General features: G+C 39.3%; 1 protein-coding gene and 1 pseudogene across 1 annotated transcript; one reads left to right on the forward strand and one right to left on the reverse strand.

The window, feature by feature from the left end:
• Positions 1-7,143: 7,143 nt before the first annotated feature.
• Positions 7,144-53,995, reverse strand: SLC25A24 (solute carrier family 25 member 24). The gene is made up of 10 exons (XM_064371075.1): positions 53,813-53,995; positions 48,170-48,296; positions 44,625-44,712; positions 28,015-28,126; positions 26,220-26,378; positions 23,674-23,826; positions 19,062-19,169; positions 17,319-17,486; positions 12,870-13,020; positions 7,144-10,719 (listed from the first exon to the last, which is right to left on the reverse strand). Exons 1-10 carry the CDS (start codon positions 53,993-53,995, stop codon positions 10,535-10,537), a joined length of 1,434 nt encoding a protein of 477 aa, XP_064227145.1. The 3' UTR covers positions 7,144-10,534.
• A 6,015-nt stretch (positions 53,996-60,010) lies between these two features.
• LOC135272606 (transcription initiation factor TFIID subunit 9-like) lies at positions 60,011-62,337 on the forward strand (annotated as a pseudogene).
• Positions 62,338-71,428: the final 9,091 nt, after the last annotated feature.

Consider the following 71,428-nt stretch of genomic DNA (forward strand, 5'->3'; position numbering starts at 1 on the left):
CCTTGATGGGGCATAGCTTCCATCGGGGACAGGGTGGACTAGCAGGAGAATATTCATCAACAATAAGCAACATTCAAACCCAAGACACAAAATGTTCCTTTTTATATATAAACTACACATAATGTCCTATACAAAGTACTTAAGTAGTGCCAGGTGAAGTGCTAAGTGTTTTAGTTAATAAACCTCATCCCGTTTCTACGGTGATCATCAATGTATTGTGCATGATTTTTCCTATACAATGATAAAATCACAGGGTGGGAAGTATACTTAATCCCTATCATAGTGATTAACGTTATGCTTTTTAAATTGCTGCACAGAGAATATTTTCCATCTGTTCAGACCCATGCAATAATCGATTTCAGTTTATGCTTGTCTTTTGACAATGATTGACATATTCAGGTAACAACATTAAGGGGGGTTGGAAGGTACACCCCAGGCCAGGTTGCTCAGATATATTCGTGCTCTCTCCTTCTGATTTCATTTGTTAGACTGTTCCAGTTTGCTTTTTCATTTATTTATTTTTTATTTTTTGAGATGGGAGTCTCGCTCTGTTACCCAGGTTGTAGTGCAGTGGCACGATCTCGGCTCACTGCAACCTCGCCCTACTGGGTTCAAGCAATTCTCCTGTCTCAGCCTCCTTATTAGCTGGGACTACAGGTGCTTGTTACCACGTCCAGCTAGTTTTTGTATTTTTAGTAAAGATGGGGTTTCACCATGTTGGTCAGACTTGTCTTGAACTCCTGACTTCACGTGATCCTCCTGCCTGGACCTCCCAAAGTACTGGGATAACAGAAATGAGCCACCACACCTTGCCTGCTTTATGTTTTAAGTGATTGTTTTTAATTATATGAAAGTAGCACATGCTGTGCATATATTTAAAAGCATGGTCTCCTGTTCTGCCCCTTCCCACCTCTAGTCTTGGTCCCTAGAGGTAACGTTAGCTGCCTCTTTTGGTATTTTCCTCCATAATCTCTAAGTAAAATGCTCCGCTGCTATTTCCAGATCTGTCTGTGGTGGACTGACTGCCTTAGTTTGGGTTCTTTCAGAAGCAGACCCTGAAATGAACGATTCAAGGACAGGATGGGAAAGTAAGATGAGGTGAAGGCCGTCAATAGAGAGCAGATCATTAAACCAGCTACCACCATAGGCATCTGCATTGGACCCAGTGTAGTAATGGGAACCAGTGCAAAACAGAGCTCAGGACCACTGGTTTAGAACTGCTCCTGTCACATGGGCAGCAAGTGAGCTCCAGCACCAAGAGGAACCCCAAAACAGATGCTGGCAATTGCATAGAGCTGCCTTGTGCAGCTGTGGCCAGGGACAGATGTGTGGACAGGGAATTGCCAGTGTCTGCTACAGCCATCCTGCCTGTCAGGTACCCAGGTAAGTGGGAGGCGTGCATATCCCCTCCTTCCCTGCCCTTCCCTGCCCTTCCCTTTTTGCCCCACCTCCTCTCTCCTACCGATCAGCTTCTGATTACATTTGCTTTCTCATTTACATTCTTCTACAGCTATATTTAGGTCTACAGTTTGATTTTGAAAGCACATTTTTCACTGCCGAGCTACTGTTTGCTATAATTACATTTCTTTTTGCTTTTTTTGAGGCAGGGTCTCACTCTGTTGTCCAGGCTGGAGTGCAGTGGCGCAATCACAGTTCACTGCAGCCTGACTTCCCAGGCTCAAACAATCCTCCCACCTTAGTTGCCCTCCCCTCAATAGCTGGGACTACAGGCAAAGGCCACCATGCCCAGCTAATTTTTGTATTTTTTGTACAGATGGGGTTTTGCTGTATTACCCAGGCTGATCTCAAACTCCAAGCTTCAAGTGATCCGCCCACCTCAGCTTCTCAGAGTGCTGGGATTCTATAGGTGTGAGCCACCACACCCGGCCACATTTCTTTTATAGGAGAGCTTTTTAATTTTTCCTGAAGTTATTAACTGCCTTTTAATTTTCTCGCACCTTTTGCCCTTGTTTCACATTGGTGTTTTTCCTTGACCTGTTATTCCAATTAGGGATCAAGTATTCCATGGAGACCCTTTCTTTTTTTTGTTTTTTTTTTACTTTTTTGAAACAGTGTCTTGCTCTGTCACCAGGCTGGCGTGCAGTGGCACAATCTCGGCTCACTGCAACCTCTGCTGGCCAGGTTCAAGTGATTCTCATGCCTCAGCCTCCCAAGTAGCTGGGATTACAGGTGTGCACCACCATGCCCAGCTAATTTTTGTATTTTTAGTAGAGACAGAGTTTCACCATGTTGGCCAGGATGGTCTCCATCTCCTGAGCTCATCATCTGCCCACCTTGGCCTCCCAAAGTGCTGGGTTTACAGGTATGAGCCACCACCCCTGGCCCCATGCAGACCCTTTCTGTGTAGAGTTTCTCTGCAGGGCCCTGCATCATACTGTGGAATATTCCTGCAAGGGAGTACTACTCTGCAAAACAAAGAATGAACTATTGAGACATGCAACAACACAGAGAACTCTGATTAACTTTGCAGAGTGAAAGAAGCTAGACATTTACATAAAATTCTGTGAAATAAAAATCAATCTACAGTGATAGAAAGAAAGCACTCAGTGGTTTCCTAATGTACTCAGAAACTTAGGCGCGCTGGTATGTTCACTAGCTTGTGTTCATGGGTATATACATATGTCAAAACTTAGGAATTTATATAATTTAAATCTGTGCAGTTTATTGTGATCAATTATAATCAATCCAATTACACTCAATAAAGTGTTGATGATGTCAATGGTACCATGAAAAAAATAGATCTGAATAAAATAGAATAAAATAGAACATTGTTGAACCCATTTGAGCAACGAATGTCTCTCCCTGCCTTATAGAAAGAGTAAGTGAATTATTAAGGCTTGGCAAAAGCAAAGTAAAGAAAGTCTCCCACAATCTCTGGTTGGAATTCCCTAAAACAACAGTCATACATTTTTACTAGTCAAAGAAAACATACATCTAAAATAGCTAAAGTTTCAAACTCCAGCAAAAGTCTTCCCTCATTTACTGACTTGTTATTTGCCTTACTGTAGCTTCATTACCTTATAGAACATTTCCCCATCTCCCAGTCACCTTATCATTCTTTTCAGCATTCCAACTAGTTTTACCCTCTCCCATACTTCCCATCTCCTCCCCAGGCCACTGAAAAGTGTTGAATTTTAATTATGTAGTTGACTCTTCAACCTGGACACTGTTTATTGAACAGACTGTAGTTTCACAACAGTCTGGTTGTGAAACTACATTGCCACACATCAATATAGTTGTGGGAACTTGGAGATTCAATAGGTATAATAATCTGTTTATGTTAAAACAAACAAAACAACAATCTCCTTCTATGTGCAGAGCGTACTGCAGTAAGGCACAAGCCTTACTCCTGAGACAGAGTACCCAGAAACAGGAGGGAATTTGAGAGCCTGTGGCAAGATAACAGAGTAAACTACTAATTTGTATTTACTTCCCTATATTTTCCCTTTTGTCTTATTTCAGGGCAGGAGTCAGGCCTTTAGCATTTCCTTCCCTTGGTGATTTTTAAAAGTAGAAATCAGAAGTCACTTTTGAACAAAGGCTTTTCTGTCTTTTGCAAACACCACAGCTACCTGCAAAGAGGATGACAGGAGTCTCAGAGGGAAGAGGAGAGGGATACTTTTAAGAGCAAAGAGGTGGGTCAGAGGCTGGGAAGACAAAGGTTAGTGGGTCCCAAGGCTAAGGGAGATGTGGATCTCCTCGCATTCCACTCCTCACCCTTTCAGAATAGAAAGGCCAGACCCCAGACACGGATGCTCCATGTCTTCCCAACTGTTCCCATTCCAAGCATGGCACAACTGCTGGAACCAAGGGACAAAGGCTGGAACAAAGCGTGTCTCACAAGTGACTGGGGTAGACTGTGGCCAGTGTCCAAAGGGGCCAACACCCCAGATCACTGGCACAACACTGAGTGGTTAAGGAGTTGGGCTTAACTTGATTTAAATAAGGAAATACCACACTTTTTTTTACCATCCCATATGCTGCACTAAGATTGATGTGGTGACCCCCTGCCATATGGCAAAGACTGGTTGGGTGACGCACAGCTACAGAAGGCACTGATTACAGGTGCTGCAATTCAGGCCACTTTATCCTGAGCCCATGGCAGAGACTGGTGGTAGAACCAGTGTAATGAGACGAGTGTAAAAATGAGACGAGTGTAAATTCATACTGACTAGGGAAAACCGGGAGTCTGTGATAACCTTAGGTTCAAAGGGTACTTTAGAAAGCTTTTAAAGCCCTGGACAAACCAGCCTCTCTTCCTGGAGTAACAAAATACAAATCACTTGTTTGTTAGGGTTATTTTGATTTTGTGGAAGTGAATTTAAAACAGGACAATATCAATGAACACAAAACAAAAAATCAAATAAAAGGATTGTTCCTAACATTGTAAAACTTGTGTAAATTAAAAACAAAGAAACAAACAAACCCTGCAAAGATACAAGATAATCAGAGAAGGAAACAACGTGTAGCCTTGTTAGTTTGCTAGATTAACATCTTTTGTAATTCTTGGAAAATACCTAGAAAGATTTTAAGGTTTCTAAGTTAATTCTCTTTTAAAAAATTACAATTCTTCCTGGAGAAGGAGAGGCAGAGAGAAGCCAACAGACACACTACCTGGGGAATGGGCCCATGTGTGCAGATAGCAGTAAGGAAAACTATTCCGCCTGTGATGGACATGGCAGTTCCCAGAAACTGGGGCATTTTCCAACATTTCCAATGACACTACCATCCCCTGAGGAGAGACATCTGAATCTTACTTAGGGAACACCCTCAAGAAACTGCCGCTCTTGCAGCACTAGAAAGCAAGAAATGGAGAAATGTCTGATGATGCGGCTCCCTCCTCTGCTTCCTGGATTGCTGTCTCCCTGGGCTTCCTCCCTTGTAGCTACATGGGCCTCCTTCAGGTTCACCCCTCCTGCGGCCACTGCACCTGCTTCCCTCTGCTGCCTGGGTGCTCTTCCCAGACTCAGTATAGCGCATTCCTGCACCACCTTCAAACAGCACCTCCTCAGTAAGGCCTTCTCTATCTAACTATGTAAAACTGCAGCCCTGGCCGCAGCCCCAGCTCTGCCTTCTGCACTGAGCACCATCTGACACACTAAATATTTTACTTAGTGTGTCTGTCTCTCCCCACTAGATAAGAAGTACTGAGTCTTTCATTCAATGTTATGACCTCAGCCCACACTGGGTGCTGTATTAGTCCATTTTCATGCTGATGATAAAGAAAGACCTGAGACTGGGGAAAAACAGGTTTCACTGGACTTAGAGTTCCACATGGCAGAGGAGGCATCAGAATCATGGCTGAAGGTGAAAGGTACTTCTTACATGGCGGCAGCAAGAGAAAATGAGGAAGACTCAAAAGCTGAAAACCCTGACAAGCCCATCATCAGATCTTGTGAGACTTATTCACTAGCATGAGAATAGCATAGGAAAGACCTGCCCCCATGATTCAATTATCTCCCCCGGGTTCTTCCCACAACATGTGGGAATCCTGGGAGATACAATTCAAGTTGAGATTTGGGTGGGGAAACAGCCAAACCAGATCATTCCAACCCTGGCCCCTCCAAATTTCATGTCCTCACATTTCAAAACCAATCATGCCTCCAACAGTCCCCCAAAGTCTTAACTCATTTCATCATTAACCCAAAAGTCCACAGTCCAAAGTCTCATCTGAGACAAGGCAAGTCCCTTCCACCCATGAGCCTCTCAAATCAAAAGCATTGATATAGTAGGGGTACAGGTCCTGGGTAAATACAGGTGTTCCACATGGGAGAAATTGGCCAAAACAAAGGGCCCATGCAAGTCCGAAATCCAGCAGGGCAGTCAAATTTTAAAAGTTCTAAAACGATCTCATTTGACTCCATGTCTCACATTCAGGTCACACTGATACAAGAGGTGGGTTCCCTTGATCTTGGGCAGCTCTGCCCCTGTGGGCTTTGCAGGGTACAGCCTTCCTCCCAGCTGCTTTCAAGGGCTGGCGTTGAGTGTCTGCAGCTTTTCCAGGCACATGGTGCAAGCTGTCTGTGGATCTACCATTCTGGAGTCTGGAGGATGGTGGCCCTCTTTTCACAGCTCCACTGGGCAGTGCCCCAGTAGGGACTCTGTGTGAGGGCTTCGACCCCACATTTCCCTTTTGCACTGCCTTAGCAGAGGTTTTCCATGAGGGCCCTGCCCCTGCAGCAAACTCTTGGCTGGGCACCCAGGTATTTCCATACATCTTTTCAAATCAAGGTGAAGGTTCCCAAACCTCAATTCTTGACTTCTTTGCACCCACAGGCTCAATACCACGGGGAAGGTGCCAAGGGTTGAAATTCCACCCTCTGAAGCCCGAGCTGTACATTGACCCTTTACAGCCATGGCTGGGACACAGAGCACTAAGTCCCTCAGCTGCTCACAGCATGAGGACCCTGGGCTTGGCCCATGAAATCGCTTTTTCCTCCTGGGCCTCCAGGCCTGTGATGGAGGGGCTGCCATGAAAGTCTCTGACATGACCTGGAGACATTTTCCCCATGGTTTTGGGGATTAACATTAACTGCTCCTTGCTACTTATGCAAATTTCTACAACCAGCTCGAATTTCTCCCCAGAAAATGGATTTTTCTTTTCTGTCACAGAGTCAGGCTGCAAATTTTCCAAATTTTTATGCTCTGCTTCCCTTATAAAACTGAATGCCTTTAACAATACCCAATTCACCTCTTGAAGGCTTTGCAGCTTAGACATCTTTTCTGCTAGATACCCTAAATCATCTGTCTCAAGTTCAAAGTTTCACAAATCTCTAGGGCTGAGGCAAAATGCCCCCAGTCCTTCACTAAAATTTAACAAGAGTCACCTTGCTCCAGTTCCCAAAAAGTTCCTCATCTCCATCCTAAACCACCTCAGCCTGGATTTTATTGCCCATATCACTATCAGCATTTTGGGTAAGGCTATTCAACAAGTCTCCAAACTTTCCCATATTTTCCTGTCTTCTTGTGAGCCCTCCAATCTGTTCCAATCTGCCTGTTTCCCAGTTCCAAAGTCACTTTTCCATTTTCAGGTATCTTTTCAGCAATGCCCCACTCTACTTGTACCAATTTACTGCATTAGTGCATTTTCATGTTGTTGATAAAGACATATCCAAGACTGAGCAATTTACAAAAGAAAAAGGTTTAATTGGACTTACAGTACCATGTGGCTAAGGAAGCCTCACAATCATGGTGGAAGGCAAGGAGGAGCAAGTGTTGTCTTACATGGATGGCAGCAGACAGAAAGAGAATGAGCTTGTGCAGGGAATCTCCCATTTTTAAAACCATCAGATCTCATGAGAGGCCTTCACTATCATGAAAACAATTCAGGAAAGACCCACTCCTGTAATTCAATCACCTCCCACCAGTTCCTCCCAGGACATGTGGGAATTGTGGGAGTTACAATTCAAGATGAAATTTGAGTGGGGACAAAGCCAAGCCATAACAGGTGCCTAACAAATGCTCATTGCAAGAACAAATGAGTGAGTGAATGCTGGTAGAATAAATGCTTAAGTGGCCTGGGGTTAGTGGCTGTGGCTGAGTGTCTCAGTATAGGACTTTGGGGCCCACTGACAATCATCTTTGTTTGTATTGTGGTCAGAGAGCAGCAGTGGTCTGAGTTGGGCAGCTTGGACTTGAGCACGGTGGAAGGGGCTGGGCTGGGAGAACATTATAGGATGTGCTCTCCCAGAGAGTAGCCTGAATGACTTCAGACCACTCCACATGTCTCCTAATGAGGGGATATGCCAAGGGAGGGTTGCTCCCCCCACAATATTATTACTCCTTTGGTGCTCTTCTCAAACAAGGAAGTTCCATGAGAACAAAAGGGCTTGCAAAGTTTCTATTAGGGGATGAGGAAACCATGCCACGCTTTTACCAATGCAATCTAATGTCAAGCTCAAAGACAAAATATTGTAGAATACAATCTGTTTGTATGAATTTACTCTCTTGACCAGGAGACAAGACTAATAGGCAAGAAACAAATCCGGCAGCATTTTTCTTACAAAGCGTCCCTGGGAACAGAGGAGCAGATGCTGGCAATTGCACAGAGCTGCCATGTACAGTTGTAGTCAGGGACAGGTGTGTGGGCAGGGAACTGCCAATGTCTGCTACAGCCATCTCACCTTTGGATACCCAGGTAAATGAGAAGCTTACTGAAATAACTGATAAGTTATTTCTGAAGTCTAGGAGGTACTGGAGTTGAAATGCAGAATTTCTCTGCAGTCTTATGTTTTATTTTTTAAATCAAACGTTGCATTTGTAATCTACATTGTAAAATTTTAAAAAATTACTTACCAGTGAACTCAGAGTTTTTTACCTACAATTTCAAGACAACTGATATGCCACAGCAAGCTGAGCCAGGCCAGTCCTGTGGCTCTGGGTCCCCCTTGGCACTGTGAACCCCAGGGCTATAACTCTAATTGGTAAATGTGGAATTCTGATATCACAAAAAATATCATCTTGTGCCAAAAATGCATCATACAAACAATATCTACAAAGGATGCTCAGGAAGGGCCAAAATATTTGGAAAGACTACATGGAGCCAGACATAAAAAGCGTGAATCAAACTGGTGCCAAAGGTCTAAGCTATCTAAGCTATAGGATGCAATTTTTGCTTTATTTATATATTTTTTTAAATTAGGAAACTGAGTCTTAAGAATTTTCTCTAAAAAAATAAAAGTTGGAAAAAAGTCATTTTAAAAACAAATATATATTTTTGATAGAAATTGCAAGTAAATATTCAGTAATGCCAGAAATACACTATCTTCAACTCTCGGCTTTTTTCCAAAAGATACAGAATCATTTTTTGGAAAAAATACAAGAGGTACAGACAAATCACATTCATGCCTTACAAATGTTAAATAGGGAACAATTTAAATTCATAATGAACAATGAATATCTTCATATTTTCCAGAAGTTTGGAATTTCAAAAATGTTAGTAAAATTATTCATTTCCATAATTTTTGTGAATAAAAATAGAAAAAGCTGATCATGTACCTTAATATTGTCATTTTATATATTATTCAGAAGTACAAACAACCCTTAAGGTAGAATCCCAGGCTTATCATATTATAAAAATACTGAGACATTTATCAAACATAGCTAATATAAATGAAACTACATTTTTGAAAATGCTTCACAAACACCAGTTCATCTTTCTCTTTGGTTCAGAAAATAAAAGAGGTAGATTCAAAAAATGCCTATTATGTCATTAGATTTTCATTAAAATGCTGGCAATTTATAACAGAAATTATTAGAAGTCAAATGAATTTAAGAACTAAATTAAAAAGTGACAATAATTTCGATTAGTAAATATTTTTCTAAGTTCTAATCACACAAATAAGAAAAGATAGTTGACTACAAAAATGGCTTTAGTAAAATTTAAAAATGCTATCATTATTATAAATTAAGTCTCCTATATCATAACATGTTCCTAAAACTTGGAGCAAGAGAGAATATGAATGTACATGTTTACAAACTGGGCCTTTCATTTAAATGTAGATATCTAATGTATATGAGTAATACATATTACTAATATGTATCTCTCACCTTTATGCTGTCCAAATTGTTCAAAGATATTCAACAATGAGGGAGAAATAAGCACGTCATTTGCTCATGATCAACCTACTTCATGTAATTTAAAAAGAAATTTCAGGTTACTAAGAATGGTCCCAAGAAGTCTTCCTGATTAAAATGGAATCTGATTTAAAAAATAGGAAACAAAGGACAAAGGAAAAAAGATGCTCTTCAGAAGCCGCTACGAGTCAAAGGATTTTGCTTCCTGCTGCTTTTCAAAGCAATGGGAGAACAGAATCTTTCAATTAAGTTGTCTTGTGTGGATAATTTAACAGTAATATACCGAAAATTAGTGTATAACTCCGGGAACCAAATAATGGTACATGTAAAATAGAAAAGTGCCCACTGAAGTAAAGATAATTTCATCACTTCTCTTTAGAAATTCTACCACTATGTTCATTCCTATTTAGCTGAAAGAAAAATAAGGACATAAACCCTACACTTATTTGGATGCTTTTGCTGTAAGGTATATTTTAAATGTAATGATTTTCTACTAATGGTTCTACAAGGAAATTTAAAGAAATCTATAAAGACATTCAAAATATATAAAACAAGACATTTAAGTATAAAGGAACTGGCATAAACGTGAACCGCCCAAAATAAAGATTAATGATTTATAACTTAACCACACAAAACAAATTTTGTTTAAGCAAGTACATTTTCAGATTTCGGATTCAGGGCAGAGATTTGCAGAAGGACTCTTAAGAACAGATAAAGTATAATTGCGTGGCCTTTTCAAAATGTATTAAAACTATGATTTTTAACATTTCTGTGTACATATAATTGAGCCGAAAAGTTGCATTGTTATCATCTTCCCTTTTGTGAAAGAAATACAGTTTCTTTGGCCATAGACTTGTTTCAATTCGAGGAGAAAAAGTCACTCCAGGGATTGTTGAAAGTTTCAATTATCATGCTAAAGCAAAAAAATAATGCAGTATCATTTCTGGGTTACTCCTAAAGTTTGCTTCATATTTTCATAAACCACATAACTGATGCCTACAGCAGGGAGCACCTTCATGAAGTTTGGGGTGATGCCTCTGTAAAGTCCTGGTATTCCTTCTTTGGAAATGATTCGTCGAAAGAGGCCCACCATGTTCAGCTGTGGGGAACCTTCTAACATGGCTAAAAAATAAAAAAAGAGGCCAGGCTAATTTAATATTCAAGCATATTTCATTATTATTACAATAAACAATTATGTTTCAGAATGATATTCTAGAATACAATAAAAGAATAAAATGTATTCCAAGGAGCCCAAGAAAATACCCTTTTATGATTCTCTTTGTACAGCACCTAACAGTGAGTGTCCTAACTATAATAATGATGGTAACTATAGTTATTTATTAATTGCTATGTTCTAAATACTGGGTTAATTACCTTCCATGCCAACCCTGCAAGGTAAATATTATAGCGATTTTATAAGTGAGCAATTGGAGGCTTAGAAAGATGGGGAAATTTGTACTAAAAAACCTAAGCAGAAAATGTTAGGGCTGAGATCCAATGGTGTGTCTGACTCCAAAGCTGGTATAACGCTGCTACCTCCTTCTTACTAGCCAAGCACTGACAGTTAAATCTTGGGAAGTAAGGGAGTATGGAAGAAGCTCTGGGAAGCTTGGGAAAAGCACAGGGACCTGGGCCTTGGAAATCACCTCAATAAGCAAGAACAGGAAGCAAAATCCAGTGTCGCTGGCACAACCAAGACAAGGGGAGGAGCACCATGTGCTATAGAGACACAGCTGATTGTTGTATCTGGTTATGACAGACAGTGAATAAAGTGGGGCCAGATTATTAAAGGCTTTGAAATTCCCACTAAGAACTTCGGAATTTACTTTGAAGACACCAAAGGGTTGCAAAGACGTCTGAACAGATGTAAAACGATCAGACTTTGAGGTCAGAAATGACAATCTTTCAGCCATGCAAAGGTCTGGATCGGAGCTGGCAGACGGGAGGGTTGGAATTAGACTGCATGCACCTGAATTATAGTCCCACTATTTAACCACAGGTATAATCTTGCGGGAGTTAATCTCTCTCTGCCCCATTACTCATCCTAAAAATGGGGATAATATTAGTATTCCCAGCCCCAAGATGGTTATGATGGTGAAATGAGAGCATACACAAGAAACACGTAGTTCACTACCTTGTGTTTTTCTCTGCAGCCATGACTGCCTCTTAGCTCCTCAGATACTCCACGTTGGTGCCTACCTCAGGGTCTTCACACATGCCTTCCCTCAGCTGGAAGGGTTTCTTTTCCTGCTCCACTGTCCTGTGCCCAGCTAACTCCCACTCATCTTTCCAATCTCAGCTTCACGGACAATGTGTTGCAGCTCCCAAGTCAGGTTACAGCCCCTCGCTCTGTGCTCCCCTAACATAGGGGAGTTGGTTTAACCACGTTGTTTACTGGCTGGTCATACGTCTTCTCTACTCTACACTGGCAGGGCCACATCTGACTTGCTGACTGCTCTACCCCTAGCATCTGGCAGTGACTAGAATGGGACAATGGCTCAGGGAGTATTCACCAATTAATGATGACTGCTTGGTTGGGGGAGCTGTGGGTGGCACTTGGGAGGCTGGGGATGGAGCTGTAGATGACCAAGATGTGCTATTTTAAAAAAACAACAGTGGATGAGACTGACCAGGGAAAGCATAAAGAGAAAATAAAGGCACTAGAATTCATACTTTAATAGAGTGGGCACAGCAATAAAAGCCAGCAAATGGTAAAAGTTATCAGTAGGCTGGCAGAACAACCAGGACACAGACGTACAGTGTAATCAAAGCCAACAGTGGAGACAGTGTCACAGTGAGGAGGAATCACAGCTCAAAACTCGTAGGGTCCAAGCAACACTAAAAAATGATTCCAGCCACTATTTACCAAGAATTTAACAAATGCCAGATGCTTTATTTATATTGTTGGTAATTCTTACAACGCTGTACAATTTTCATTCCCATTAAAAACCCCAAGAAGTCTGAGTCAAGGATCTGAACCCAAATCCATCAGATACCAAAGCTTATACTCTTAAAACGTGCATGTAACACAGTAAAAAAAAGTCTTACTCTGTTTATGTATAAGGCATATGTATGCATACAGTATATATGCAATGCTTCTGTTAAATTTCATGATGAGGGAGCATTTAGAAAAAGAATTTCTGAAAAGATTCCTTAAGAAGGCAATAATGAAAAAAGGTTGAGCGATACCATCTTAGTAGAACTTGGGAGTTCTGAAAGTATGTTACTGGTGCAGCGCTTTTACTGGTGTGGTTCTGTCATCAAAAACTCACCTTGAGCCTGCATGCGAGTTCTCACCAAAGCCAATGGGTAGCTGGCCAGCTGACCACAGGTGCTGGATAAGGCACCACATCCCAGCAACACCATGACTCCGGGGTTTACAGAGTCTTTTGCAAAATTATCCAGCCAATAGGACTTCAAGAGCTGCCAGATAAATAAAGAAGAAAAATAATAAACAATGAGCTCTACAACTTCACTCAATGTAAACACTTTTACAGCTATTCTCAACCTCATGAGAAGCCTCACTTCTGCAGGATGGGGCTGCAGGTTCACAGAAGCAGCAGGCACTGTAGGAAGCAGTGGTTCTGTGGAGACGTAGGAGGCCACTGAGGATGCAGAACACATGAGGTTTGTACCAGTTACTCACGTTCTTCTAAACAAACGTGAACTGCATACCAAATGCCACAGGATCTAAAGAACACCTCTCATGGTGAGCATTAATGAAATAATTCTACTAACTGTATCTCATTTTATACTTTACATACATTTCATTTGGGTCTTACAAAAACGCTGACATAAATCTATTATTCTGGTTTTAGAAATGAGGAAAATTCATCTCAGCAGAGTTTTTTAAGAAGGACTCAGAATCAGGCATGCTGCTCAAAAGGCCATGCTTTATTCCCTATTACTCTAGGTCCCTGTATAAAATATATATTATAATCAACTTTTAAACATACGATATTTTAAGTATAAAATACATTTTAATATGTTATATGACTAGTAATCCCAGGACTTTGGGAAGCGAAGGCGGGCAGACTGCGTGAGGTCAGGAGTTCATGACCAGCCTGGGCAACACGGTGAAACCCTGTCTCTACTAAAACAAAAAATTTAGCCAGGCATGGTGGTGTGCACCTGTAATCCCAGCTACTCGGGAAGCTGAGGCAGGAGAACTGCTTGAACCCGGGAGGCGGAGATTGCAGTGAGCCAAGATTGTGCCACTGTACTCCAGGCTGAGCAATAAAGACTCCATCTCAAAAAAAAAAAAAAGACTAAAAATTTTCAATCCTACAGGACAGAATTAAAAAATTATCTTGATGTATTAAAAAATCCATTGAGTGCATTTCTCAATGGAAATCTTGCAGGTGAGAAGGAAGTGGAATGTTATATTCTATGTTTTGAAATTCAAAAACACTGCTAAACAAAAATACCGTATGGGAAAAACTGCCCTTCAAAAACAAAGGAGAAATTAAGACTGTCCCTGACAAACAAAAGCTGATGTGGTTTGTCACCCCTAGACCGGCCCTACAAGAAAGGCTAAAAGGAGAAACAAAAGGTTGATAAATAGCAACACAAAACCATATGAAAACAGGAAGCTCCATGATAAAGGTCAATTTTTAGAATATTATACAATTCTATAGTATTGTAATGAAGGTATATAAATAACTTCAAAATCTAAATTTCAAAAACAATATTTAAACAGAATTTAAAGAAGAGAAGCATAAAAAGTAACTATAAATCTATGTTAAGAATATGCAATATCAAAAGACATAAAGTTGGTAGGGAGGAGACGAAAGATGTAAAGGAACAGAGTTTTATATGCCACTGAAGTTAAGCTGTAAACAGTTTAAAATAGATTGCTCTAACTCTGGTATGTTTTATGTAGTTACAATGGTAACCACAAAGATAGTATCTACAGAATGCACACAAATGGAAATGAAAAGGGAATCAAAACATGTCATTACAAAAAAAAAAAAAAAAAAAAAATCCAGGAAGAAAAGGAAAGACAAAAAAGTCACAGGACAAAACTAAAAGGCAGCTAGCCAAATGACAACAGTAACCCCTTCCTTGTCAGTAATTGCTTTAAATGTAAATGGATTAAATCCCCCAATTAAAAAATATAAATTGCTGAGTGAATAACACATACAGAATCCATTATACCTTATCTATGAGACTCACTTTAGATCTAAGGACACACATAAGCTGAAAGTAAAGGAAGGAAAAAGATATTCCATAAAAACAGGAACCCAAAGAGAACAGGGGTGGCCACACTTATATCAGAAAAAATAGACTTTAAGACACACACTGTCACAAGAGACAAAGATAGATATTATATAATGATAAAAAGGTCACTTTACCAGTAAGACGTAATAATTATAACTATATGTGGCCCTAATATTAAGCTCCTAAATATATGAAGCAAACATTAATAGAATTGAAGGGAGAAAAAACAGCAACACAGTAATAGTAGGAGACTTCACTACCCCATTCAACAGTGTTGGGGAGGATGTGGAGAAATTGGAATCTTGGTGTACATTGATAGGAATGTTAAAAAAAAGAAAGTATATTCACCATGAAAAATGACAAGGAGGTTCCTCAAAAACTTAAAATAGAATTACCATCTGACCTAGAAATTCCACTTCTGAGTATATGTCAAAAAGAACTGAAAACAGTATCTTGAAGAGATGTTTGCATAACCATGTTCACTGCAGCACTATTCACAATAGCCACGATATAGAAACAACCCAAATGTCCATCAACAGATGAATAAAGAAAATGTGATATATATATACCCAATGAAATATTATTCAGCCTTAAAAACGAAAAAAAAAAAAAATCCTGTCACATGCTATCACATGGATGAATCTTGAGGAAATTATGTTACGTGAAATAAGCCAGTCGCGGAAACAGAAATACCACACGATTTCACTTATATGGGGTATTTAATGTAGTCAAACTTATAATAGAGAAAGTAGGTTACACAGTGCTGGGGTGAAGGGGAAATTGGGAGCTGTTGTTTAATGAGTTTAAGTTTTGCAAGGTAAAAAATTCTAGAGATCTGTTGCACAACAAACCACAAACAGTTAACACTACTGTACTATATATTTTTAAATGGTTAAAATCATAAACTTTCTTATGTGTTTTTAATCATAATTTTTAAAAAATTCAGCACAAGAAGTAAAGTCGTAAACCATGATACCACTTCACACCTAAGAGGATAGCTATAATAAAAACAAGCTTTTTTAAAAAGGAAATTAAGTGTTAGTAAGGACAGGGAAAAACTGGAACCTTCGTATGTTGCTGACGAGAATGTAAAATGGTGCAGCTACTAAGGAAAACGGTCTGATGGTTCCTAAAAGCTAAACACAGAATGACCACGTGGCTCAGCAATTCCATTCCGTGGTAAATACCCAAAGGAATTGAAGGCATAGACTTGAACAGATATGTAGATGCCATGTTCACTGTAGCATTATTCACAACCTTCAAAAAGTAGAAACAATCCAAAAGTTCTTCAACAGATGAAGGACTAAACAAAATACGGCGTATACACACAATGGAATATGATTCAGCCATTAAAAGAAACGAAGTTCTGATACATGCTACAACATGAACAAGCCTTAAAGACATTATGCTAAGAGAAACAAATCAGACACAAAAGGAAAAACATTGTATGTTTCTACATAAGATACCTTGAATGGGTAAATTCCTAGAGACACAAAGCAGATTAGAGGTCACCAAGGGTTTGGGTTAGGGAGGATAGGAAATCGTCGCTTAAAGGTTAAGGTGTTTCTCTTTGGAGTGAGGAAAGGGATTTGGAAATAGTGTTGAGGGCTGCACAATATTATGAATGTAATTAATGCCACTGAACTGTACACTTAAAAGTGAGTAAAATGGCAAATTTTATATTCTATCATAATTTAAAAAATTATGTAAGAAGCCAAGAACAATTTGCTTATACATTTCAAATGAGTGAAATGTAGGGAATGTGAACTAAATCTCAATAAAGCTCCTTAACAAAAAGTCAAGTCTCCTTTTCATTACACATTCCCCCCTTCCTGTAGGCCACAGCTTGGGTCCCATCCTAGCACGTGCCCTGGCTCATGTCCACGGCAGCCTAGCTAACCACACTGGGTTTTAGCTGTTTGTCTGTCTCCCCCACCAGACCTTCAGTTTCTTCAAGGCACACACTGAGTCCTTTGAATCCCTAGATCTAGTGTCTAACCCAGTGGTTTGCACAGTGTGCGCTCAACACATATTGGTAAGATTTATAAATTATTAAATGATTTTAGATGGCAGGGTTGATCCAAGATTTGTATTCTTTTATTCCTTGTATGACTCACATGAGTAACTAACTGTATTACTCACGTTAGTCACATTAGTCACTTGGCTTAATGTCAGATTTTTGCAAATCCAAAACAAAGGAACTTATTTGCTTATTGTATCTTCCCTGAAAACAATCACTAGAATCACCTTTTAAGGTGAACAACTATACCTAACCTTGAGTTTACTCTTCATTAACAAAAGCAATTCCCAAGGAAATCTAATACAAAGTGACTTGATGCATATTCACACTTAAGTTACTTGAAGGTTCAAATAACACATGCTGAATTTACTTCTGGTCACAAACTGTTTTCTGGTTTATATCTACTTCATCATATAAAGTCAAATTCTAACAGGAGCTATTTAACTGCATTTTCAGATTCAAAAGATTGCTATAAACTCACCTCATACACAGCAAGATCTATGCCTGCATAAGGTATGATACCTAATAAATTGGGAACATAACCTTTGTAAAAAGCTCCCAATCCTTCATGTTTCAAAATCTTCTTGGCACAATCATATATTCCAGAGTATTGCCCTGTTTTGCCTACAGCCAGCCTGGTTTTCATAACCTGGATATAAAATAACAAAATATTATTATTCATACTAACTCTATCATCACGGAATTCAAATGAAGTAATTTTACACAGAACATAAACCTAGCACATATCATCAATTGACTGTACAATTTGTTGATACATTCTCCTTCAAGTATTACCTCTATTAAGGGGCTAGGACCACAGCCAGAGACACCCATTTACTGCAAGGAGTATCTGATGAAGAAAGTGGCCAAGGAAATGGAGGCAAGATAATCTACTGCAATCTTAACAAAAATGACTGGTGACCACCTGTGTCTGGAAGGTGAGGGATATGGTACTACAAACACACTATGGGGCAGTGGAGAGTGGGGAAGGTGATACTATTAACTGATACGGAGGATATAAAAGGAAGAATAGGTATTAAGTTTTTTTTTTTTGAGAGGTGTGTGGAGTAATATAAGCAATCATATTAAGATGCTTGCAAAGAAAGCTATATTAGCATGCATACCACACGTTGGTGAAAGTTGTATTTATCTTAAGTCTTATCAGTTACCAAAAAACCCTATGCTATATCAATACATTCCACATCTACAATACTATTTTTGCTGTAAAGCAATGGTTAGAAAACTTTTTCTGTAAAGACCAAATAATAAAATATTTGTCTTTGCAAGCCTAAAATATTAGGTCTTTGTCATATATTCTTTTTCTTTTCTTCTGTTTTTGCCTACTTTTTTTTATTATTATACTTCAAGTTCTGGGATACATGTGCAGAATGTACAGGCTTGTTACATAAGTATACACGTGCCATGGTGGTTTGCTGCACCAATCAACCTGTCATCTACATTATTTCTCCTAATGCTATCCCTCTCCTTGACCCCCACCACCCAACAGGCCCCAGTGTGTGATGTTCCCCTCCCCTTGACCATGTGTTCTCATTGTTCAACTCCCACTTATGAGTGAGAACCTGTGGTGTTTGGTTTTCTGTTCCTGTGTTAAGTTTGCTGAAAATGATGGCTTCCAGCTTCATCCATGTCCCAAAAAGGACATGAACTCATCCTTTTTTATGGCTGCATAGTATTCCGTGGCGTATATGTGCCACATTTTCTTTATCCAGTCTGTCACTGATGGGTATTTTTATTGGTTCCAAGTCTTTGCTATTGTAAACAGTGCTGCAATAGACACACACGTACATATGTCTTTATAGCAGAATGATTTATAATCCTTTAGGTATATGCCCTGTAATGTGTCAAATAGTATTTCTGGTTCTGGATCCTTGAGGAATCGCCACACTGTCTCCCATAATGATTAAACTAATTTACACTCCCACCAACAGTGTAAAAGCATTCCTATTTCTTCACATCCTCTCCAGCATCTGTTGTTTTCTTTTTAATGGTCACCATTCTAACTGGCGTGAGATGGTATCTCATCGTGGTTGTGATTTGCATTTCTCTAATGACCAGTGATGATGAGCTTTTGTTCATATGTTTGTTGGCCTCATGTTTGTCTTCTTTGTAAAGTGTCTGTTCATGACCTTTGCCCACTTGTTACACAGCAATAGACAACCAACACAAACAACACCACACAGTCAGACTTCACAATGGTACTCACCTCCATTGGATATATAAAAGTCTGTGCAGTTGCTCCGGCCATGGAACCAGAAATAAATCTCTCAAATGTTCCAACTTGTTGTCCTTCTTCAGTAAGTAACTTCTTGTACTGTATAAATAAGTTTTAAAATGCACATCACTACCTGCCATGGACTGAGCTGCATCCCCACCAAATTCCTATGTTGAAGCCCCAACCTCCCATGTGATGGTATTAGGGAATGAGTTTTTGAAGGTAATTGGGGTTATGAGGTCATCAGGATGGAGCCCTCATGACAGGATCAGTGTTCTTATAAGAGCAGACACCAGAGAGCTTGCTCTCTCTCCCCTCTCTCACGTGCACCAAGAAAAGGCCATGGGAGCAAACACTGGCTGTCTACAAGCTGGGAAGAGAACCCCCACTAGTCCTTTTAACAGTCTCTGGATAGAACCTATCTCCCCCAGCCCCTTTCCAACTCCCACTCCCTTTCCCTACACACAAACTCCCTCAGAACACCTGCTGGGTTAATCATCCTCTCTTACCTATGTTTTCAACTTCTTTATTTGGATTGACATGCTTCCTTCAGCAATAGATACATTAAAGTCAAATCAAAATCCTCCCTCCAGGCTGGGCACGGTGGCTCACTCCTGTAATCCCAGCACTTTGGGAGGGTGAAGCAGGCAGACCGCTTGAGGTCAGGAGTTTGAGACCAGCCTGACCAATATGGCGAAACCCCATCTCTACTTAAAATACAAAAATTAGCTGGGCGTGGTGGTGTGTGCCTGTAATCCCAACTACTCAGGAGGTTGAGGCAGAAGAATCACTTGAACCTGGGAGGTAGAGGTTGCAGTGAGCCGAGACTGCACCACTGCACTCCAGCCTGGGTGACAGAGCGAGACTCCATCTCAAAAACAAACAAATAAACAAACAAAACCCAAAAAACAAATCCTCCCTCCACCCAACATCCTTCTTATCTATCACTCTCTCCCTCTTCTAGTTCCTGTCCCTTCACAGTCAAACTCCCTAAAAATGTGTCTCCACTGTCCAAGTTTCATCACCTCCCATTCACTTTAAGCTCATTTCATTATGGCTTCTCATTTCATTACTTCACGGAAGCATTTATGCTAAGCTCATCTATCTCTGTGTTGAGAAATCTTAAGAGATACTCTTATTATATTCACTACCCAGTAGCATTGACTCCCATGAAACCGTTTTCTTTCACTGACTCCTAGGCCATCCCTCTCTCAGGATTTCCTCCCATCCTTTCAGCTATTTCTTCTCAGTCTCCTTTGCAAGTTTCTTCTTTCACCTCTCCCTTTGGACTTATTCCTAGAATTCTTCTTATTTATAAGCTCTTCTTAAGTGATCCTGCCCATTCCAATGGCTCAACTCAGGAACAACCTCTCTATCAAAGATCTCTCTCTCTTAATTGCTAGCTGATATATCCAGTTATTTACTGGACAGTTCCCTGTACGTGTCCCATACATCTCAAACTCATCTGATATTGTATTCTCTCTGTATACAGTCGCTCAAGTTAGAAACTAGATATCATCCTTGACTCCTCTCTTTCTCACCTCCATATCTAGTCAGTGATTTCTGTTGATTCAAGTCCCAAAATATTTCTCAGTTCATTCCCTTCTCTATTCCTTAAAGACATCAACTTATACTGGTGTTCATCATTTCTTACCTGAATTAAATATTCTCCCTGCCTCTAGTCTAGCCCCACTCTCCCCCAACAATGTCTCCATTCTTTTTTTCAGGTTGATATTCCTTAAATGTGAATATACTCATTTCACTTCCCTATATAAGACGCTACAATAGCCCCTATCATATAAATCCAGACTCCTATTACATTTGGCCCCTGCTTATCTTTCATCATTACCTTTCCCGAAACACACTCCACCACTCCTGAGGCATAGAGAATCACTTTCAGTCTCTTCAGTGAGTGATGCCTTCTTGTGCCTACACTTCTGTCCACATGCTGCTCCTTCTATCTCCAATCCTTATCTTCCCCTTTCTTTTCGTTTATTTTTTTTAGATAGGGTGTCACTCTGTCATCCAGGCTAGAGTGCAATGGTGTGATCTCAGCTCACTGAAACCTTTGCCTCTCGAGCTCAAGTGATCCTCCCACCTCAGCCTCCCTAGTATAGGCACACACCCCCATGTCCAACTAATTTTTATATATTTTGTAGAAATGGGGTTTTGCCATGTTGCCCAGGCTGGTCTCAAACTCCTGGGCTCAAGCGATCTACCTCCCAAAGTGCTGGGATTAGAGGTGTGAGCCACCATGCCCGGCTCCCACTTCATCTTAATGGCTTGAGATTGAGGCAAGCTTGAGTTCAAATTCCAGTGTGGCAGTTCTGTCTTTTCAAATTCACTTAATAAGGATTTCCTGGCACTGGGCAAGGTGCTAGGAATACAAGTAGCTACTGCCTAAGGAAGCTCACAGTCTCACAAAGGAGATAAGTACAGAGAATGTCAGAATTCCTTGTGAAAGTGCTGTAAGAAAAGGAAACTAGAACAGAAGGCTTTCCAGAGGAACTAACTCCTGAGTAAGGTACTAAAGGACATTCCCCACCATATGACATATAGAAAGAGGAAGGGTGTGTGTGTGTGTGTGTGTGTGTGTGTGTGTGTGTGTTGCTGGAGCAGGGTCAGGAGACAGGGATTAGTAGAAAGATGACTGTGCATGGTGGACATGTTGAGTGGGAGGCACTCCTGGAACATGCAAGCAGAGATGCCGACACATGCACTACACAGGTAGATCTCCGGTGATGCGATAAAGAGAAAGATGTTGGAGCAGAAGGTGGTCAGTGCAGAGATGGCAGCTGAAACCACAAGAACACTACCCCACACTACCACCCTGTCAATGATACCATGACACTACTATGGTAATGACAACCCACATAGAACACAGCTTTACCAAACTGATGATGTGTTTGACAGAGCTACACTGAAAAGACCCTTTTCTTAGTTTCCTAAAGTGCTAGCTATTCAGTGAACAAAACCTAACTGAACCGAGAAGTGAGCTAGCTACAAACTCCGGGAAATTTGAGAATACATACTGCATATTTTGAAGTAATTTAGAACGAACTGGGATTATCCAATGAAAAATGGGATATTCTGCAATTCAGCACGCGAGAGAGGCTGGACATGGGAGGAACTGGTTTTGGTTGAGATGCTTAGGATATGCTTCTCATAGGAAGGCGGCTTTTAGAGTGCCCAAGGGATGAATGGACCTTCAGCAGGAGGGGAGAAAACACTATCATAGACCCAGAGCCCACAAGAACACTACACCACACTGTGTAGACAGCTTTCTCTTGATGTCCAAGAAACCTAGTGTGCAGAAATAAGAATACTATAATGAGTTCTCAGAAAGGAGCTCGGGTGGACGATGCCTGTTTGTGGTGTCCAAGGTAAGAATCTGACAAATGATATAGAGTAAAATGTGCATATTTGCTTGCAATATCCATGGACTTTCAAAAATACCAAACTTCTTGCATACTGAAATAACTGCATTATTTTTGAGTATTTGTTTATTTTAGGCTCTTTCTTTCCTATCATAAAATCCAAGTATGTGGTCAGAATATCCTAAGGGTACCTCAAACATTAGCCCTTAATAATCATTATTTGAATCTTCAAATATTCACATAAGGAAAATAACCTTCCCAAAGATAGGTTCTAATTAAAGTCCTGGAGGCTAGGTTTTCTTTAATTTTTTCTTTGCTTCTCTATTTCCTAGGCCAAGAAAAGGATAGCACTATACTCTGTAACCTTCTCAAGAGTTTTCTGTTGCTCAAGAACAAAACACTCTCCAGAATAATCTAAAATCAACATGAAATAATACAAAAACTATGGAGGGGGGGAGTTGAATTTCAAAGCCCTTACAGTCTTTGATAAATAATGATGGGATAAATAATGGAAAAAACAATCGGTGGCTGCTCAGCTAGACAGTTCTGCTAATGACCATAAAGAGAACCCAACCTCTAAAATTTACCTCTGTACGTCCTCTTTACATTGAGTTAGGCCGAACCAATAGCTCAAATCATCCAAGTTAACAAAAGTCAGCAGAGAAGTGATTCAAAGGTAAATGCATTTATTCACTCATTCACTCATTCAGCACTCGCTTGCCACTTACTACATCCCAAGCTCTGTCTAGGTGCTGGAGTACATGGGGAAGAAGCCATGGCCCTGCCTTCATGGAGCTGTCACTCTAAACTCAGCTCAAATTTACAGCAATGTCAAATTACACAAAGGACTTCAACTTATAAGTTTTCCTTCCAGAGGTCAGATTGAGACACTTTCATAAAACTTAGTTAGTGTGCTGCTTCTGCTCAGAATTCAGAATGAATAAACTGTTACCCTTCCTTTAAGAACTACTTACAAACAAACAAACAAAAAACAAAAAAGACTTTCTTTATAAATAATATGATGAATTAAGAATCCCATAACTTGGTCATGAGAAATCTCTGATTTTATTTAGTCTAATCTCCTATAAGTGATATTCCTTATAGAGTATACATGAAAGGTAATCACCTATTAAAACAAGAATCCCAAAGGCATTATACATTGACATTTATTGAATCTGTTTACTAACTCCTCTTTGTTAATAAATTCCATAGGTAATAACAATTACCTGTTCATATGCCCAGAACTTAACAGCTGTCTCAGGAGCAATTTTGATGACGTTTGTACCATTTCCTCTCCAAAGGGAGCGGATACCTCCTTCTTTTACCATCTGTCGAAAGCCACCAAAGATGTTCATTTTGTCTGATTTTGAACCATGAACCTAAAAAATAAAAGTAGAATGATAAAAAATACTGGTGGCATATTATTATTACTTTTTCTAAAGTAACCACACAATCTTTTTCAATACTATTTCTAACTGCAAGTATATTTGAAATTAAAATATAGAAAGGTTGAAAAAATATATATAGTGATGGGAGGGAGTACTGTCATGATTTTAGAGATCTGTCTCAACTCTAAAACTAAGAATAATTGGTATCTTCAGTGTGAGAAAGCAGAGAAGACAAGAAGAAAATTAAAATTATGAACAACATTCATAAAATAACATTAACTAAATTGTATCATTGATATGTATCATTATCTGATAACATATCAGACAATGGAACACCTTTGAAATATGAACAAGCTCAGTTAAAGAGAAATAAAATGTATACTGCAGGTAATAATATATTACTACATTATATTATATATACTGCAGGTAATACTGTTTATATTCTTGAGGAGAGGGAGTAAGATATTAAGAAGAAGTAGTACAAGCAACTCCCCTGCCTCAGCCTCCCAAGCAGCTGGGACTACAGGCAAAAAAAAAAAGAAGAAGTAATACAGACATGAACTGTAAATGAGTCTGAAATGGTTTGGATATTGTGTATATCATGGCTAAAAACACTGGAATAAAGAAGTCTGAAACCAAAAATAAAAATTGCACCTTCTTTGGCATATGTTGAGGCATCTCTAGGCAATAAATTCATTACAACATGTACCAATCCTGTGAGTACTAATAAAATACTTGACTTATACTACAGATGTGGTAGTCATTTAAAAATACTGTACCTTATGACCACCTACAGAACTGATTAAATCTAATACACCCAAAATAATCAAATAAATCAACTATTCCTCTGATTGTTTCAGCTAACATAAAAGGAGTGACTACCACTCAACACACACACACACACACACACACTGACAGAAGGGGTTAAATCCTGAAGGCCAGCCATGTGGCCGGTATGAAAACGGGCCCCACTAAGAACGCTGAGCACCGAAGTCTCAGGTGAGCTTCCCTGGTTACTCTGCAACACTCTGTGCCTAGTGCCACACAACAGTGCCAGGAAAGTAAGACATGGGGACTTCACAGGGAGAGGACAACAGAAGCTCCGCCCTACGAGCTTCTTTACTTGACTGATTTTCATCCGTACCTTTTCCCTGTAATAAACCATAACCGGGGTAATACGCTTTCAGTGAGTTCTCGGAGTCCTAGAGAAGTATCGAACCTGAAGGTTGACTTTGGAAACTTTTTAAATTTGCAGAAACTAAATTCCAGAGAAATTCATTTTATTTTAAATAAATAAACTTCACAATAAAATAGGACAAAGGAAAAAATGAACACTTAAGTTCTCTAAAAGTAAAGTTACTACTATTCCTAAAGAAAAACACACACCAATCCTCTCTCCTTTTTCTTTAAAGCATTAGCTTTTCCCCTAAATACATTTTGTGATTTGGGTACATTCTGAAGGAAGGCTAGCTTAAAATACTGTCAGAAATCTTTTTGTACAGAAATCTGTGGACAAATATTGAAAGTGCTGACCAAAGGTATAACAAACTTTTAAAAATATCTTGTAAACAACTACTATGTTCCAAAAGGATATTCCAGTGTGCCAGGCATTTTCACATACCTTATATTGTTTGATTCTTACAACCATTCTTGTTAGATATTCTTATCCCCATTCCAGAATGAAGGAAAATGAGACCGCAGAGGTTTCAAGCAGCATGAAAACCAGGAGCATTGGAGGCAAAGATACTCCATTCCTCCTCTCATTTGTTGTAAAGGCAAAGTTAATTCTCTGGGCCTCAGGTTCCCCCTGGAAAAATGATAAAATACCTGCTTCACTGGGCTGCTGCAAGGATTAGCTGGGTTACCACAATCAGCAAATGCATATTAATTCTTTTCCTTTCCCTCTTTCCACTCTGGTCAGCCTAAGGCTACATTGCTAGTAAATAGCAAAGTCAGTTTACAAAGCCAGATCTTTCTCTGCTAACCTCAGCTTTAGAATAATTTTTAAAATTACATCGCTGCTCTACGATTCTAGATTTCAGAGATACTTTACTTTTGGTAAGGTACATAAGAAACAAGGGAACTATAAATAAGGAGAATCCTACAATAATGGCTAGAGATGTTTCTAAAATTAAATGTTTGAATAGTCAGAGAATCCCAAAGATTAAAAATTCATTACACACATGTATTAACAATTTAAAGTTTGGTACACTTCCATACTTTCAAGGACTGAATTTAGAGTTAACACTAACAAAATAGATATACATTTTAGGGTATAAAAGATTATTACTGAGAAATTTTAAAACTTCTTTTTCAAAGCACTACATTTCTCATTGTTTTAGACTATTTAGGGCAAACCTGGGACACACAATAATAAAGCTCACCTGCATCATGATTTTCAGACGGTCCAAAGGGGCAGTGCTTGTTCGAGAGACAGCGCCAGCAATGCCTCCTGCCAAAAGCTGCCGCCACCACTGTCCGGATTTTTTTTCATCTTCTGTGAATTCATCTGGAATAGTTAAGCTATCCCCTATGTCAATTCCCTATTAAAATGAAGAAAAATCCCCATGCTTCTTAGTTAAAAATATATAATGCCAGAAGACATTTTTGTTTTAGAGAAGAATCATGTTATTTTATAGCTAATATGACCTTTTCTCCCTAGAATTTATACTAAACCAATTTGAGCACACAGATTATAAGTAGTCTATTCACAACGAATGAAGTACAGTGTCAGTTGACAAGAAATGGAAATAAACAGTAATTACAAATATACAAAACCAACAATTACAACTTTCTTTCTTCATGGATTCATAGTAACTTTGCTTCTCTTGGTCTAGGTCAGAATGAAAGGGCAGTGTTTTGTCAGGTATAGTCAATCTTTTTTACTGTAAGCACTTTTCGTAAGGCTAGAAAACCATATCCAATTGATGATGACATCTTTTAATAAATTTAGTTCATCGATTCTCAAATAATACTTCATCTCAAATTTATATTTATATTATACTTTATACCATGATATGTTTTAAATATATAAATAAAAATTAAAACTGTGTATGTGAACAACCCTAAGCTCATGACCTACTGTTTACAAAAATATTTTTATAAATCTGACTTGTCATTTAAAACATGCAATAGATTCTATATAAAATTTAGCTAATGGAGAGGTATTGTTTGAAATCATCACCCCTTCAACTTATTCTACAGTGCTATAGCTTGAGAGAAATAACTCTATAATAATATTCTTACAATTCTACTATCTAAATTGTTTTGGTATAAAAAATTTTACAGGCAAAAGTGCAAGGGGAAGGAGCTATCCTATGGTAGTAACCATCTCTTCCTTCATTTTACTATCAATAAAATGGAGACATGACTGTAGCCTCAACTGTTATCAACTACCTTAAAAAATACAGTAAGAATCATGTAAATAAAACTTCACATAGTGTAAAATTTATCGTGGCAACTGAACTACTAGTATAGTATTATTCTATACTCATAGTTGAGAAGGCACTAATCACCAACAATTGTATAATGCTTTATGTAAGCTTAGGTATTGTTCCTAGTGGCAATGTGAACTGCTTCATTTAATGCATATTTAATTTAGCGAAATCCATGAATAAGCGTGGAAGATAAGCCTATTAAGGGGAAAAAAATTAACCTCCTTCAGAGAGTTCCCAATGGTTTCAGAAGTAGATTACACAATAACAGAACTTGGTTTACATCAGTATGCAGAATATTAATGAAACAATCAAAATTTGAAAGTTTTGTGGAAAACAAACTGGTGTGAAATGCCATCTAAGCTAAGCAGATGAAGCAAAAAGATTCTGTAACCTTTAATGATTATTTTAAATGCCTTATGCCAGACAGAGATAAACCGAGGCAATCTGACCAAACAAGGAAACAGATTCTTAGCAACCATGAGGTACTGAGATTATTTGGGTAATATGGTATCTATAAAAAGCAAAAGCCTACAACTTTTACACTTCCCTATGGCAGAAACTTAAATGCCAATAAAAGCTAGATAGCTTATTCATCAAGATGGTACTTCTTCCAAGTTGTCAGGATGAACACTTACGAGGTTAAGGAGCTACTGGGACTCAGGTTTTACAGAGTGTTCTTGGGTGACAACTGTACCTATGGTTTATAGCTCCAAATAAGTATAAATACATGAAGTATACTTACTGTGGAATGTTTCCAGAAACGGATAATTTCCTCAATGTCTGTAACGGGATTAAATAAGAAGTAGTCTCTCCATTCATTCCAGTCCACTGTCATTGTCCCATCTGCATCAATGCTGAAAATGTTTGAAAATGATCAAAGAACGAAACTAAATTGATAAATAAAACTAACAGCCGGGCGCGGTGGCTCAAGCCTGTAATCCCAGCACTTTGGGAGGCCGAGGCGGATGGATCACGAGGTCAAGAGATCGAGACCATCCTGGTCAACATTGTGAAACCCCGTCTCTACTAATACAAAAAAAATTAGCTGGGCATGGTGGCGCGTGCCTGTAATCCCAGCTACTCAGGAAGCTGAGGCAGGAGAATTGCCTGAACCCAGGAGGCGGAGGTTGCGGTGAGCCGAGATCGCGCCATTGCACTCCAGCCTGGGTAACGAGAGCGAAACACCGTCTCAAAAAAAAAAAAAAAAAAAAAAAAAAAAAAAAAAAAAAAAAAAACTAACATTATTGGCCACTTCACAGAAAGACAGTTTCTTTTCTAACTTAATATTCTTATTAAATTAAAAACCCCATTTACAAGTATAGGTTATTGGAAATGGCAGCAAGCATTTTATGGTCCTGTCAGATAGTTTTAATTATTTAGAAAAAAATGGACCCCCAAAATTACAGCCAGCTCACTAAAGACTACTTTTAGCACTCTGTCAAACTCTGTCAATGAGCTACAAAACACAAAAACTGAAAGATAAAATATTGAAAGATGGTAATGAATGGATTCATTATCCATTTTTTTCCTGCACTTAGTGGATCAAGAAGATAATTCTTAATGTTCTGTTGCAACATTTGAATGTAGTCTTGAAATATATTCTAAACATGCTATCAATTTCCTCCAAGTTAGAAAAATTAACAGTGATTGTAAAAAATCTAACTCTCAGTGACTGAGCCTTTGAGTTTTAAGAAACTTCATTTTCAATCTTAAAATTAACATATTGTAGTCTGAAATATTTGGGTTGTTTCACAAGTTTCTTGGTAATAACGTCGTTTGTATCTGTTTTCTCCTAAGAGAAACTCTGAATGTGCCAGGATTTTGACTGTTTTATTCTCTTCTTTAGGCCACCTCTTCCAGTGACTGGCACAAAGAAGGTGCTCATTTCTTTGTTTAATTAACGGATGTCTCTAAAAAACTGTTTTGGTGCATCCTACAAATTTTACTCTATAATTTGTGTTCCCCAGAATTTTATCAACCAGCTTAAAAATCTTATGTCTTCATAGTGAATTTTAAAATGTGGTGACACTCTATTTGTATTAATGATTTTACTATATAATCTAATCTATTATTAATAGATTAATAATAATTAATATTAACATAGCTACCCTATAGCTGATATTAACATAGCTACCCCAGATTTTTTTTTTCGGTTACTAAGACTTTATTTTGCTTGTCCTTTCATCTGACAATCTCTGTCTTCTGACAAAGTTTACATTAATTTTTATGGATTGAAGACTACACTGAGAAAGTCTCAACTGATCAGAAGGTGATTATCTTCTAACTTACTCCCCACCCACCTCAAACCCCCAGGAAAACTGGATAAAAATGGTATTTAGCCCACTCCATTTGAGAATGGAGATGAAGGGAAATCATGTCCCAACACTACTGCAGGGTACATTTTAGTGGAGCTTTGCTGTACTTGAATTTATTTCTCACACATTATCTATTGCTTTCTAATTGTCTCATTCTTTCTATGTTTTTCCCTCTCCTCGTCACTGGATTGTTTGAATCTTATGTTTACATATTTATTTTCTTATTCCATTTATTTCCTCCATGGTTTGGAAGTTATATACTCAACTACTATAGTTTCAGTCATTTACCTTGAAATTTTACCATATATATAACAAAATCTAAAGTTAATGTTTGCCCCTACTATCCTAAATAAGAATTTTAGAACAGTTTAAAACAAATAATCATCTCCCCTCTTGACTTACATATGATCATTTTCTAGTACTGTAATTGTCCTTTTTCTTAGAACCCACAAATGGGTCATTATTAACATATCCATGGCTGTTTCCAACAGATTGCTGAAATAATCCATAGACCACTAGCTAAGAGGTGGCCCACTGTAGTCTAGAGAGTACCGAGAAACACTGTGTGACCCATTCCCCATACATGCTGCTTCCAAGGCTATATGTGCCCTTTCCCCTAACTACCTCCCACCTACCCTTTTCACTGGGATAATTCTATTCATTCTTTAACAGATTCTTCAATATTTTCTGAGAGTCCATTATTGCAATGTGGTGGACATAGAACTGTTAGCCAGATACATACGCTCTGTGCCCTCTGTGGGAAGAACAGGCACTAAACAAAAGCAAGCAATAGCCAATATTCACTGAGCATTTGCCAGGCATTGTTCTAAGTATTTCACACATTAACTCATTTGATCCTTAAAACAAGCCCCGGTATTTACTATACTCTCCATTTTACAGACAAAGAGAGTCTAAGAATTTTGTTATGGGTCACAAGGCTAGTAAGTAGAGTAGAATTAAGTGTTTCAACCCAGGCATTCTAACTCTAAACTGTACTCCTAACCACTGAGCTATACAAATGAGCCAATGATTACAAACCATAAGAGCCATGCAGCAGAGAAGCAAGTTGCATAGACAAAGAATAACTGGAGTGAAGCGTGCCACGGTTCTCGTTAATTGTGGAGAAAGAAACCTAGAGATAAGAAAATGAGAGGAAACAGGGGAAATGAGATAGAGATGAAAGTCTAAAAGAAAAATGGATTTTTACTTGAGAGCAGAAGATAATTATGATATATGTGAAACACATGTTTCAGAGGGAATGCCTGCTTCAGCAACTTCCTATCTATAGCTTCTACTGAACAGGTATAAGTAGGAGGCCTTATTTCAACCCAGTGACTCCTCTCTTATGCCCTGATGACCCCGTCACAGCTGTTTCAATCAGCACTGTGTTACCGTTTAGTGTTGTTTTAAACAAACACCCAAGACTGGGTAATTTATGAGGCTTATTTGGCTCACAGTTCTACAGCATGGCACCAGCATCTGCTTAGCTTCTGGTGAGACCTCAGGAAGCTTTTGCTCACGGCAAAGGGGGAGCAAGTGTGTCAGATAGTGAGAGAAGGACGAGTAAAATGAGGTGCCAGGCTCTTATAAACAACCAGCTCTCATGAACTAATAGAGTTCACTTATCACCAAGCCATTAATGAAGGATCCACTCTTGTGACCCAAACAACCCCAATTAGTCCCTAATTCCAACACCAAAGGTCACATTTCAACTTGAGATTTGGAGGGGACAAGTATCCAAACCATATCAAGCACCATTCAAATTTTTTTCCCATTAATTCATATTTGGGACACAAAGAGACAGTAAAATGGAAGAAAACAAGCTGACATTTGGAGTAACATGAGTAATACCGATGGCTAAACACTTGAGAGAAGGTCCATGATGGTTACGTACCTATAGGAAACTGGTTACATTCTGCCTTTAAAAAGTGTTTCTAATATTTTTACTGAAGAAGTATAAACACTAGTAATAATAATAATAGCCCAAAAGTACAAAAAAACCCAAGTCATCCATCAAAGAAATATAAACACAAATGAGATCTCAAAACAACAATGAGATATCACTTCATGCCAATTATCTATTAAGGTTCTCTAGAGAAGCAGAACCAATGGATGATTAAAATCAAAAGAAATCAAAAGACCAGCTGGATATGGTGGCCCATGCCTGTAATCCCAGCTCTTTGCTAGGCCAAGGTGGGTGAATTACTTGAGCCCAGGATTTTGATACCAGCCTAGATGATATGGTTTGACTGTGTCCCCACCCAAATCTCATCTTGAATTGTAGTTCCCATAATCTCTATGTGTCATGGGAAAGAGTCACGAGAAAGTGAGTGAGTTCTCACAAGAGTTGATGGTTTTAAAGGGGCTTTTCCCTCTTTGCTCAGCACGTCTCCTTCCCTTCCCGATGTGAAGAACATGTTTGCTTCCCCTTTGGCTATGATTGTAAGTTACATGAGTCCTCCCCAGCCATGCAGAACTGTGAGTCAATTAAACCTCTTTCATTTACAAATTACTCAGTCTCGGGCAGTTCTTTATAGCAGTGTATAGAGAACCAGCTAACACAGTAAATTGGTAACAGGAGTGGGGTGCTGCTATAAGGATACCCAAAAATGTGGAAGTGACTTTGGAACTGGATAACAGGCAGAGGTTGGAACAGTTTGGAAGGCTCAAAAGAAGACAGGGAAACGGTGAGAAAGTTTGAAACTTCTTAGAGATTTGGAGGGCTCAGAAGACAAAAATATGTGGAAAAGTTTAGAACTTCCCAGAGACTTGTTGAATGGCTTTGACTAAAATATGGTAGTAATATGACCAGTGAAGTCCAGGTTGAGGGAATCTCTGAATGAGTTGAAGAACTTGTTGGAAAATAGAGCAAAGATGACTCTTGCTGTGCTTTAGCAAAGAGAATGGTGGCTTTTTGCCCCTGTCCTAGGGATCTGTGAAACTTTGAACCTGACAGAGATGATTTGGGGTATCAGGCAGAAAAAAATTCTAAGTGGCAAAGCATTCAAGAGGAATTAGAGAGTAAAAGCTTGGCAAATTTGCAGCCTGATGATGTGATAGAAAAGAAAAATCTATGTTCTGAGGAAAAAATTCAAACCAGCTCAAGAAATTTGCATAAGTAACAAGGAGTGAAACATTAATCAAGGCAATGACTCCAGGGGATTTCAGAGGTCTTATGGAAGGCCCTCCCATCACAGGCCCAGAGGCCCAGGAGGGAAAAATGGTTTCATGGGCCAGGCCTAGGGCCTTGCTGCTTTGTGCAGTCTCAGGACTTGATGCCCTGCATCCCAGTCATGGATAAAAAGGGCTAAGGTACAGCTTGCACCATGGCTTCAGAAGGTGAAAGCCCCAAGCCTTGGCAGCTTCCACATGGTGTTGAGTCTGTGGGTGCACAGAGTCAAGAACTGAAGTTTGAGAACCTCTGCCTAGATTTCAGAGGATGTATGGAAATGCCTGGATGTCCATAGAGAAGTTTGTTGCAGAGGTGGAGCCCTCAAGGAGACTCTTGGCTAGGGCAGTGCAGAAGGGAAATGTGGGATTGGAACCCCAACACAGACTCCCCATTGGAGCACTGCCTAATGGAACTGTGAAACGAAGGCCACCATCCGCTAGAGCCCAGAACAGTAGATCTACTGACAGCTTGCGCTGTGCACCTGGAAAAGCCACAGACACTCAAAACCAGCCTGTGAAGGCAGCCAGGGGAGGGGCTGTACCCTGCAAAGCCACAGGGGTGGAGATGCCCAAGGCCGTGGGAGCCCACCACTTGCATTAGTGTGAGCTGAATGTGTGACATGATGTCAAAGGAGATCATTTTGGAGCTTTAAGATTGCCCCACTGGATTTTGGACTTGCATGAGGCCTGTAGCCCCTTCATTTTGGCCAATTTCTCCCATTTGGAACAAGTGTATTTACTCAATGCCTGTACCCTCATTGTATCTAGGAATTATAATAACTAACTTGCTTTTGATTTTACAGGCTCATGGGCAGAAGGTGCTTGCATGGTCTCACATAAGACCTTGGAATTTTGGGTTAATGCTGGAATGAGTTAAGACTTTGGGGGACTGTTGGGAAGGCACAACTGTGCTTTGAAATGTGAGAACATGAGATTTTGGAGGGGTTAGGGGCAAAATGATATGGTTTGGCTGTGTCCTCACCCAAATCTCATCTTGAATTGTAGTTCCAATAATCCCCACATGTCATGGGAGAGACCCAGTGGGGGGTAATTGAATCATGGGGAAGGTTACCCTCATCCTGATGTTCTCATGATAGTGATTGAGTTCTCATGAGATCTCATGATTTTATGAGTATTCTCCCTCTTTGCTAGGCATCTGTCTTTCTGCCATCATCTGAAGAAGGATGTGTTTGCTTCCCTTTCTACCATGATTGTAAGTTTCCTGAGGGCTCCTCAGCCAAGCAAAACTGTGAGTCAATTAAACCTTTTTCCTTATATATTACCTAGTCTCAGGCAGTTCTTTATAGCAGCATGAGAATGGACTAATACACTAGGCAACATGGCAAAACTTTGTCTCTACAAAAAATATAAAAATTAGCCAGGCATTGTGGTACATGCCTGTGGTTCCAGGTACTCAGGAGGTGGGAGGATCAATTGAGCCAGGGACATTGAGGCTGCAATTAGCCGTGATTGTACCATTGCACTCCAGATGGGATGACAGAGCAAGACCCTGTCTGAAAAAAATAAAAATCAAAAAATCAAAAGACAGACAGTAATGAGTATTGATATGGCTGTGGAGAAACTGGGATTCATTGCTGCTGGGATTATAAAATGGCACCGTCACTTTAGAAACAGTTTGGAAGTTCTTCAAAATATTAAAGATATTTAATTAAATAGTAAAGAATCTCTAGACATTCTTTATGAAGGGCATTCTCAGACAAAGCCAGTCTGCAAAGACTGAAATAAGTACCTACTTCTTCAAATGCACAAACATAAACACATGGCCACAAGCATCAATAACAATCAGTAACACATGACATCACTAACGACCATCCCTAAAGAAACAGAGATGAACTGACAAAGATTTCAAAATAACTGTTTTAAGAAAGCTCAGCAAACTTCAAGAAAATACAAAGAAACAATTCAATGAAATTAGAAAAATAACCAGTGACCACAATGAAAAAGGTAATAGAAAGACTGAAATAATAAAAGAAAAAAATCAAACAGAAACCAAGGGGCTGCAAAATACAATGAGCAAAAAAAATATAATGTGGGAGCATCAACTATAGGAGTGATTAAGAAAAAGAAAGAAACTGCGAACTCAAATACAGGTTTTCTGAAAATACACAGAGGAGAATAAAGACTGAAAATGAATGAAGAAAGCTTACAAGATTCATGGAACAGCATCAAACAAGCAAAGTTTTGAGTCACAGGAGTTAAAGAATAAGAAAAGAAAGATAAAGGGGGTAAAAAGCTTACTTAAAGAAACAGTAACGGAAAATTTTCCAAACCTGGAGAAAGATGTAAATATCCAAATACAAGAAAGTCAAAAGTCTCTAATCTGATTCAATCCAAACAAGACTACCCCAAGACATATTACAATCAAACTCAAAGACAATGACAGGATCCTGAAAACAGCAAGAAAAAGAAGCAAATAACACAGAAGAGAGTCTCAATATGGTTAGCAGACAAGTCAGGAGAGAAAGAGATGATATATTCAAACTGTTAAAAGAGAAAACTACCAACCAAGAGTAATGTACCCAGAAAAGTGTCCTTCAGAAATGAAGGAGAGATACTTCCTCAGATAAACAATAGCTGAGGGAGATAATCATGACCACACCTATTTTACAAGAAATGTAAAAGGAGCTCCTCAAGCTGAAAGAAAAAGATCCTAATGCATAACACGAAAGCATAAAACTGACTGATAAAAGAAAGTACATAGGTAAATTCAAAATATTCTAATACTGTGATTATGGTAGGCAAATCTCTTATATCTTTAGTGGGAAAGATAAAAGACAAAATTATTAAAAGTAATAATAGCTACAATAATTTGTTAAGAGATATACAATATAAAATATGTAAACTGTGGCATCAAAGATTCAAAATGTCAGGGGATTAAGTAAAAGTGTAGACTTTTGTGTTGGGGGGGTTTAGCAATCAAAATTAAGTTATCAAGTTTAAATAAAATATTTTAACTCTTAAGATTTTTTTGGTAGCCTCTTGGTAACCATAAACCAAAAACCAGTAGTAGGTACACAGAAAATAAAAAGCAAGAAATCAAAACATACCACTAGAGAAAATCACTTAACCACATATACACACAAACACACACACAAAAGAAGACAGCAAGAGAGGAAGAAAATAATAAAGGATCTACAAAAGAACCATGAAACAATTAACAAAATGGCAGTATTACATCATTGCCTATCAATAATTACCTTGAAAATAAGTGGATTAAATAATCTAATCAAAAGACATAGTGTCTCAGTGGATTAAGAAAACAAGATTCAACTATATGCTGCCCCCAGCAGACTCGTTTCATCTGTAAAAATACACACAGACTGATGGTGAAAGAATGGAAAAAGATATTCCATGCAAACAGAAACCAAAAGAAAGCAGGAGTAACTATACTTAATGCCATATAAAATAGACTTTAAGTCAGAAATTGTAAAACAGAAACAAAGATCCTAGTCAATTCAATAAGAGGATATAACATGTAATCCCAGCACTTTGGGAGGCTGAGGGGGTGGATCACGAGGTCAAGAGATCGAGACCATCCTGGTCAACATGGTGAAACCCCGTCTCTACTAAAAATACAAAAAATTAGCTGGGCATGGTGGTGCACGCCTGTAATCCCGGCTACTCAGGAGGCTGAGGCAGGAGAATTGCCTGAACCCAGGAGGCGGAGGTTGTGGTGAGCCGAGATTGCACCATTGCACTCCAGCCTGGGTAACAAGAGCGAAACTCCATCTCAAAACAAACAAACAAACAAAAAAAAGAGGATATAACAATAAGTTATATGAAAGTACTTTTACTCCAGTTCCCTCATTTTGAATTTTCAGTGTCATAATTTATATATTTTATATTGCACATCACTTAATAAATTATGCAGCTATTGTTTTTTATAAATATATATGAGCCCAACATCAGAGCACCTAAATATAAAAACCAAACATTAATAGGTCTGAAAAGAGAGATAGACTGCCATACGGTAATAGTAGGAGACTTCAACACCCTACCTTAAGCATTGGACAAATAATCTAAACAGAAAATAATAAGAAACATCAGACTTAAACTGTACTCTAGACCAAATGAACCAATCAGACATAAAACATTTCACCTAACAGCAAGAGACTACACATTCTTCTCAACTGCACATGGAACACACACCAGGGGAGATCATATGTTAGGCCACAAAACAAGTCTTAACAAATTTAAGAGGAGTGAAATCATATCAAGTATCTTTTCTGACACAATAATATAAAACTAGAAATCAGTATCAGAGGTACTTCAGCAAATTCACAAATACATGGAAATTAAACAACATGCTCCTGAATCATCAGTGGGTCAATGAAGAAACTGAAAGGGAAATTCAGAAATTTCCTGAGATGAAAAAAATGGAAACACAGCATATCGAAACCCATGGAACACAGCAAAAGCAGTTTTAAGAGCAAAGTTTATGGCAGTAAATACCTACATAAAAACAAAAACCCTCAAATAAACAATCTAACATTACACCTAAAGGAATTACAAAGACAAGCACAAACTGTGCCCAAAGTTAGTATAATAGAAGGAAGAAAATAATAAAAATCAGAACAAAAGTAAATAAAATAAAGACAAAAATAGAAGAAAGCAATAAAACTGAGAGTTGGATTTTGGAAAGTTAAATAAAATTGACAAACCTTTGGCTAGCCTAAGAAGAGAGAAGACAAAATCAGAAATGAAACGGGAGACATTACAAATGATATGACATGAATACATAAGATCATAAGATGCTTATCAACAATTAAATGCCAACAACAGCAAAATATTATGCCTGCAGTCTCAGTCACTCAGTCACTGAGGCAGGAGGATCACCTGAGCCCAGGTGTTCAAGGCCTGGAAAACATAATGAGACATGATCTAACAAAAAAAAAAAGAAATGAAAAAAAGAAAAATCGGTAGTGTTTCTATACACTAATAGTGAACTATCTGAAAAGAAATCAAGAAGACAATTCCATTTATAGTAGCTACAAAAAAATTAAATACTTAGGAATAAATTTAACCAAAGAAATGAAAGACTTCTACAAGAAAATCAGTAAAACACTGATGAAAGAAACTGAAGAAACAAATAAATAAAAAGATATCCTGCGTTCCTGGATTGGAAGAATTAATATTGTTAAAATGACCATACTATCCAAAGCAAACTACAGATTCAATACAACTGCTATTCAAAATACCAATGATATGCTTCACAGAAATAGAAAAACAATCCTAAAATTCACGTGGAAACACAAAAGATTCTGAATAGCTAAAGCAACCTTGAGCAAAAAGAATAAAACTGGAGGCATCACACTACCTAACTTCAAAATATACTACAAAGCTAAAGTAGCATAAAGAGTATGGTTGACGAGGTTTGGGCTTAAGATAAAGATTGAAAAAAAAAGAGCTGGCATAAAAATTTCCCCCTGTGGGGAAGTTAGACCTTTAAGTGCTGAAAAACTTTTACTAACCAAACACCTCATAGTAAACTGGAATTATGCTTGGTGTATCTGCCCTGAGGGCACCGCTTTGACTGGCGTAAAAACAGACATACAGACCAACAGAGAAGAAGACAGCCCAGAAATAAATCCACACGCTTACAAGCAACTGATTTTTGACAAAGTTACCAAGAATACACAATAGGAAACAGTCTTTTCAATAAATGGTGTTGGGAAAACTAGATATCCAAATGCAGAAGAATGAAATTAGGCCCTGATCTTAGACAGTATGCAGACACAAATTCAAAATGGATTAAAGAAGTAAATGTAGACCCCAAACTATGAAACTACTAGGAGAAAACATAGGAGGAAAGCTCCATACCATCAGACTTGGCAATGGTTTTTTTGATATGACACCAAAAGCACCGGCAACAAACGCAATAACATACAGGTAAGACTACATCAAACTGCAAATATCCTGCACAGCCAAGGAAACAATCAATAGAGTGAAGAGACACCTACAGGATGGAGGGTAGTATCTGCAAACTATACATCTGATAAAGGGTTCATATCCAAACTAAGGAACTCAAACAACTCAATAGCAAGAAAACAAATAACCTAAGTAAAAATGAGCAAAAAATCTGAATACACATTTTTCAAAGACATGAAAAAAAAGTTCATTAAAAAAATGCTCAGTATCACTAATTGCCACAGAAATGCAAATAAAAACCACAATGAGATATCGCCTCATACCACACTTAGAATGACTATTATCAAAGAGACAAAAGATAAAAGTGTTGGCAAGTATGTAGAGAAAAGGGAAACTTTGCACCTTGTTGGTGAGGATGTAAATTAATACAGCCATTATTGAAAGCAGTATGGAGTTCCTTAAAAAATTAAATATAGAACTACCATATGATCCTGCAATCTCACCACTGGATATGTGTGTGTGTGTGTGTGTGTGTGTGTGTGTGTGTGGTGTATACACATATATATACATATATAAAATGAAATCACTATGTCAAAGAGGCTTGTGCATTCCCATGTTCATTATAGCACTATTCACAATAGCCAAGATATGGAATCAACCTAAGTGTCCACCAATGCACGAATAGAGAAAATGTGCTATACATACACAATAGAAAACTAGCCATAAAAAAGAAGGAAATCCTGTTATTTGCAACAACATGAATGAAATAAGCCAGGTAAAGACAAATACTGCATGATCTCACTCATGCGTGGAATCTAAAAAAGTTGATCTCATAGAATCAGAGAGCAGAATAGTTTGGTGATGGGGTATGGTTTGGGGAGATATTGGTCAAAGGACACAAATTTTCAGCTCAACAGGAGGAATAAGTTCAAGAGCTCCACTGTACAACATGATGACCACAATTAATAAAAATACATTCTTAAAAAATACTAAGAGAATAGATGTAAAGTGTTCTCACCACAGAAATCATAACTATGAGATGTATCAGGTAAATTAGCTAGATTTAGTCATTCCACAATGTATATATACTTTAAAACATTAATTAGCTAGACTTAGTCATTCCACAATGTATATATACTTTAAAACATCATGTTGTACATGATACATATAATTCTATAAATTTAAAAATAAATAAATGTTTTAAATCACTGAATTGTACACTTTAGAAAAGTGAATTTATGGTATGTGAATTACATCTCAATAAAGCTGCTGGCGTGGCATGGTGGTTCATTCCTGTAATCCTAGCACTCTGGGAGGCTGAGGTGGGCGGATCACCTGATGTCAGGAGTTTGAGATGAGCCTGGCCAATATGGTGAAATCCTGTCTCTACTAAAAATTTAAAAAAATAAGCCAGGCATGGTGGTGCATGCCTATAGTCCCAACTACTCAGGAGGCTGAGGAGGGAGAATTGCTTGAACTTGGGAGGCAGAGGCTGCAGTGAGCCAAGATCACACCATTACACTCCAGCCTGAGCAACAGAGTGAGACTCTGTCTCAAAATTTTTTAAAAAAGAGAGAGAGATCCAAGATGGCTGATCACTAGCAGCTCGGGCTCATAGCTCCCAGTGAAAACGCAGAGAACGAGAGGACGCCACACTTTCAGATGAATTTTTGTTGCTCACGGACCAAGAGATTCCCAGCAGAGGAGCCCCACGGGTCACCAGGGCGACTCTTGTGGCCGGTGCGGCGGTTTTGCTGGTGCCTCAGCGCGGCAGTTCTTGATGCAGAGTACGGAGATTCCCGGGCAGAAAAGCACCATCAATCTTAACACCGCTGTTTCGGCCGGCACAGTGGATTGCTCAGATTTTGGCGCTGGGAATCAACAAGTTGGACATCCACCCAGAGACCTAGTTAGAAAGTCGGTAATTACAAAGACGACAGAGGGATAAATATATAATGAAGGGAAGAAACCAGCCTAAAAAGGCAGAGAATACTCAAAATCAGAATGTCTCTCTCTCTACAGGGGATCGCAGTTCCTCACCAGCAACGGAACAAGGCTTAATGGAGAACGAGTGTGTTCCATTATCAGAAGCAGGTTTCAAAAGGTGGGTGATAAGAAACTTCTGTGAATTAAAAGAACTTGTTCTAACCCAATGCAAAGAAACTAAGAACCCTGAAAAAAGGTTTGACGAAATGCTAACGAGAATGGACAATTTATAGAGGAATATAAGTGAATTGATGGAGCTGAAAAACACAACACGAGAACTTTGCGAAGTATGCACAAGTTTAAACAGTCGAATTGATCAAGCAGAAGAAAGGATATCAGATGTCGAGGACCAGCTTAGTGAAATGAAACAAGAAGACAAGATTGGAGAAAAAAGGATAAAAAGGAATGAGCAAAGTCTCCAGGAAATATGGGACTATGTGAAAAGACCTAATTTACATTTGATAGGTGTACCTGAATGTGATGAAGAGAATGAATCCAAGTTGGAAAATACTCTTCAGGATATCATTCAGGAAAACTTTCCCAACCTAGCAAGGCAGGGTAATATTCAACTCCAGGTAATACAGAGAACACCACAAAGATATTCTTCAAGAAGACCAACCTCAAGGCACATAATCGCCAGATTTATTAGGGTTGAAATGAAGGAGAAAATACTAAGGGCAGCCAGAGAGAAAGGTCAGGTTACCCACAAAGGGAAACCTATCAGACTTACAGCAGATCTCTCAGCAGAAACCCTACAAGCCAGAAAAGAGTGGGGACAAATATTTAACATCCTTAAAGAACTTGCAACCCAGAATTTCATATCCAGCCAAACTAAGCTTTACGAGCGAAGGAAAAATTAAATCTTTTGCGAACAAGCAAGTACTTAGAGACTTCACCACCACCAGGCCTGCTTTACAAGAGCTTCTGAAAGAAGCACTATACATATAAAAGAACAACCAATATCAGCCTTTCCAAAAATATATCAAAAAGCAAAGAGTATCAATACAATGAAAAATTTACATCAACTAATGGACAAAACAGCCAGCTAGCATCAAATGGCAGTATTAAACTCATATATATTCAAATTGGATAAAAAGCCAAAACCCATCGGTATGCTGCATCCAGACCCATCTCACATGCAACGATACACAAAGACTCAAAACAAAGAGAAGGAGGAAGATTTACCAACCAAACAGAGAGTAAAAATAAACAAATAAATAAAAAGCAGGAGATGCAATTCTCACCTCTGATAAAATAGACTTTAAAGCAACAAAGATCAAAAGAGGCAAAGAAGGACATTACATAATGGCAAAAGGATCAATGTAACAAGAAGAGTTAATGATTCTATAGATCAACGAGACAGAAAATTAACACGGACATCCAGGACTTGAACTCAGACCCGGAACAAGTAAACTTAATAAACATTTATAGAACTCTCCACTTTAAATACACAAAACATACATTACCACCTCATACCTATTCCAAAAGTGACTACATAATTGGAAGTAAATCACTCCTCAGTAATCGCATAGCATTTCATAGGTTTAAATGAAATATTGGTTGGCTGCTTGTTTGTTATTTTCTTCCCTTATTCCTTCTTGTCTACATCATTAAGTATAATTATTGGTATAAAAGAGGTTTTCAATACCCATTACTAAACTGCATGCTAGCCTGGGCAAGAAAGCAATACTCCCATTCTCTCTCTCTCTTTCTCTTCCTTTTTCTTTCTCTTTATTCTTTTTCTTTCTTTCTTCCAAAAAAAAAAAAAAAGAAAAGAAAAATATTTCAGTTACCCATTAAATTTTCTTAACAGATATAGGGCCATTCAAGTTATCCATCTCTTCTTGAGTGAGCTTTGGTTTTGTGTCTTTTAAAATATTTTTTTCATTTCAACTAAGTTCATTGTATCTATTGATATAGCACTGTTTATAATATTCTCCTATTATCTTTTTAATATCCATTAAATCTTTATTGTTCCTCCCTTCACATTCCAGATATTGGTAATTTTTATCTTCCCTCTCTTTTTCATAATTATTCTGGTTATAGCTTTATTTATTTTATTATTGATCTTCTTAAAAAAAAAACAGCCTTAGTTTCACCCATTTTCTTTATTGTTTTTCTGATTTATTTCATTCATTTTAGCTCTAATCATTGTTATTTCTTATACTGTGTTTATTTGGGGTTTCATCTATTCTTCCTTTCTTAGTTTCTTAAGATGAATGCTATGTTGTTTATTTAGATCTCTCTCATTTCTAATATAAGTATTCACTGCCATATTTTCTGACTTCTCCTCTGATTTCTTCTTTTACCCAAAAGTTATATATAGATGTCCTATTTAATTTACAAAAATTTGAGAATTTTCCAGGGATCTATGATTTCTACACTTGATCTTAGCCAAAAGGCCAAAAAGCGATTCTATTATGATTTCTAACTAAATTTCAAAAAAAAAAAAAATTTTTTTTAAAGTTCTCATAAAATACTTACATTAAAAATTACGTAGCTACTTTTAAATATCCGACCCTCTTCATTACCCTTTGCTATGGACTGAACTATATCCCTCCAGAATCCAAATGTTGAGGCCCTAACCTCTCATGTGATTATATCTGGAGATAATAGCATCTTTAGCAGGTACTTAAAGTTAAATGAAGTCATAAGAATGAAACCCTAATCCAACAGAACTGTGTTCTTATAAGAGGAAGCAAGAGAAAGGTCTCTTTCTCTCTGCCATCTGACAACACAGTGAGAAAGCATCCATCTGCAAGCCAGAAAGAGAGACCTCACCACAACCCAACCATGCTGGCACTCTTATCTTAAACTTCTAGCTCCCAGACATGTGAGAAAATAAATTTCTGTTGTTTAATGCATCCAGCCTATGGTATTTTGTCATGGCAGCTAAGCTAATACTTCTTAGTCTACTTCTGAAGCTTGGGCTTAGAATTTGCATTATTCTTAAAGCTGTCATAAAAAATATAATAATATGATTTCTGGCCTAACAGCCAGGGAAAAACCCTCACTTTCCTAGAAGAATGTTGACTTTAGAAGCACCATATTATATATGCTCTATATCTCTCACTGTCCAAATTCTGTTTATCTTCTCTTCATGTTTTAGGTTCCCTTTCCTCAGGAAAGCACTTCTCATCCAGTGCTAACAAAAGTCATTATGTGCTCAGCCTTGAGACTTTGAGCCTTCCTATTGAGCAGCTGTCTATCAAAGAATTATGAGGAGAGAGAAGGGATGAAAATGCTACCAGTACAGATACAAAACAAGATAAATAACAAAGTCATTTAGAAATTTGTTTTAGACAACGGGAGGACTAAAAACATTTGCAACAATATTAATACAATGCAATTGTCCTTTTCCATTTTATGTTATCATAAAAAAATCAGTCCCTGCCCTGCGTTTGTAGCAACAGAGTATTTGAGAGCACCTGGGCTGCAGAGATCACTGCTCTGTCCTGTGAAATAAAACATTAAGGCTCGAAAAGTCTGGCTTTTCAACTTTTATTGTCCCCGGACAATAAGGTTAAAATCTGGATCTCTCTTTTCTGAAAGTAAAATAGGTATTTCTTTGTTAGCCAGGAGAGCTTAGTGATTTCCTGCTTTTCCAGTCACATGTAGGTTAAATAATGTGATGAATCTGCTAGGCTTCTCAGTTTGAATCAGTGAATTTTAACGTCACATTAGAAATCAAATGAAAAAAAGTAACACCAAAATGCTTTAGCTCCTTATCTAAGGAGTTAAAACCTTACTTTCTGCCATTCCACTATCCCTTGAGGCCTCACAAGAAAGAGTCCAGACTGAGGTTACACTTCCCATTCCTACACTTTAGATAAATATACACAAACAAAATGAACAAGAGGGAAAAAGAAAGATCTTAGATACACACAATGAAGACTAGTGAGGTATTTTAAAGCTACGCTTAGAAAACACAGACTTCTAATGCAGGATATTAAAGCAAAAAGTCAATTGTTGACCAAGATGAAGAGCTTACCTTTGAAGAATCAACTCTGCCTGTTTTTCAGAAATAGTTAGACCCAGTGTCTGGAGAGACTGGACAATTTCTGAAGCCTCGATTTTTCCTTTAAAGAAATAAAAAGGGCAAAAAATAAAACTCAGAACTGACAAGAACCACAGAAATAATGAATTGCAAATCTCTCATTTAATAGAAAGCTTTACACTGATTAGGGCAAAATTATGCACTTAGGTGAGTTATAGATTTGCTTAAATGCCTATCCCAACATCAATACTCAAAATTTAACAAATGCATTAAATAAATAAACACACATTTTTAAAAATTCAGTAATTATAACAGCCCTATAGATAAATAATATTCCTCCAAAGAGACCAACTTCTCAAGTGGCCTTACCAAGTAATGTAATTAAGAAGTAGCAGAACTAAGATCCAAATCAAGATATTCTAACTCTGAGATAAATTCAATTAAACTAGGATCTACTCATTTTAAAAGGACCTAATTCTACATTTTTAATAAATTACTAGACATTTTACTATGCCAAACATCATATTATATGATGGAGTTAAAGAGAAGTAGAAAATGAGGAAATAGACTATTCTTTTAACAATCTGGCAGTAAAAATACAGGGAGCAAGGAAAAAAGAACAATAAAAGACAGAAAATTTTAGTGTTAGGGAAATTAGAGCATGTTTGTAGACAGAGGAGAACAATCGGAACAGAGGAAGAAAGAGAAAAGAGAAAATAAAATGGAAGCAATAAATGTAAGTATTTTATTTATAAGCTGCTGTATTTTCTTCCAGCAGCTCACAGGCTCATGAGAATCCTAAGATTACTGTACATGAAACAGAATAAAACAAAACAAAGTAAGAGAGGGTCTGGTGCTGAAGCAGCATGAGCAGCAGACTTCTCCAGAAAAAGAACAAGACAAAAATTACTGTCAGTGGTGAAAGGACAGACTTTCTTGGAGAAAGGACCTTGGAGAGAAGACAGGATTCTGAGAGAATCCTCCTGAAGAGAAGGAAGGAGCAGCATGAGAATCTTGATCATGTAAGGACAGTGAGAGCCAGCATCTGTTAGCAATGAAATCATGCAAATATCATTCTGAATATTCTCCTTTAGAACTGCACTCTTAAAGAGATATGGTCAATTCTCATTATTCACAGTAATCATGTTCTATAAAGTTCTATATTCATAGCAAACACTGAATTAGCAAACACCAAACCATTGTTCCTACAGGACATACAGGGTTAGGTTCCTGTGAGCTTCTGATCACAACACTTTCATCAGTTGATCAATACATAACCTTTTCTTCTATCTGTTTCTGTTTGAAGACACCTCATTTAAAGTATGTTGTTGATTCACTAACACTGAATTTGGGGCAAAGCTTATCTAATGCATCTATTTTCTCCAGAAGGCATGCCATGGCTTTCTTGCACTTAGGAACACTAGTCAGCACTTCAGCACTACATTTGGGGAACATTTTAAAAAGCAAATTACCAACAAAAAAACAAAAATGCAAAAACTGGCACAAAATAGACCTTGAAAGGGATAGTTATTAGTTAATAGTATGAGAGCTGAAACAAGAAGGCAGAATATTGCCTTATTCTACTAGCTAAGAATATGCATGCTGAGCAACTCAAGTTTTTCACTGCTCTGTGCATGTCCATGAATGCCTGGGAAAGTACTGTGAATATATATTTTGGGGTTACTTTTGGGATAAATTGTGGTGAGTAAGCAAATTTGCAAACACAGAATCCCCAAAGAATGAGGATCAACTGTAAATGTTTTACATTAAGGAAGTCTGAAAAATAAAAACATAAACCTCTAATGCCACATTGTTTTAAAATAAACAAACATGGTAAATTAAGGGAACATTGTATAGATTTGCTATAAATATACCATTAAAATTATTCTTTAATTATTTCCTCTGGTTCATTTAGAATTTTATGAAATGAACAGTTGATGTGTACACAACTTATATACTGGGATGATCGACCTCTGATTATCTGGCAATTGATCTTAAGGTAGCTACATCTCTCAGCTACTGCCTGCCATAACAGCACACAGGCAATCTGATCTGCAACTGAACTGCAGAGGGTCCATGTTGGAATGAAAGTTTACAGGGAAGAAGGAAAGCTGAATTTTGCTAGAAGACTGGACTAAGGCTAGACTTGGGGGCATATATTGTTAAGACTTATTGGGGGTGACAAATGTTCCAACAGTACTACTTTCCAACGCAAACTCAGGTCTTCCTGGCTGAGAGTCATGGACTTGAACAATCATCAAAACCATTTAAAAAGTTTAGTTTGTTTGAGGGAAATTGCTTTGAATTTAACTTCAATTTTCAGTGTAAATCAGGTGATGAGAAACTATAACCCTCAAGCCACATATAGTCTATTAACTATTTTTGTAAATACAGTTATATTGGAAATCAGCCATATCCATTCATTTACATATTGTCCATGGCTGCTTTTGAGGTACCACGGCAGAGATAAGTAGCTACAACTGAGACCACATGACCCACAAAGCTAAAATATTTATTATCTGGACTTCTGGACAAAAAAGTTTGCTGACCTCAGATATGAACCACATTTCCTCTCAATCTATTTGTTTAACCTGTTTCATTAATAATAAGTCTGTAAATGAAATGACCCTGACTCTTTACAAGTAGGGAGGAGTTTGGGGCTGCATTGCAATTTTATAAATTCTCTCTTCCTGTTAAAGGTTGCCTCTAGTGATTAGGGCTTCAAGACTCTATTTCTAATTAGAATTAGATAAGGTCTTCGGAGTAGGGCCCCCATGATGGGACTAGCGGCTTTATAAGAAGAGGAAGAGAGATCTGAGGTAGCACACTGACACACTAAGAGGCCCTCACCAGATTCAGCCCTTCAACTTTGAACTTCCCAGCCTCCAGAACTATAAGAAATAAATTTCATTTCTTCATAAATTACCTAGCGTGTGGTATTATGTTATAGCAACTGAAAAGATTAAGACAAACTCCAATCTATTAATCAAAATAGAGAAGTCATAATCACAACTAGAAGGCACATACTTAAATGTTTAAATGCTATTTTTTTCCTAATTTCCAGGATCAGAGAGTATCTTCTCTAATTAATTCTTTCAAAAATACTATCAAATGCAAGATAATCTGAAAGATTTTTTTAAATTCGAGAATATATAATTATCATTCCTGTCTACAAATAAAAACAAATCTCTCTTAACTAGAGGGCAAGAAAATGTAATAATTATGTTTAACCTATAGGTTTAAGTCAAATCAGCATAATGTTCCACAGTTAAAATTTACAGCAGGTCCTGCCCACAATTTTTAATTCAGCAATGCAATTCATTACATTTCAAAGTAATGAAAAAGAAAAGCTATCTATAAGTTTTCTTCACTAAATAATATGAACTCTACATAAAAATCATATTACTAAGAAAAATAAGTATTAACACAAATAATAATCATCATCTAAAACCAGAGATTAGATAAGCATCCTTTTAGACTGTTGGAAGCATGAGAAATGCTTCTTCATAGCTGGTGATAAATACAAAAGAAAGACACACCATCATTATTTTTGTCCAAACTCTTAAATGCCAATTTCATTTTCTTCTCGTGGTCTTTAAGGTACTTCATAAATTCTTCAAAATCCAGCTTCCCATCTTTGTTGACATCTCCAGTGGTAAAAATTTTCTATAAAAAACAAAAAACATTACAGAGAAGTTATTGCCAATATGGGCTGATACACTAAATTATTTCTACACATACTTCAAGCAGATTGGCTGTTTTCCTAAAAAACTACAGTACCTATTTTGGGCCAGATATATCATTATTCATTATGGCAAAGATCTATAATAAAAGTAGTTTTACTGCTGCAAAAAGATTTCGGGTCTTGTGTTAAATTTTCAATCAGAAAAATGATACATTGATTTTTATAAAACATGACATTTTTAAGGCTAATGTAACCACACCCTAAACTTCTAGACATGTACTTTTTTCTTTTTTTGTTGAGACGGAGTTTCGCTCTTTTTACCCAGGCTGGAGTACAATGGCGTGATCTCAGCTCACCGCAACCTGGTTCAGGCAATTCTCCTGCCTCAGCCTCCTGAGCAGCTGGGATTACAGGCACGCGCCACCGTGCCCAGTTATTTTTTTGTATTTTTTAGTAGAGACAGGGTTTCACCATGTTGACCAGGATGGTCTCGATCTCTCGACCATGTACTTTCTAAACTCCAAGATAGAAGACAAACATGTGCCTAGCACAGGGTTTGAAATATTGCAGCACTCTGGGAGGCTGACTGGGGAGGATCGCTTGAGGTCAGGATTTAAGACCACGCTGGACAACACAGTGAGACCTCATCTCCACAAAAATATTTTTTAAATTAGCCAGATGTGTTGGCACATGCCTGTAAGTACTTGTTACATGGAGGCTGAGGTAGGAAGATCACTTGAGCTCAGGAATTTGAAGTTACAGTGAGCTACATTGCACCACTGCATTCTAAAGTAGTGACAGAGCAATATCCTGTCTCTAAAAGAGAGGAAAAAAAAGCCTAAAACAATATTTTTCCCTTTGATTTCAAAAATTAAATAATCTTTTACTAAGGATGATCCATATAAAAAGCTGTCATAGCAAACTCTCCAGTTCCATTAATAGAAATCATTGCTTTTGAGAAGTAATGAAGACCTTGTGAAATTTGATATGACATGTAAGCCCTCTGCTACCACCACCCAAAATATAATCTATCTATCTATCTGCCTATTATGACACCCACAATCACCCACTCAAAGCTTACAAATTCTACTGTTCTGTTGATCATGCTCTTCTGCCATGTTGTAACTGGATGGTTTAATGGTCACATCTCCAACCTCCAGACTTAGAGAGACAAATCCAAAACCTGTGAGCTGCAACTAAAGCTACACTTTGAGAAATATTTAACATTTAAAACGCATAATCAGAAAAGAAGAAAGACTGGAAATCAGTGATCAATCATGAAGGCTTATCTCAATCTCAAGAAATTATTTAAAAATTAAGCCAAAAAAGAAGTTGAAGGAAACAAAGAGCAAAAAGTAATAAGAAAGAAAACACACCATTGGGAGGATTAACAAAGCCAAAAGATGGTTCTTTGAAAATGCTAATAAAATTGATAAACTTCTGAAACTGGCAGATAACCAATGCCAGAAAGTAAAGATGGAAACTACTAGACACTATAGACATTAAAGATATTACGAACAGCTTTATACCCAAAACAGGAAAGTGAGATCACAAACGCCTATAAAACCAACTTATTAAAAACTGACATAAGACAGCAGAAAATCTGAGTAGCCCCATACTCAGATTTTAAAGAAATTTAAAGTGTACTTTGAAAACATTCCCATGAAGAAAAATAGAGGCCCACATGGTTTTAACAGTAATGTCTACCAGACTTTAAGGAAAAAAACCACCAGTTTTCCAGAGAATTAAAAGGGTGGGAACATTTTCCAACCCATTTTATGATGTGGGTATACACTTGATTCTAAAACCCAACAGGGGACATCACAAAAAAAAGAAAATTACAAGCAACGTCAACTAGCGAAAAAGATGCAAAACTGCTATATAAAATATTTGCAATTCAAATCTAATAATACACAAAATGGATTAACACTATATATATATGTGTGTGTTAATGTATTAACACACACATATATATATACACACACACATATATATATTCTTGCACTGTATACATTTCAGTCAATGACAGACCACATATATGACAGTGGTCTAATAAGATTATGGTACCATATTTTCACCACGGAATACTACACAGCCATAAGAAAGAATAAAATCATGTCCTCTGCAGCAACACAGATGCAGCTGAAGGTCATTATCCTAAGCAAATTAATGAAGAAATAGAAAACCAAACACCACATGTTCTCACACATGGGAGCAAAACATGAGGTGCACATGGATATAAAGATGGGAACAGCAGAAACTGGGGACTATGAGTGGGGAGGGAATGGGCAACGGCTGAAAAAATTATCTACTGGGTACTGAAAACAGTAATTTCTCTTTAGACATGGGTTCCTTTAACTCTTTGGGGGCACAGTTTCATGATCATTTTGGAAGTTACAAATTAAAGGACATCCCTGACCCTATCTTTCAATAGTTTTATTTTTTAACCCATATTTCTGCAGCATTTCTTATGGTGAATCAAGAGTTATGATTGTCTAATGAGTCTGACTCAACGATACAGTAGTCCTCCCTTATCCATAGTTTCACTTTCCACAGTTTCAGTTACCTGTGGTCATTCATGGTTTGAACTATTCAATGGAAAACTACAGAAACAACTTAAATTGCACACCATTCTGAGTAGCATGATGAAATCTCACATCATCCTGTGCCATCGTGCCCAGGAGGTGAATGTTCTTTTGTCCAGCATATCCACGATATAGATGCTACCTGTTAGTCACTTAGTAGCCAAACCAATTATCAGATCAAAAATATATAGCATATGGCCAGGCACAGTGACTCACCCCTGTAATCCCAGGACTTTGGGAGGTTGAGGCAGGCGGATCACTTGAGGTCAAAAGTTCAAGACCAGTCTAGCCACTGCACTCCAGCCTAGCACCTACTGACAGAGCAAGACTCTGTCTCAAAAAAAAAAAAAAAAAAAAAAAAACAAAATTTATAGAGATTTTGCTTCAAGTTGAGTATCTGTCTTAGATACTCTTCCACTGAAGAGTCCCCCCATCGTTATCATTTCTATGCTCAAATGGCCAATCTCTTCGATCCTTGACATTACACAAACCCCTGACATGCCTCTGAAATTTTCTTCCATACAGGTTGACCATGTAATCCTCATTCTATCCCATGTGTGATGGTTAATTTTATGTGTCAACTTGTCTTTACTAAGGGATGTCCAGATAGCTGGTAAAACATGATTTCTGGGTGTGTCTGCGAGGGTGTCTTTGGAGGAGGGTAGCATTTGAATCAGTAAACCAATTAAAGAAGACTGCCCTCACCAAATGGGTAGGCATAATGCAATCCTGTGGAGGGTCTGAATAGAACAAAAAGGCAGAGGAAGTGCTCTGTTTTGTTTGTCCCCACAAAAACTCATGTTGAACTCTGATCCCTGATGTGGCAGTGTTGGGAGGTGGGACGTAGCGGGAGTGCCAGGGTCACGGAGGCAGATCCCTCATGAATGGCTTGGTGCCATCCTTGCAGTAGTGAGTTCTCTCCCTCAGGAGACTGAATTAGTTCCCTCAGGAATCAATCAGTTCCCTGGAGGCTGGGTTGTTATAAAGCCAGGACACCCCTCGGATTTGGCTTCTTCCCACATGTCCACTTCCACTTTGACTTTCCACTAGATTGTGACACAGCAGGAAAGCCCTCACCAGGAGACCAGCAGATGCCAGCCACCAGCCTTCTTAAACTTCCCAGCCTGCAGAACTGTGAGCTCAATCGATGACTTTTCTTTATAAATTACCAGCCTCGGGTATTCTATTATAGCAACACTAAATGGACTAAGACGGGAAGTGAAAAGGAATTTCACTTGCTGAATAGGAGAGCTTATAAAGACTGATTCCCTGAATGAGCGAGGATGTGGAGAAGCAAACATTGTCAGTCAAAAGAGAGTCCAAGATTTCTAAAAGGCAATATGTATCCCAATTTAAAATGTGTGTTACCTTCAGACTCAGCAATTTCCACTCCTCAAAATTTATCCTATGAAAGTAACTGGACCAGAATCAGAAAACAAATACAAAGGACATCCACTGCAATTTCACTTTTAATCGTTTTTAAACTATCAATAAACTAAATGATGATTAATAAAGAATTGGTAACATATACTATGATACAAACATAGAACATGATGCAGTTATATAAAAATGATGGTACAGAAGCAATTCTCACTTTTTGATCTCAGAATCCCTTTGCAATCTTAAAAATCATGGAAGACTCCGAAGAGCTTTTGTATATGGCAGGGATCATGGAGTTGTACTACTGAGATCTCCCTTCAAAGGCGCCTACTGTGAGGAGCACAGTTGACTGCCACCCTCTAGCCTCTAGCCCCGGCATCTGCTGATGCACTGCAGCAAGGCTGGCCCTTTCCTGGGCTGCTTCCAGCCAATGATTGGACATGATGAGGAACTCCAACTGGGCCATTTCTGCGACAATCAGCAAAAAGTACCAAAAGTTGGTTCTTTCAAAGTATGAATAAAATACACAAAACTTTGGCAAGATTGAAGGGGAGAAAAGAAGAGATATCAGGAATGAAATAGAGAACCTACCTACAGATAGTCAGAAGTTTTATAAAATCATCAGTGAATACTTGAACCTTGGACAGAATGGGAAGCTTCAAAAAACAAATAAAAAAACAAACAAAAAACCTGTAACTTACTAAATCTGGCTCTAGTAGAAACAATAAACTGAAAAGGCCTAAAACTACCAAAGACATTAAAAGAGAAGTTAAAACGTAACGATATAACAGTTGTTGGCCGTCATAGAAACCTAATCACTTTCCCTCTTTGGATAGGGAATGCCAGTGTCGTCTTACGCTTCAGTAGGGCTGGAGAAGTTCCACATATCTCCACCCTACTAAAGGGGCAGAAGTTCAGGGGCACAGTTAAGATGACTCAGAGAAAATGAAATTAGTCACAGGTCAACCCTTCAGATCAATTTGTGTACTTAGCGCATTAACCCAGGAATGTCTTAAACAATGGAATGTCGCCATGCCTTTTCAACAGGAAGTCGGGGGAACACACGATTGGTTTTCAAACAGTTTTGAAACAGTAGACAACACACATAGCTGGTGTAACAAAGCAGCTTCGAAGAGATCGAATGTGTGCGCCTTTTTATGGAACTTGGTACCCACTGAAGTCTGCAGCTAAACATGATTACATGTTTGCAAGGCAAAACAAAACAGAAAACAGGCAAAGAACCTGGGGTAGATTCAGAACAAAAGTGTCTTAAAAATTTATCAGTGCCTGTAGGTCAGAGTGTCCACAGCACTCATTTCATCCGGACAAATACCAGTAGCCTTTCGTAGCCAGACCCGCTTCTGTTACCGGGGTCGTCGGCCGTGGCCCCATGCCCGAGTTTCTGAAGCCACCCGAGCGCTGGACGCCACAGTTCCTCCTTCCTCTTGGCAACGCCTCGGGCCGCCGCCCTCCTCGGTCCTCGCCGCGTCCCCAGCGCTCACAGCCCTCCCCGCGCCCCGGCGGCGACTCACCTCCTCCGCGTCCTGGCCCAGGGGGATGCCCAGGTTCTTGAGCCCCTCCTGCAGCTCGCCGATGTCCACCACTCCGTCCCCGTTGCGGTCCAGCGCCTGGAAGAGGGTCTCATAGCGCGTCGGCGGCTCCGCGTCCTGGCAGGCCGCGGTGGGCAGTACAAAGCCCCGCAGCCAGCGCAGCATGGTCCCGGAGGGGCGGGCGGCCGGGCCGAGGAAGTCACGGGAGACGCGGGGGCTGCGGGGCGCGATCAGGACCCGCGCGATGCCTGGCTGGGCGGGGCGCGCTGCGCAATAGCGTTCGGGGCGCCGGCGGGGGCGCGGCTGCGGCGCGCAGGGCGCAGGAGCGGAGACCCCACCCGAGCCCGCGCGGCGCGCTGGGTGTGTCCGTCCCGCCGCTGCTGGGGGGGAGCTCGCAGCGCCGGCCTCCGCGGGACTGCCCGGGCCCGCCTCCGGAGGGCAGGAAGTGAGGGAGCGGCGGGCTGGGTCTCGGGAGGGGCTGCGCGGCCCGGGGCGACCTCCGCCCAGTTCCCAGTCCCGCTGTCGGCGGTGCGGGTGCGAGGAGGAAGCCCCCAGAAGGTCCTGGGCTGGAGCGTCAGCGCAGTGGCTTGGGAGCGGGGGCTTGAAGGACGGTTACTCCGTTTAAAGACCCCCTCGGACCGGAGCCTTGGCGGACCGCCCAGAACTGCTTCTCTCTGCCTGGAAACTGGGCCATGGTGGCGTTGTCTCTCACGGATCTCTTAACTTTTTCATGGTTGCACACCTGGGATGAAGATTCTGCTTTAAGAAGCAGAGAGTTAAATCTTAAAGCATCTATTGGAGCAATTACAAAAACAAAAAGGAGAAACCCCAGGATTTGTCGAAGAAAAGATCAACAGCCATCCGTGTTGGCAATGGGAAAAAGAGGGACTAGTTTGATAGACAGCTTAGCTGGGATTTGCCTGTGATTAAGCGTGTACAGTGTCTGCCAGCTGCACTTATCAGAAAAACATCAGCAATCTCCTCCTTCTCAAGATGGGTGCAGTTCTGAAGTTTGGAGTTTATTCCCATCAACCTGTCATCTACAGTAGATATTTCTCCTAATGCTATCCCTCCCCCCTTTCCCCCACCTCCTGACAGGCCCCATTGTGTGATGTTCCCCTCCCTGTGTCCATGTGTTCTCATTGTTCAACTCCCACTTATGAGTGAGAACATACAGTGTTTGGTTTTCTGTTCCTGTGTTACTTTGCTGAAAATGATGGTTTCCAGCTTCATCCATGTCCCTGCAAAGGATGTGAAATCATTCTTCTTTATGGCTACATAGTATTCCCTGATGTATATACACCACATTTTCTTTATCCATTCTATCACTGATGAGCATTTGGGTTGGTTCCAAGTCTCTGCTATTGTGAATAGTGCTGTAATAAACATACATGTGCATGTGAATGATTTATAATCCTTTGGGTATATACCCAGTAATGGGATTGCTAGGTCAAAGGATTTTTCTGGTTCTAGATCCTTGAGGAATTGACACTCTCTTCCACAATGGTTGAACTAATTTACACTCGCACCAACAGTGTAAAAGTGTTCCTATTTCTCCACATCCTCTCCAGCGTCTGTTGTCTCCAGATTTTGGCGGATAGCTTTTTGATGTGCTGTTGGTTTTGGCTTGCCATTATTGTATTGAGGATTTTTCCGTCGGTTTTCACCAGGGATATTGGCCTTAAATCTTCTTTTTTTGTTGTGTCTCTGCCAGGTTTTGGTATCAGGATGATGCTGCCCTCATAAAATGAGTTAGGGAGGCATCCATCTTTTTCTATCGTTTGGAATAGTTTCAGAAGGAATGGTACCAGCTCTTCTTTGTACCTCTGGTAGAATTCGGCTGTGAATCCATCTGGTCCTGAGCGTTTTTTCGTTGGTAGGCTATTAATTACTGCCTCAATTTCAGAACTTGTTTTTGGTCTACTCAGGGATTCGACTTCTTCCTAGTTTAGTCTTGGAAGGGTATATGTGTCCAGGAATTCATCCATTTTCTCTAGATTTTCTAGTTCACTTGCATAGGGGTGTTCATAGTATTTTCTGATGGTAGTTTGTATTTATGTGGCATCACTGGTGATATTGCCTTAATAGTTTTTTATTGTGTCTATTTGATTTTTCTCTCTTTTCTTCTTTATTAGTCTGGCTAGTAGTCTATTTTGTTAATCTTTTCAAAAACCTGGCTCCTGGATTTATTGATTTTTGAAGAGTTTTTTGTGTTTCTGTCTCATTTAGTTCTGCTCTGATCTTAGTTACTTCTTTTCTTCTGCTAGCTTTTGAATTTGCTCTTGCTTCTCTAGTTCTTTTAACTGTGATGTTAGTGTGTCAATTTTAGATATTTTCCACTTTGTCTGGTGGGCATTTAGTGCCATAAATTTCTCTCTACACACTGCTTCAGCTGTGTCCCAGAGATTCTGGTATGTTGTGTCTTTGTTCTCATTGGTTTCAAAGAGCATATTTATTTCTGCCTTGATTTCGTTATTCCCTTAGTACTCATTCAAGAGCAGGTTGTTCAGTTTCCATGTAGTTGTGTGGTTTTGAGTAAGTGTTTTAATCCTCAGTTCTAATTTGATTGCACTGTGGTCAGAGAAACTGTTTGTTATGATTTCCATTCTTTTGCTGTTGTTGAGGAGTGTTTTACTTCCAGTTACGTGGATTATGTGGTCAATTTTAGAATAAGTGCTACATGGTGCTGAGAATGTATATTCTATTGATTTAGGTTGGAGAGTTTTGTAGATGTCTATTAGGTCCCCTTGGTCCAAAGCTGAGTTCAAGTCCTGATTATCCTTGTTAATTTTCTGTCTTGTTGATCTGTCTAATATTGACAGTGAGGTGTTTAAAGTCTCCCACTATTATTGTATGGGAGTCTAAGTCTCTTTGTAGGTCTCTTAAGAACTCGTTTTATGAATCTGGGTGCTCCTGTATTGGGTGCATATATATTTAGGATAGTTGGCTCTTCTTATTGCATTGATTCCTTTACCATTATGTAGTGCCCTTCTTTGTCTATTTTGATCTTTGTTGGTTTAAAGTCTATTTTATCAGAGACTAGGATTGCAACTCCTGCAGTTTTTTGCTTTCCATTTGCTTGGTAAATCTTCCTCCATCCCTTGATTTTGAGCTTATGTGTGTCTTTTCATGTGAGATGGGTCTCCTGAATACAGCACAGGGATGGGTCTTGACTTTTTTTCTTTTTTTTTTGAGATGGAGTTTTGCTCTTATTGCCCAGCCTGGAGTGCAGTGGTGCAATCTCAGCTCACCACAACCTCCGCTTCCCAGATTCAAGTGATTCTCCTGCCTCAGCCTCCAAAATAGCTGGGAATACAGGCATGCACCACCACATCCAGCTAATTTTTTGTATCCTTAGTAGAGACAGCGTTTCACCATGTTGGCCAGGCTGCTCTCCAACTCCTGACCTCATGATCCACCCACCTGGGCCTCCCAAAGTGCTGACTCTATTCAATTTGCCAGTCTGTGTCTTTTAATTGGGGAATTAGCCCATTTACATTTAAAGTTACTATTGTTATATGTGAATTTGATCCCGTCATTAAGATGCTAGCTGATTATCTTGCACATTAATTGAGGTAGTTTCTTCATACTGTCGATGGTGTCTACATTTTGGTATGTTTTTCCAGTGGCTGGTATCAGTTTTTCCTTTCCATACTTACTGCTTCCTTCAGAAGCTCTTGTAAGGCAGGCCTGGTGGTGACAAAATCCCTCAGCATTTGCTTGTCTGTCAAGGATTTTATTTTTCCTTCGCTTATGAAGCTTAGTTAGGCTGGATATGAATTCTGGATTGGAAATTTTTTTTCTTTAAGGATGTTGAATATTGGCCTCCACTCTCTTCTGGCTTGTAGGGTTTCTTCAGAGAGATCCACTGTTAATCTGATGGGCTTCCCTTTGTGTTTAACCTGACCTTTCTCTCTCGCTGCCCTTAACATTTTTTCCTTCATTCTAACCTTAGTAATTGGAAACGCTGAGGATTGAGAGTTTCACAGCAAGCACAGCTGAACCTGGGAAGGTCCAGCTCTGTGGGGGACGGGTGTCCACTGAAGGAAAACTAAGAAACAGAAAAAACTTCTTCACCAACAAGCTGGACATCCACTCAGAGACCCAAGCTGAAAGTTAGCAATTACAAAGACGACAGGTGGATAAATCCACAAAGATGGGAAAAACCAGTGCAAAAAGGCTGAAAGCACCCCAAATCAGAACATATTATTTCTATTTAAGTCTTATAACAATCCAGCAAAGTTGGACTTAATACCTTTTGTACATAAGTGAAAACTGATTATCAGAGAGATTGAGTGACTTTCCCAAATGACAGAATCATGACTCATATCCATGTTTGTCTGGTTCCAATCACTTTGTCCTTTCTAAATATCATCTTAGTTCACATTTCCTTCTCTTAGACATCTTCAACTTCCAGCAAATTAACTGAAAATCTCTTAAGTTCCAGTTTCTTTATGTGCAAGACCAAATTAATAATCCCTGCTCTGCCTTCCTCCAAGGTATGTTGAAAGAATCATGAGATACATACTCTACACTTTAAGGCAGTATATTAACTCAAAAATATTAATATTGGAGGAAGAGAGCAATACTTTATTGTTCCCATTCTTCTGTAGAAAGAATTATACTGGAAATAATAATATTTGTTTGGGGACCATAAATCATAAATTGTTTAGAATACACTATCACACTAAATGCCATTATGTCTTCTCTTAAGAAACAATGTTTAAAAATAAGCATAAGTTGGCCAGATTTGATGGCATATGCCTGGTAGTCCCAGCTACTCAGGAGGCTGAGGTGATAGGATCACTTGAGCCCAGGAGTTTGAGGCTGAGGTGAGTTATGATCTCACGTCTGCATTCTAGCCTGGGTGACAGAGTGAGACATCAACTCTAAAACAATATTTTTTTTAATTTTAGAAAAGGTATGTTGGTCTAAAAACATTAGCAGTGCTACCAAAAATAAAAGTAGAAAATGAAGACCATTGTTCTTCATGTGTATCACTGAATCTAAAAAATTATTTGGATTATTAAATCATTACCAACCTAATTATGACTTGGCTACAGTAATCAAAATTGCACATGAATGAATTGGAGTACTGGCTACCAACTGCACCTGTCAGAGTTTTATTTAGCCAAATTTATTTGTTAAACCTCAGAACTTCCTGCTACCCACAAAGCATCCTTCGTAAACGTCCTGGTAGCCTTTTGCGACCTGACAGGATGAGTCAATGAACAGCATTGTAAACAACACTTTTCTTGCATTGAAATATTACCATGCTCCCCCTAGAACAGAGGTTATTTGTGAAAGCAGTGGTGACTAGGAAAATCAACTATTATAAAATTAGTAAGTTTTTAAAAATAGATTAAAATACACCTATTTTATTCTAACATTTTTATTCTGATTACATGCTGTCTAAGGCAATTAATCTTAAGAAAAAAAGCTACATTAGTTAACTGGGTTATATTAGAATGATTTGTTCAGAAACCTTAAAATTATCTCCATACCAATCTCTTTTCTATTTTTAAATTATCTTTGTAATTTCATTTCTGATTATGAAACTGGCACATATTTATCATATAGCGAGTATAGGTGATCGCAGAGGAAAAAATACTCATGATTTTATGGTCCAGAGATTTAAGTGTATAAGTTGAGTATCCCTAATCTGAAAAGCTGAATCAAAAATGCTTCAAAATCTGAAACTTTTTGAGTGCCAATATGATGCCATAAGTGGAAGATTCAATGCACACAAACTTTGTTTCATGCACAAAATTATTTAAAATATTGCATAAAATTAGCTTCAGGCTGTGTGTTTAAGGCATATATAAAACTTAAATGAATTTTGTGTTTATACTTTGGTTCCACCCCTAAGATTATGTATATGCAAAGATAATTAAAAATATATATATATATACACACATATGTATATGTTTAATTTAGATCTACAATTTAAATACACATGTGTATATATATACAAATTAAAAATCACACATGTATATATATACACGTGTGTCATAGTGGTAAAAATTTGAGTGTGGAGAAACACAGAACATGGCTGAGACCTGGTGGATCAGAACCCTGCTACTGGGGAATTGAAAGGCAGGGGCTTCACGGTGCAGAGGGCCAGAGGGGCCAATCTTCGAAGGGCAGAATTGCTGGGAGATGGGGAGGCCTGGTCAAAGGAAGGAGACTTGTGGTGAAGAGAATGAATGAAGTAACTGGTAGAAATTAAAGGTCCTGGTAGAACAAAATGGAATCCCAGTATGAGAACACACATGCCTGTTCCCCAAAGCCAAACAATATTTCCTAAAATCACAAGAAAAATACATTTTGGGCAAGTACCTTATCCAGTGATCCTATCTATGTATCAAGACAGTGGGGAAAGTTCATTAAGCACGCAAAACTCAGCGAGACCTGATTCCCTCATGAGGCCTCTGTTAAGGATAAATTCCACTCAGCAAGTGATGCTTTGGATACACTTTTGAACAGCATGTGCTTCGATGTATTTAATTGTAGATCTAAACCAAAAACCAAGGTGGGGACAGGTGGGGCACAAAGGCTGTCACTTTATGTTTGGGTTGAAATAACAAATAAGAAATGGCAGGTAAAGAGGTTAGAGAAGAGGAAAATAATGTCTTTGATTGTCATAGTGGTACAATTTTGAAATTGAAAGATGTAATTTAAAACTCATAAACCAAATAGTAGAAGTGTATCAAGTTAAAAGGGGATTAGTGATGTCAAAAGCTTTTTAGTGCAATGTTAAACAGGAGCTATACAACCCTTCCTAAACAGCAAACAAAAGGCACACACATACACACAAATACAAAAAGAAAACATATAACATCAACAAAGAAATAGAGTAAATACAATCTACCACATATGGTAAATAGAGACTAAATATGGAAGAGCTTAGAATGTAAACAGGGAAATAAGAATGTTTTTGTTAATCTATATTCTTATCTGCCAAAACCAATCATAACAATAAAAGCTTAAAACACTGTATGTAAAAAATCCAGTAGTCCAGAGTGATAGACAAAAAAATTTTAATGAGATTCAAAACTTGACCATTTTAACTAATAAACTAAAATTAATTTTGGATAAAAGTTCAATTTGGGGCAGAGGATATTCTTTATCACAGCAGAATGCCAGCAAAAACAAATTAAAATTAATTCTGGTCCTCCCCGTAGCGCAAAGGGCGCTTGAGCGAGGTGATCGGAGCAGTCGCAGTGAGGACCATGTTGCTTCCGAACATCCTGCTCACCGGTACACCAGGGGTTGGAAAAACCACACTAGGCAAAGAACTTGCATCAAAATCCGGACTGAAATACATTAATGTGGGTGATTTAGCTCGAGAAGTCTGATCATCAGATATCATGGAGTCTGGCAAGATGGCTTCTCCCAAGAGCATGCCGAAAGATGCACAGATGATGGCACAAATCCTGAAGGATATGGGGATTACAGAATATGAGCCAAGAGTTATAAATCAGATGTTGGAGTTTGCCTTCCGATATGTGACCACAATTCTAGATGATGCAAAAATTGATTCAAGCCACGCTAAGAAAGCTACCGTTGATGCAGATGATGTGCGATTGGCAATCCGGTGCCGCGCTGACCAGTCTTTCACCTCTCCTCCCCCAAGAAATTTGTATTAGATATCGCAAGGCAAAGAAATCAAACGCCTTTGCCATTAATCAAGCCATATTCAGGTCCTAGGTTGCCACCTGATAGGTATTGCTTAACAGCTCCAAACTATAGGCTGAAATCTTTACAGAAAAAGGCATCAACTTCTGCAGGAAGAATAACAGTCCCACGGTTAAGTGTTGGTTCGGTTACTAGCAGACCAAGTACTCCCACACTAGGCACACCAACCCCACAGACCATGTCTGTTTCAACTAAAGTGGGGACTCCCATGTCCCTCACGGGACAAAGGTTTACAGTACAGATGCCTACATCGCAGTCTCCAGCTGTAAAATCTTCAATTCCTGCAACTTCAGCAGTTCAGAATGTTCTCATTAATCCATCATTAATTGGGCCCAGAAACATTCTTATTACCACTAATATGGTGTCATCACAAAATACTGCCAATGAATCATCAAATGCATTGAAAAGAAAACATGAAGATGATGATGATGATGACGACCACAACTATGATAATTTGTAATCTAGCTTTGCTGCATGTAGCGTGTACTTCATCTTGAATTTATTGTACTGATATTAAACATGCATGCTGGATGTTTTCAAGTTGTGTTTTAGAAAACTTTAATAATATTTAATGAGTAAATACAATTACCATACTTTTCAATTTAAATGAAGGTTCAGCCTTAAAAGTGTAAGAAAAATAAAGTTGTCATTCAGTAATTGAGAAAATGAATAAATAAATAAATAAATAAAATTAATTCTGGACGAAAGTTAAAATTTGAGCAGGGAATATTTATTTTTTTTTCACAAAGCATGCCAGCAAGAACAAGTACATAGTAAAATTTTGAGATAGAAAATTTCCAATGTAAAAACAGAAATATATTAACTGACCCAGGCAGGGGTGATTAATTGATGATAAAATGCTCAGAGGGAGATTGTTAAAATACAGGATATTCAAGCTGTTTCAACCCACTTTCAAATTATAAATAAGGTGTCTTCATAAAAAGGTGAAGAGACATTTTGAGAGGGAGATGGTTAAAATACAGGATATTCAAGCTGTTTCAACCCACTTTCAAATTATAAATAAGGTGTCTTCATAAAAAGGTGAAGAGATATTTTGAGAGGGAGATGGTTAAAATACAGGATATTCAAGCTGTTTCAACCCACTTTCAAATTATAAATAAGGTGTCTTCATAAAAAGGTGAAGAGACATTTTAAGAGGGAGATTGTTAAAATGCAGGATATTCAAGCTGTTTCAACCCACTTTCAAATTATAAATAAGGTGTCTTCATAAAAAGGTGAAGAGACATTTTGAGAGGGAGATTGCTAAAATGCAGGATATTCAAGCTGTTTCAACCCACTTTCAAATTATAAATAAGGTGTCTTCATAAAAAGGTGAAGAGACATTTTGAGAGGGAGATTGTTAAAATGGAGGATATTCAAGCTGTTTCAACCCACTTTCAAATTATAAATAAGGTGTCTTCATAAAAAGGTGAAGAGACATTTTGGGTTCCGCACTCTGAACTCATCTGAAAAGGTCCTCGTAATTCAGCCTAAACATTTTACAAGGAACACTGCAGAGTCATGCTCTGAGCTTCCTGTCTCAGCCCATCTGCAGGTAGAGAAGGGCCAGTGTCTTCATCATCCCCATTATTGTGATACTAGGACGTTCCCTTGGTTAAGGAGGGGTCTATCAGCTCTGTCCCTTTTAAAGACAATAGACCCCCCTCCTTAAACAAGGGCCAGTTTCTTCATCCTCCCCATTATTGTGATACTAGAATGTTCCCTTGGTTAAGGAGGGGGTCTATCAGCTCTGTCCCTTTTAAAGACAATAGACCCCCTCCTAACCAAGGGCGAGTGTCTTCATCCTCCCCATTATTGTGATACTAGAATGTTCCCTTGGTTAAGGAGGGGGTCTATCAGCTCCATCCCTTTTAAAGACAATAGACCCCCTCCTGAACCAAGGGAACGTCCTAGTATCACAATAATGGGGAGGATGAAGACACTGGCCCTTGGTTAAGGAGGGGGTCTACGGTCTTTAGAAGGGACGGAGCTGATAGAGCCCCTCCTTAAGCAAGGGAACATTCTAGTATCACAATAATGGGGAGGATGAAGACACTGGCCCTTGGTTAAGGAGGCAGTCTATTGTCTTTAAAAGGGACGGAGCTGATAGACCCCCTCCTTAACCAAGGGAACATCCTAGTATCACAATAATGGGGAGGTTGAAGACACTGGCCCTTCTCTGCCTGCAGATGGGCTGAGGCAGGAAGTTCACAGCATGACTGCAGTGTTCCAACAAGATGTCTCTTCACCTTTTTGTTGTGTTCTTTGCGGTGGCGTGGGTTGTTTGAAGCAGACAGGTCAGTTGTGCTGTTCAATGTTCTACATTCCGCAATAGCCCGAGGATTACCTCCTGTGAAATTAATTTTCAGCAAGAACATGTCATTGTTGGACTCTACCCTGGTAGAATGTTCTCTGCCTGCAGATGGGCTGAGGCAGGAAGTTCACAGCATGACTGCAGTGTTCCAGCAAGATGTCTCTTCACCTTTTTGTTGTGTTCTTTGCGGTGGCGTGGGTTGTTTGAAGCAGACAGGTCAGTTGTGCTGTTCAATGTTCTACATTCCGCAATAGCCCGAGGATTACCTCCTGTGAAATTAATTTTCAGCAAGAACATGTCATTGTTGGACTCTACCCTGGTAGAATGTTCTCTGCCTGCAGATGGGCTGAGGCAGGAAGTTCACAGCATGACTGCAGTGTTCCAGCAAGATGTCTCTTCACCTTTTTGTTGTGTTCTTTGCGGTGGCGTGGGTTGTTTGAAGCAGACAGGTCAGTTGTGCTGTTCAATGTTCTACATTCCGCAATAGCCCGAGGATTACCTCCTGTGAAATTAATTTACAGCAAGAACATGTCATTGTTGGACTCTACCCTGGTAGAATGTTCTCTGCCTGCAGATGGGCTGAGGCAGGAAGTTCACAGCATGACTGCAGTGTTCCAACAAGATGTCTCTTCACCTTTTTGTTGTGTTCTTTGCGGTGGCATGGGTTGTTTGAAGCAGACAGGTCAGTTGTGCTGTTCAATGTTCTACATTCCGCAATAGCCCGAGGATTACCTCCTGTGAAATTAATTTTCAGCAAGAACATGTCATTGTTGGACTCTACCCTGGTAGAATGTTCTCTGCCTGCAGATGGGCTGAGGCAGGAAGTTCACAGCATGACTGCAGTGTTCCAACAAGATGTCTCTTCACCTTTTTGTTGTGTTCTTTGCGGTGGCGTGGGTTGTTTGAAGCAGACAGGTCAGTTGTGCTGTTCAATGTTCTACATTCCGCAATAGCCCGAGGATTACCTCCTGTGAAATTAATTTTCAGCAAGAACATGTCATTGTTGGACTCTACCCTGGTAGAATGTTCTCTGCCTGCAGATGGGCTGAGGCAGGAAGTTCACAGCATGACTGCAGTGTTCCAACAAGATGTCTCTTCACCTTTTTGTTGTGTTCTTTGCGGTGGCGTGGGTTGTTTGAAGCAGACAGGTCAGTTGTGCTGTTCAATGTTCTACATTCCGCAATAGCCCGAGGATTACCTCCTGTGAAATTAATTTTCAGCAAGAACATGTCATTGTTGGACTCTACCCTGGTAGAATGTTCTCTGCCTGCAGATGGGCTGAGGCAGGAAGTTCACAGCATGACTGCAGTGTTCCAGCAAGATGTCTCTTCACCTTTTTGTTGTGTTCTTTGCGGTGGCGTGGGTTGTTTGAAGCAGACAGGTCAGTTGTGCTGTTCAATGTTCTACATTCCGCAATAGCCCGAGGATTACCTCCTGTGAAATTAATTTTCAGCAAGAACATGTCATTGTTGGACTCTACCCTGGTAGAATGTTCTCTGCCTGCAGATGGGCTGAGGCAGGAAGTTCACAGCATGACTGCAGTGTTCCAACAAGATGTCTCTTCACCTTTTTGTTGTGTTCTTTGCGGTGGCGTGGGTTGTTTGAAGCAGACAGGTCAGTTGTGCTGTTCAATGTTCTACATTCCGCAATAGCCCGAGGATTACCTCCTGTGAAATTAATTTTCAGCAAGAACATGTCATTGTTGGACTCTACCCTGGTAGAATGTTCTCTGCCTGCAGATGGGCTGAGGCAGGAAGTTCACAGCATGACTGCAGTGTTCCAACAAGATGTCTCTTCACCTTTTTGTTGTGTTCTTTGCGGTGGCGTGGGTTGTTTGAAGCAGACAGGTCAGTTGTGCTGTTCAATGTTCTACATTCCGCAATAGCCCGAGGATTACCTCCTGTGAAATTAATTTTCAGCAAGAACATGTCATTGTTGGACTCTACCCTGGTAGAATGTTCTCTGCCTGCAGATGGGCTGAGGCAGGAAGTTCACAGCATGACCACAGTGTTCCAACAAGATGTCTCTTCACCTTTTTGTTGTGTTCTCGGTGATGACATGCATTCCGCAATTGCCCGAGGATTACCTCCTCTGAAATTCAGGCTAAACATTTTCAGCAAGAACATGGCGTTTTTCCTAGTCTACCCTGGTAGGGTCCTGGGTGACATGCTGTCTCCTGCCAGTGGCTCCACACTTCTGTTCTCTACAGGATGGGAATTGAGAGGAGCAAGGCTGAAGCCTGTCAATGCTGTGCGTCCATCTGAGGATTGGTCTCCCTAGGTATTGATCGCAATTGGACTAGGATGGACTGTGGCTTCTCAAAGAAGCCTAGTGGGTTGAAATCATCAAGAGCATTTTGTGATCTAAAATTCCATCCTCTGTGAAGGTTCCCTGCAGGGTCATTATATTTGTACTTGAACTTGCTTTGTTTGCTATCTTAGTTTTTTCTCATCAATTGGAAAAGCTGCTTTATTGGCATCGTTTCAGCCTTTGCAGCCTTCTGGTAGTATTTGGTACCTGTAGGGGAGTGAGAGAAAATAATCAAAACAGCATTTTTGTCAGGTCCTTTTGAAGGCTGAGTTTAGAGGGATTGCTAAGTGGTGATATCCCAGGGGCAAACTGATCTCTTCCTGGGAGCTTGAGCTGAGGGTGAGGGTCGGGCTGGCTGAAAGGGGAAGCACCATTCACAAGTGAGAAGAAAACACCACTGAATTTCCCTGAACTTCCAGTCAGCCTGCGGTGCAGGATATAGGGACCCTGCCTATACCCAACCGGCGGCTGGGAATATCAGCCCCTTTCCTCCTGATTCCTCTCTGTCTGGAGCAGAGTGATGGCTTTTCCTCCCAGTGAGGATGTGCTCAGCATCAATCATACATGCTCAGACAGAGGGCTGCAGAAAAGGAAGATCCTCTGCAGAGAAACCCACTCCCTTAAACTCCATGTCCCAGTCTTCTAGGGAGGAGCAGGAGGCCATGGGAAGAACTCTGGATAGAAGAAGCAGCAGGAACCTCAGAAAACATCCACGTCCACTTCCGGCCTTTAAAACAGAGGCGTAGTGATGCCACTGGGATATGATTGAACTAAGGCCACATGACTTGTTATTGACAACCCAGGAATTAGGACCCATGAACTAAAGCCATTTCAATAAATATTGGAGGAAGAGAGAGGAAAGGCTCCAATCTGGAGGTCTCAACGGTCATGGCAGACTGCTGGGTCACCTTGGCTAGGACAGAAATAAGGTTTTACCAAAAAAATGAGAAATATGATGTCTGTGGTGCTGGTTTGGTTGGTTAACATAATTTTTTTAAAGAAAAAACAAATATATTTATAAGTATTCTTTCAAAGAGGATCAGGAAAGAAAGAAAATTAAAAGAAAAAAAGACACTCAAAATGGAGTTAGCAAAGAGAGAGCAGGGAGTGTAATTATGACCCTACTTATTTTCCCCAATGCCTGGAAGTTGATTCCACACCTGGTTACACCCTACGGGATTTCTAGAAATCTTCTCAATATCTAGACCCACAGAACTCTGAAGTACAAAGTGAAAGGATTAGTCTGTGTTTTACTACATTCTCCCCTCCCACTTATTATTTTCCTTAAGTACATTTTGGGAAAGTTGACTTTTTAATACTTAATGTCAAGCGTCAAGAGTGGCATAAAGAAGTATTCATATACAATCTCTTGTGGAATTTCAGTCTTGATTTGTTATTGCATTCTCTTCAGGAGAGTGAGACCAGTAAGTTCTTTTTCAGGGCTTTGCGGAAGGACAATAAATGACCAAAAGTGAAATGTTCACATTGCAGGGCTGAGCCAATTAGTGGGCTGTAAAATCTGTGTGGTTAAATGTAAACTGGAAGTTTTACTTTAAACTGCCAAAGAAAATACTAAATTCCACTATATGTAATATGGGAGGTATTATTTCTGTACATTAGATGTTAATGTAATGACTATTTCTCACTTTGTCTTGTATTCAAAATTGAGCAAGTGAGCTTCAAGCAGAGGCTAAAGGTCTAATGTATTCATTTTCTTGGTTTTCTTCTTGATTTTTTCTACGCTATACAAACAGTGCTGTTGAGAGGGGAATATAGGTCCCATCAAAGGCTGACGGAGGCTCAGCCTTTGGAATAGCTGCACATATGGGGCACTTCCATGTTGGTGACCTGTGATCATAGAAGACCAGTGGTCCTTCTTATCTTTAGCCACAGATTAGAGTCACATGGGACTGTTTTAAAACTACACACACCCAAAACACACCCCAGGCCATGGAAGTGAGAATCTCACCCCATTTCCCATCATTTTCTTTCCTTTTGCTCTTTATCTCATGATTGGCTTTGTTCCCAGTGGTTCCATGGATTTTAGTCCTCTCTCTGACAACTTCAGTGAAATCTCTCTCTTATCAACTGGGCTGGGCCAAAGCAAAGACTGTCCTGTGGATAGATTCTTGCCTGTCATCTTGTGTATGCATAAAGCTGGTTGTGGAGTCACTTTTATCAAAGTTAATTCAGAAAATGCTATCTCATATAAACTGGCCTTAAGATTCATCTGAGTTGCATTTTTGACCCTTAACTGGACTTGTAGAAGTGGAAATGAGAATAAAAAGGAGAGAGGGTAGAATGACGTACCTCACGATGTATGCAGTTTTGAGGCCCTGCCCTCTGTATGTACTTTTGAAGTGATGTCCCTTGAGAATGTCATAAATGTCCTCCAGTTAATGTCAGCTCAAATGAGTCCATGAGGTGAGAACACCGAGTCCCTGGCAACTCCAGCTACATTGTCACAAGGCTACACATCTGGGGCTGAAGACTAAAGTGTATCCAGGCCAGTAGGGAACTCCCACCTGGTTCTAGTTTAGTTTTCTAAGTGGGAACCGTTGTGCTCAGTTTTAACACTTCTCATTCAGAGGAACAAGAGACAGTTAAGGGTTGAATCAGTCGGGATGCTCAAAAGCTGACTCAAGAGAAAAACCAATGTGTAAATGATGCATTAAAGCAACGCTCCCTGCAGAAAGAGACAATGGAGTTGGGGATGCTGGGAGGAAAGGTAAACTTCCCAGGAGAGTATGCAATTCCAGTCAAAGGACCCTGTGCTCAGCAGTTTAAACTGTGGACGTGCATGAGGACAAGGAGGTCTGGCTCTCCTGTGACCATGAGAGGGACTCTCAAGACAGCAGAATAAGGAATAGGGCAGAGTTCAGAGAGCAATGAGGAGATGGGGACAGAAAAGGCCTTGCATGGTGGAAGACCACGGGACACAAAGTTAAGACCAGACAGAGGTTACAGCAGCTGCTGGAGAAAACAAATGGAAGAGAAAAAGCAGTAGGAGAACGAGCTGTCACCATCGACAGAGTGAAATAAGAAGTGAGTGCAGCTAAGGGTCATAGATGTGATTACCTCTGCACCCCAAGTGTGAGGGGTAGGGATTCCACTTGCTGAACCGGGATTCTCTTTTAATCATCTTCGGTTTGAAAACACTTGAGGTGGGAATGTTGCCAATGAGCCGCTGCCCTCGTGTGTTGTCAGCTGAGTGTTGGGATGGATCATCTTCCCGCTGCGGAGGGCTCTTCAGCCAGCCAGAGGGCTGCGCAACCATCTCTGAAAACAAAATGACAGCCAATGGCATGCACTGGCATCCATGATCTTACTGTGACTTTCTCTTCCACCCAAAGGACGTCAAATCAGGAATGCGGCCTTGGACAAGAAAGTCCAAAGTGTGAGGGGAAGCCAGTAGAGTGACTTTAATATTTTCTGTTTTGTTGATCTTTCTTATATTACTCAGTAAGGACAAGTTTGTCAGGAGGCAAAGGCACTCCTGATTCACAAAAATATTCAAGAAACACAAGATTAAGAAACAAATAACTTCCATGTCGATAAGGCAAAAGCAAGGAAATCCCCCTGTATGTAGTCTGTGCTTTGGGGAGGGAAGAGATTATAAATGTGAAAGTTAAATCAGAGCTGATTGCAAACAGGAGATGGGGATGGAAGGGCCTGGCAGGGTGGCAGCCCATGGGACACAGAGGTGAGACCAGACAGAGGTTTCAGCAGCTGATGAGAGAAAGGAACCGGGGGAGCCTAAACCTGGAGAATTTACAAAACTTGCATCATTATAAGGTCTATTGAATATACATATAAACCCTATGCAGCACACACACCAAATATACATAATATCTATGAAAAATGACATAAATGCATATATCTGTATGTATTAATCTAATAAAGAAATATTAGATAGGGATTTAGAAGATATTAAATGTAAGGCAACAATCACTGTTCTGGTTTATCAAAATTGGAAAAAAAATTAGAAACATGAGAAGCATGAGAAAGAAACCATGTGGGAGAAGCAAATAACCTATTAGACAGCAGGAGAAATCACCAGGTGAGGGAAAATATGAATGAGACAAAAGCATTCACTCTGTCCTCTCACCTGGAGCCTATTCAGGCTCTGGACTCCAGGGAAAGTGAGGAAGAGAGGGTGTGCCTGAGCCAGTGGGGTGAGTCGTGGCAGGGGGTGTGAGAATCCATAGAGAAGCGAAGGAGATTCCAGTGGGAAGAAATCAGTTTAAATAAGTTGTCACGGCACGTGTCAGGGACTGCGCATGCCCCAGTACCCACTGAGCGCCTCCCATGTGTCCTCTCCATGAACCCATATGGTGCTTGGGATCTCACGAGACCCTCCCTGCTCCTGGGGACAAAAGTCCTTTCATTACTTAGCCGAGGGCTCCAGGAGAAGATACTGAGTGGGACAGAGAGTGAAGATGAACACGACCCATGGTTTTAAGGAAATCTGAGCAGAATTGTTCCCTCTGAGATGGAAACTGAGGACGTGGCTGTGTACATGAGTGGAGATGATGAACTAAATGGATTTTCATAAAAGAGACTGATGTGGACACTTTCCACGTGAAAATTGCCCTTTGTTTTCAAAAAGAGCGGAAAAACAAGGAGAAGAAAGATCTGGACATGTCATGAGACTGACTCGTGGGCCCAGGATTTACACTGTTACTGAATGTGCCTATAGGTTGTCATGGAGAGTGCCTGATAGTTGAGAATCGGCTTCATGAGGGATGGGGAAGGAGAGGAAGAAAACTGGCAGAGGAGTACGTGTGAGAAAGGAAGGGAAGAGGGGTCTCTAGAAAACAGAGAGCTTCACAATCGCTCTGCCTCAGAGACAACATAGTCTGTGAAGTCACCTTCTAAATGTAAAGTTGTCAGAAAGACAAGTGGATTAGATAACAGCTATTTATAGGTTTATCGAGTAATTGTTATTGAATCAGGCCCTTTGGAAATTATAATAATTAATACTCTCAACAATGATTACAGGCAGATACTATTTTTTAGGTAGCTCCGATGAGGAAACAGAGATTTATATCCCCAAAAGACAAAATCTTTGGCCAAAGTGAACAACCAGAAGGAGGCAAACCCAGGACCTGAGAGCAGATTTTGTCCTAAGCCCCAGGCTCTTGCTCACCTCACTGGGTTGGAGCATCACGGATTTCAACTTGACCCTGAGTGAGCACGGAGAGGCGCCCATTCTCTGCTGCACCCACAGCACCGTGACCACCAAGACCTGGATTAGAGCTTCCTACCCTCTTTCC

Source organism: Aotus nancymaae, unplaced genomic scaffold (genome assembly GCF_030222135.1).
Source record: "Aotus nancymaae isolate 86718 unplaced genomic scaffold, 86718_ANA_hifiasm-v0.15.2.pri h1tg000117l, whole genome shotgun sequence".
Classification (NCBI taxonomy): domain Eukaryota; kingdom Metazoa; phylum Chordata; class Mammalia; order Primates; family Aotidae; genus Aotus; species Aotus nancymaae.

Coding starts and splice junctions, on each gene's coding strand:
- SLC25A24 (XM_064371075.1), bottom strand. CDS start 53,995: ATGCTGCGCTGGCTGCGGGGCTTTGTACTGCCCACCGCGGCCTGCCAG. Junction 48,297..53,812: donor TGGGCCAGGACGCGGAGGAG/GTGAGTCGCCGC, acceptor TGTTTTTTATAG/AAAATTTTTACCACTGGAGA. Junction 26,379..28,014: donor GTTTCTGGAAACATTCCACA/GTAAGTATACTT, acceptor TCATTTTAATAG/GGAATTGACATAGGGGATAG.